Raw genomic sequence first — 50,762 nt, 5'->3', positions numbered from 1 at the left:
CCCTTTTGTTGCTGCAATCTTACTTAACTCAAAGTTGGACAGCCCTTCTCTAATTTATATGCATCTCTTCCTGTGATTACTTACATAAATATTATTAATATTAATAAGATAAAAGGAAAGAAATCAATAAGATATAGTGGCTTCAACATGGAATAGAACACACCAGACAGCTTGGTGTGTGCTTCTTATACATTATCCACATATTTGCTTGATATAGACACACAGAAATATAAGGTAAACAGATAAAGTAGACACATTAGATACAACAAAAATAGATAGATAGATAGATAGATAGATAGATAGATAGATAGATAGATAGATAGATTTTTTGTATATTATTTTTGTTTTTGTGAATAGCATGAATGAAATTATACAGCCCTATGTTAAATGATCAATAAATGAACCTCTTACCTCGGACCTTTTATAATATTGCATTTGCCCTGATGAAAGTTGTTTAATTACATTCCCTTTCAACAGGCTGAATAGGAAAGCTCACGGTCAAGTATAATCCAATGACACAGTTTCCCATGCAATAAAAATAAAACTGTAAATCTTTCTTTGCTCTGAGAGCTTGCAGTACTTCTTACATTGCCTGCTTTGGTTTCCAGGGGCTGCATACATGTAAGTATGTTTATGCAAACCCTGTATTTATCTATTTTTTTCTTTCACCCTAATGGAAAAAAATGACTCATAATGGACACATTCATTGAAACATGAGAGAAAAACGTGAGAGAAAAGGGACCAGAACATAGTGGTTCTAGAGTAATAAAAGAAGTAAAACTCGCCAGATTAAGATTTGTTCATTACAGACTCTTCTGTGAGTCTCACACACTTTGTGTCCTTGTAGGAATGAAATATAGATATTTTTATTTTGGGTCGCCAGCGCGCCCGGAGCCAGACGCACCGATGATAATAGCCTGTGTAATAAATGAATGAGTTGGTAAAATCTGACAGCAGCGTTTTAAGCTTCTAATAGACTGTTTGTAAACACAGATGCATGCTCTTTCCTGCAGAATATAACAGTACCGAGCTGGATTTAGATCACTTACCACATGCAGCCTGTGTGGCGGTGTGGAGAAGTCGTCCTCACTTGTCCTGAATAGGTTTGTCCGTGTTTGGCAGCAGACAGGTGCAGATCTCCTGCTCACTACCCGCCCAAGTGAAGGATGCTCCTGTGTTGCTCCGGGCTGGTCAGGGCTGGGCACCGACACAGCAGGCAATCACATGACCGAGAAGACAGGGGAGGCTGTAATGAGAAATGCATGGACTGGATCCCAATTGGGTCAGAGGGTCTTTGGGGTATTTCCGAGCCCGGGGGATAGGAGGGTTTGCGGCAAACTGAGCGGTGAACATCAATCATTTGATTCCCAAGATATTTGGTACATGTGGAAAAGACTAAAGGCTGTGTCTGTGAGCAGTGAGCAGAGGTTTTACATTGTACCTGTACGCAGTGAAGTGGCCTTTACTGATGTCCTAAATTGTGTTGTTTTTTTTAGTGGGATTTACACTTCTACAGCGATATTTAATTAAATGTGAATAAATATAATAGAAAAAGGATGCTTGAAAGGACAGCTCACCCCAAAATAAAAAATACATAATTTCCCCCTGGCTTATTTATCCATCCAGTTTTTGTTTTGTTTTGTTTTGTTTTGTTTTGTTTTTGTTTTGTTTGTTTTTTTGGTGTGAATTACAGAGTTTTGGAGATAATGCCTATAGAGATGTCTAGCACTACAGGCCAGAGGAAACATACACATTTTTGATTTTGGGTGGACTGTCCCTTTACATCCATTTTATTTGCCTTTATATGCTGCACCAGAGTCACTTGGAGCTGCACAAGGAAAAAAGGTAAAAATGTAGGATTAGTAATTAGTAGGCCCAATAGTAATTACCTCACTGTCCAAAGGATGAGTGATAATAGATGATGGATGGATGGATGGATATAATTATAGTCTGTGCTTTTAAAGGTTGATCTTTAAATCCTAAACTCCATCCAGGGTATTCATTATCATTCATTATTCTGCCTTTTCCCCTTTAATATTTGATCATGGTCTGATTATCTAGAGCAGAAGAGTCAAAATCATTTGTCACTCTCTTCCTCTTTTTGGGGGGTGAACTTTCCTCCACAGACAGCAGCCATCAGCTGATAAAAGTGAAATTAAAACACTATAAAGAACAACAAAACAACAAAAGAGGAAACAAAGTGCAGAGGAATTAAGTTATGACATCAATGAAACAAAAGCAAAAATAGAAATAATATTATATATTTAATAATGACATTTTAGATTCCTGTTGTGATCTAACAAATAAATTAAATAATATTCAGTAAAGGGAAGCAGTGACATTCAGTAAAAGCAGAATAACATATTCATTCATTCATTCAGTCATTGTCCATAACCGCTTATCCTTGAAGGGTCGTGGGGGGCTGGAGCCTACCCCAGCTGACACTGGATGAAAGGCGGGGGAATAATACATATGAGAAGAAAAAAGTTAATAAGGAAAAGGGCACAGATTAATAACTAAGTAGCCTAACATTATTTGATGATTGTAGCCTATATGTTTCAGGTAGTATTTGAAACATATAAAATCATCATCTTTGTTGCTTTTCCATTTTTCTGCTTGACTAGAGAATGCAGTATAGGTAAAGTTTAATTTTTCCATTGGTCCATTTAATTTTATATATGCTGAATTCAATTACAACAATTACATTAGATACGTTTTTATCTATTGACTTATTTTAGAAATATCATATTAAATATTAATATTATATTTTGATATTATAATATGTAGACAGAGAGTTCCGCATATAAAGCCAAAATATTTTGGAAAACATACAACAGAAAAATTAGTGAGAAATTATTTTTATTTTCGACCACAGACAATCTGCAGTCATATAACCCGCCAGCCAGTAGGTGGCAGCAATGTTGACCGAGAGCAGCAGCAGCGGCAGCGGCAACAGCAGCAGCCCGCAACTGCTGTAGAAGAAGATGGGCCGCTGACAAGAGAAGAAGCCCTGTGGCTATCTCGAGCTAGCAAAATAACGTTACTCTGGTTTATATTGTCGCTTATTAACCTAGTACGGTGTTGTTGTGTGGTCGTTTTTTTAATTCAAGCTATCATCGAAAATGATCCTTACCGTGAAACCGCTTCAAGGGAAAGAATGCAGTGTACAGGTAAGTTAGCTACACCACCGAGCTGGCTAAGCTAAATGCTAATTGCTATCTCCACGACGCTAGCATAATTCGCATCATGAGCAGTAGCTACCCAGCTGATTAGCCAACAGCGGTGGTTCTGTCACATGCTGAGCTATGAGTGAAGCAAGCGTACATGATCCTTAACTCTAAAAAGCTTGGGTTTGGTTATGTTGTTAAAGTGCACATAATGTAGTTTAAAATGAAGCTTTTGTACAGTCACATGTCGCTCAGTTGTGAATCGACGTTACTTCAAACACAAGAGCCACATCCTGAGAAAAGACAAAGTAACTAACTGTATCAGACGATAACTTCTCTCCTTTGGGTTACCATTTTTAAGCACAGGGAATGGAGCTCTGTCAGTCCTTATTTGGTGGTTCTTGTTGGGAAGGGAAGTCACTAGGCAAATACTTCAATAAAACAATAACGTTATCTCAGGAAAGGGGTTTGGTTAGGCTTAGCACAGCAGTGTAACTTACAAGCCAGTGTGTGGAAAAAGTATTCAGATCATTTACTTAAGTTAAAGTACCTAGACCGCCCTGTAGAAACAGTTCACCACAAGTTAGAGCCCTGCATTCAGACCCTTACTTAAACATAAGTATGTAAGTATTAACATCACACCATACTTAAAGTATGAAAATTAATGTACTCATTAAGCAGTAAAATGGTCCCTGTTAGTGTTTTACTTAACTGTTTTTCTTATATCTGGTGTTTTGGAATTAATATTACCACTTCATTTATGTCTGTGTTGCATTTTTCTTTTCAAAGTAGAAATCATTTTAACTACTTCATATACTGTTGGGTAGTTAAATCTACGACAGTGAAGCACTGCAGCAATTAATCGATTGTTAAATTAATTGCCAAGTATTTTCATAACCAGTTAATGAGTTTGAGTGTTAAAAAAATCAAAATTATCTGATTTTAGCTTCTTTCGTGAACATTTTTAGGTTTCTTTAACCCCCTCTGACAAGAAACTGAATATTTTTGGGTTTTGAGTAAAATAAGACATTTGACGACATCATCACAGGCTGTAGGAAACACTGTTTGACACTTTTCACCATTTTCTGACATTTTAAAACAACAACTGTTAATTGAGAAAATAATTAACAGATTAATTGACTATGAAAGTACAAGCACCTTGAATTTGTACTTAGGTGTAGTACTTCAGTAAATGTACTTGGTGACATTCCACCACTGCACAGCACTAACGTATGTACATGTCTTACTCTCAATCATCTGTGATGTTATTTGCTCAGTTTAGGTTGGTCCAAGCCCCAGTTTTTACCTCCACGTTTTAAAATGATAACATTAATGCACTGGTCACAAACTCAGGCTATACCAAGCCACACATGTATAGAAACACGCTCAGGCAGTTGAACATAGGAGCATTTGGACTTAATCAGTGTTACATTTGAGTGCAGGAACCCCTATAGTTTTCAATATGGTTGGCCTGTCATGATAACTACATTGTTGGTTGATATAAGGTCCCGGAATTAGTTGCTGAAAGATATTTTTGTCATTTTAAAACCATTTTATGCCACTGATATGGTAATATAATAGCATAATAATGCAAGTACAGTCTTTCAAAGAGCAATGAACTTTTAATTCTTAAGAATATTCAGACATTGGAATTGGAAAACCCTGCTGTCTATTCTGGCATAATGTTGGCTAATATGTTGGTTACACAAACTGGCATTTGATCACAACGGAGTATCAAGGTAAGCAAAATGTGACGTCATATCAATATATTGTATAAGTTGGTAGCGTCACTTTTGTGACAGGCCTATAAATGCATTAATGTGAGGTTTTGTGCATCATAAAACAAGAATGACATTGATGCCTAACACAGGAAATCTAAACCACTGAATGATGTATGCATCAAATAAGGAAGTATCTCACACACTGAACTAAATTTTGTATTCAGCAGAAGAGAAGTGGCCATGCAATGTTTCTCCTAACTCCGCTCACACTCTTGGCTTGTTGTTATGCGCTACGCCTACAGTGCTCATAAGATAAATAATACCACCACAGGCCAATGTTATTTTACATTTTTTATTGGAAAATGTACTAAAGAAGCCATTTACCAAGTTAGAGGTGCGTTTGTCACCAACTGCTGATTTTATGTAAAGTTGATGCAAAGAAAGAATTTTGGCTACACTTTTCTTTAATTTGAATACTCTTAAGGTAAGCAGACAGAGAGAATGTTTGTCAAATGTATTCTGAACAAGCAGTGTGACTACATTATCATATTTTTGGTCTTCTAGGTGACTGAAGATGAAAAGGTCTCCACAGTGAAGGAACTGGTATCTGAACGTCTCAACATACCAGCAAACCAGCAGCGATTGCTCTATAAAGGGAAAGCGCTTGCAGGTAGAGTTGTCAACAGTCAAGTGTTTCATAACCTTTGTGCAGAACTATAATTGCTACCACTCTATTTTGCACACGAATCAAACTTTTACGTTTTTGATGATTGCATGCTATATTGCATCCCGCAGATGAGCACAGACTGAGTGATTACTCCATTGGGCCAGAGGCTAAATTGAATCTGGTAATCCGTCCGGTGGGGGAGAGGACTGGAGCGTCAGGGATGGTTGCCAGCAGCAGCAGTAGCAGCAGCACACAGGGGAGAGTGTGGCAGACTGTTTCCACTATCCTTGCTAGACATTTTAGTCCAGCAGATGCAGCAAAAGTCCATGAACAGCTGATTAAGGTATTTAAATACAGTGCACATGAGCAAAGTAATCACATTTTTGCTGGTCCATTTTCACTTGTGGATATATACAGTTTCTTAACTTTTAAATCAAAAGTTTTTTTTAATGTGGAGGCTGGAGTATCAAAACATTAATAAGTTCAGAATAAAACACTGTTTTAAAGTATCTAGGCACCACTATGTATGTTTAATGAGCATGTGGGGGATGAGGGCAAAAGATAATAATGTGATGTTTTCTGGCACGTTGACAGTATCGATGTTTGATAAATCTTTTCAGCTGACATCTGGTCTTTTGCCCTGTTCTGTTATTATAAATACTGCCTTTAAATTTAGGGACCACATTCTCTAAAGTCTGAATACATCTATAAAGGTCAAGTCTCCACCAAATATTGCCAAGAAATTTAGTCTTCTTTTGCTTAAATATGGAAGACGCAACTAGTTTGTCCTCTGTAGTCCTCTGCATCCCACAATCCATTTTGTGGTGATCAGTTGCTTAACAGTGTTCACACACCTGGTCAGCTCATAAATTTTTTATCAGTTATTTCAATTCAGGTCCTCAACTATCACAGGAATATATCACTTAAATTCGATCAGTATAAAAGCCACTGCAAGGTCTCAGTAATGGAAACCAGGCACAAACTGCACTATTAGTTTTTAATTTATACTATTTAAAGTGGAAATGAACAACTTTTTTTTGCTTTGGCTCATCATTATGAAGTAAATGCTGATTGCACAGTGTAATGGCTATAGAATAATGACACCATCCACATTTAGATTGGTTCCCTATAAGCTTTGCTTTCATCGGTCTGCCACTGGGCACAATTTTTCTGGGAAAATGTCTTCATTAGAGACTAAATTAATGAACAAATTCATGTTTTTTCTCCTAATATTTTCTTCTAATGTTTCTCCCCCTCCACCCTGCCACTAAGCCATGTTGGTATAAAGCAATTATGTTACCCAAACTATATTACTACTATGAAATGCACATCATTAAAAATAGCTTATGCCTGTCCCCAAATTGAGTATAAAATTATCACGATTTCAATTTAACTATTAAGTGCACATGCTACTTTCTTCTCTCTTATTTCCAAAGTGGTGTTGATCATTTCTTCACAGAGCTAGGATCTTAGGAGAACAGAAAGCGATCCAGTGTTGTGTGGAAGTGTGTTCCCCTGTAAGATAGTGTTTCCTGTAGTGATGATCTGTAAGTCATGGTTAGGGCAACACGTGTTGATGGGGAAACCGATTTCAAAACAACACACTGTTGTCTTTGCCACAGTGGCACAACAATAATACCATTTGGAAATGTCAGGGGGCTGAAAAGGTGGCTGTTTCTACCTTTAATGTATATCAAGTACTTAATCAAATTAACTTTTTTCTTCCATGTCCCCTAACTATCCCAAATTCTACTTTTGCCTTCCCCATTCTGTATAATATAGCTTAGTTACCTTATTTCAGTAACTTGCATCATCACTTCATTGATTCACTCTGGTCCACCATGGCAGTTCTGCTCATTGTTTCCTACACCTGCTTCTAAATAAAAACTAAAATCACCATAGGTGTTTGGCCACAATCAGCTTTCATTATTACTTTAGTCATTGTTTGATCATATTTCATAGCAAACACTTAATTTTGTTTTAAACACCATCACAGTGTGTAAGCACCCATGTGAGTTAGAGTAGAGGTTGTGCCAGTGCGACCTCATATTTTTCAACTTTGAACACCTAAAGCCTCCCATTAATCCACTATTTGTTTTGGTCACTGAGATATTAGATCTTCACCTTTGTGAAGGAGCTCCTAAATTATGATATAGCTAACCTATCTCAGACTTAGCGGGATGGTTACTGTGCAGTTTACCTTACCTTAGATTCTTGAAATACTTTTGTTTTGTTGGCATTTGTAGCTGCCGACATGGTAAAATTAAAGTAATTAGACTAAACTGCCCATTAAGAATAATACCACACTTAACATGGTTAAAATAAATGCACTAGAATATTTTGAAGTTGCTGTTTCTAATTTTTTATTTATTTTTTTTTCTTCAAGGACTATGAACGATCACTTCGACAACTTAGTCTTGATGACATTGAGCGCTTGGCAGGAAGGCTACTTCACCCTGACGGCGAGGGCATGGACACTTCATACATGGACTAAGAATGATACCTAAGCTGGAAGTTACTTATTGTGATTGTCTTTTGAGAGCGGTGCCCAGTGCTTGCAGGTGCATACAGTGTTTAGAGTGTGAGGCATGGAAAATACAGTATCAGTTTTCTTGCAGGGGGGCCCCAGCTGTGTGCCTGATCAGTGCACACAGATAGGACTGACTGTTGATTATCACAGCAATAGGGCTTTCTTATCCACGACCAAAGGACTTGGATAAGAAAACTTGGCCACTGTTGACCTTGATGTTGCAGTCGTGACACAAGACCTGATCACATAATATTTGAATACAAAGGAATCCATTTATGCCGTTGGTTTCGCATGATCTGTGGCTGCTACAACTCCCATGGGGACACTATGACTTCTACTGGAGGGTATTTGTTAATAATGTCTGTGTTGGATGATGACTGGGTGTTTTGTTTTAACCATCCATGAGAAGGTAATACATGTTTTATTCCATAACTAACTGATGTTTATTGTATGATTTGTAAATATGTTTATATATACAGACATTAAAACATGGTTAAAAAAAATACTAGTGTCAATGTTTCTTATGTGAATGCAATGAAAGATTGGGAAGGGTTTTAGTCTTATTTAGCATAAAATGTACAAGTGAACCAACTCAAATGACTGTAAGTCATTTTTTGGGTTCTTGCCCTTTCATGAGTGAATTGTCAAGTCTAATTTTATTTGTGCATAACTATGCATTACACTGTATTTTACTCAATTACTTAAACAATCAATAATCAAACTAAGATCACTGTAAATAATACTTAGTAATAATGGACAACCTGTTTCATTCCTTGTTTTGACTTCCAAAAAATGTAATCGAAGTTAAAATCCTCCATTCCCCCATTTGCTTGGGGCCCCCCTACATCCCACTTAAGGACCATTGTTGGCCCTCAGACCCCTGTTTGAAAACCACTAATTTAGACTAAACATTTGGAGAAACAGAAAACCTTTGTGATTGAATGCTTGCCATTGACAAATACATGTCAAACAAACTATTTAAAATGAACTAAAAGTATTAGTTTTTGAGAAGAATCAATTGTACTCTTTTTTAAACACTGGTAGTTGAGTAATATTCCAGTAATTTAACGGTACTTGTGCTTGAGTAGAGTTTTTTAGGATTCTTTACTGATAAAATGCAGAAGTGGTTAAATGTGAGAAATAAATGGGATGTGACTTTACAAGGCGGGACCAAACGATATGTCGTCTATGTTTCGACCAATCAGATGACGGTAATGCTCATGATTCATATTTTCCGACCAATCGGATTAGTGAACAGTAATGCGGGTACCGCCCATGTAGTAAACCGACAGTTATATTTTAACGTGCTAATTTTGGAGAACATTTTCGTCAAAATGCAATGTTTTTGACACACGCCTTTTTTCTAAGAACTATGAAGGACAGATACGTTGGATAAGAAGGGATATTATTTGTTGAACATCGGTAAGGACTCAACGGAGCATCGTTTAATCCACCGGCTAACCCAGCGTTAGCACAAAGCTAACATTTCTTTCACTTCCTAATTAGCTTTAGCCAGCTGACATTAGCAGTTAATACCGAGCGATTCGGCCTGTGCGTCTACATCATTTGTTACCATGTAGCTTAGACATTAAGTCAGTGCTGCAATTGATACATGGTGGCTAGCTATTAGCTTTAAATCATACTTCCGTCCATAATCTGGGAGGATTCTGGTCAGTGTTGGTCTACTGATGCTCGGGTGCTGCACCCCTCTCATCAGGACCACTTTCCCCATTTGGCAAAGCAACACCGTCCTCCCAGGGGAGTAACTGTAGCTTATTTATTTTTTATAGATATCAGCTGGTGTTGCAGTTATTCAGCACACTGTTATGGTTTTGTTTTTCTCCCCTAGAATATAAAATCCAAGCAACTTCCTTCCTTATTGGACTTTTGGGAATAGCATTTTCCTGCGCTCATTTCACTATGATGTAACGTCATCTGAGTTATTTGGCACTACTATCTGTCTGTTCATTCATGTTTGTTCTGTTTGCACCTATTCAGTAAGTGTGCCCAGTCTATTGGAAGGATGGAGACTCTGATTCCCACCATCAACCGGCTGCAGGAGGTTTTCCTCACAGTGGGTGCAGAAATCGTACAGCTGCCTCAGATTGTCGTGGTTGGATGCCAGGTCAGTGATTCACTGTGCCTTAAAAGCTGTCCTTTGTTTACACTTTTCTCTGGTGTGGTAGTCAGGGGAAAAGTTACATTGCAGCAAAGGAGGAAGATATTGAGACTTGAGTTTAATATTTCTGTTGAATTAATTGCATGGCTGTATAGACAATGACTTTTCTTGGTGCAATATATAAAAATAATGTGCACTGATTAAAGTCCAACATGGACTGGAATGTTTGCAGTCTCTTAGAGCTGCAACAATTACTCAGTTATTAATTATAATTTATTATTCATATTTTTAAATTGAAAAGTCAAAATTCTCTGATTCTTCTTAAATGTGAATATTTTCTGGTTTCTTTTTTCCTCTCTGACAGCAAATTGAATATCTTTGGATTGTGCACAAAGCAATTTTTTGATATTTTATAGTCCAAACAACTAATGTGCTAATTGAGAAAATAATTGTCAGTTTAATTGACAATGAAAGTAATCAGTAGGTGCAGTCCTGTGATGAATATTTTAAATCAAGACTCATGTCTGAATCTTTTTTGTGAGTGAGTCCTTCTTTGTTGCATTTGATCTCAGGTCATCCTGCCTAAAAAAACACCACACAATTAAAAGTTTGAGCAGAAACTCAACCATTATCTGTAACTCTTGACTAAAATTCACTGATGCCAAAAAAGCTTTTTGATTTGAGTTTGAGTTTTTGATGTGATCAGACATTCAGGATGTATTGTTTGCACACTGCAGTGCACACTGATAGAAACGAACTGTTCTGCTAGAAACCCTGCTCAATTGCTTTCATTGTGTGCCGTAACAGAGCAGTGGAAAGAGCTCCGTGTTGGAGAGCCTGGTTGGACGGGATTTCTTGCCTCGGGGATCAGGGATAGTCACAAGACGACCCCTCGTGTTGCAACTTATTAATGTTGCCCCTCTGCAGGAGAGACTGAAGATCGAGAGTGGTACCTACACATTTATTCAGAATTTGTTAACCTTGAAAATGCACACAAGTCATGATATATATCAGCATATTAAAGTAGGACAGCAGCTCTGTCATTTCTGTTGAGGCATAGATTCTGTTTGAAGTAGTTTATGTGTGATTAGCACTGAGGCATGGCACTTTCTCTCACCGTTTCAACTGCAACCTACTCTACCTATAGAGCTTTGATCTCTCTTTGCTAACATGCAGTCTTTCTTCCTCTTCTTATTCACCACCTTTTCAGGCAATGGGGTAAAACAAAATGCCCAAAACAGCTACCCAGGTCTCTGTATATTTTGGTCTGCATGAATTTGCCCTTGTCATTTCTTCTGTGAACTCGCTCATTCATTTTATTCATTCTGATCTTCATCTGTCAGTCATGATATATCGTTTCAGTTTTCATTATTTCTCCCTAAACTGTTAATTTAGCTGGAAATATCTCTGTAAAATGATTAACAATCACTCTTCTGTTTGTTCAGGTGTCAAAGCTGAAGAATGGGGTACATTCCTGCACTGCAAGAACCAGGTACATTTAGTTGAAAGATTCAAATGATGTTCATGCTGCCTTTGCCATGTTTTATGTGTTGCATTTAGTTGATGTGTAATTCTCACCTTTTTGACAGATTTTCACAGATTTCCAGGAAATTCGTCGGGAAATTGAAACAGAGACTGAACGCGGTTCTGGTGACAACAAGGTGAAAAGAAAACACTGATGTAAACTCAGTGATCCCTTAAATTTAGCTTTTTACTCTGCATTCATGATTTTTCTTTCCTTCTTCATCCCCTCCAGGGAATAGGTACTGAGCCCATATATTTGAAGATTTTCTCCCCCAAAGTCCTTAATCTCACACTGGTTGATTTACCTGGAATTACTAAGGTAAACTCAGCCACTTGGACAAAGATGTTGATTTAGTTTCATGTCGGCAAACATAATTAGTGGGACTAGACCATGATTAATACTGATTGCTTTGCATATCTGCAATCATCAAAGATTCACAGCAGCATCCCATCTGTGCTGTGCTTACTGTAACGCTTGCTGCTCATTGTCGTTGCCTCAGGTTCCTGTTGGGGACCAGCCAGAGGACATTGAGGCTCAAGTACAAGAGATGATCTTGTCCTTCATCTCCAATCCAAACTCCCTCATCCTCGCGGTGTCCCCTGCCAACTCTGACTTGGCCACCTCTGATGCACTGAAGTTGGCTCGAGAGGTTGATCCAGATGGTAGGACATTTTGTACACACGCGCCTCTTTTCCTCAGATTCATTTCCATTTTCTTACCTCTCTATCAGTGTTTCTTACATAACATGCTTCAAGTAGAAACACTTTTAAATTTATTAAATGTGCATGAGGAAGTCATTTCAGCCTATTGGACCCACCCGTCTTTACTGCTAACAGCATCCTATCATTTAACAGTTGCTTAGAGAATTGATGTTGCTCTCATGGTGCACTCTGAAGACTAGATTGATAGATGATGAAAGTCTGCCTGTACTAATTGGCTGGGAGGTTGGCAGTATGGCTATAAAATGACTGTTGTTCTCTGGTGTGCCCGTTAGGATATCTATCAATCTATCTGTCTATCTTAATAAACTTCAGATAGGTACTTTTGTGTTGCAGTTTCTAAATAATTTACTTCCCATTTCCTTTCAAAGTGTCTTTGTAACATGGTCTCAGATACACTGTCACTTCAGATCTGTTGATATTCTACATAGTCAGTTCTACAAAATTAGCCTTGGCCAGTTTTCAATTTGAAAAATTGAAAAGAGGTCCAACGGAACAGCTTTTCTGCTTCAATTCGCAGTCACTCCATATTTACGATAAAAAAACAACATATTTTGAAGAAGTATAGATCTGTGTAAATAAGGTATGATAGTACTCTATGATTGCATGCTATTGTAATTCTTACTTTTATTTCTTTTTTCTTCCTTGGTCATTTTACTCCTAGTTTTTCATGTATAGAAATTATCTTCTGTCTTTAGATTTGCAACAACAACTTATGTCTGTTTTTAAATGTGTAAATTTCAGTGTTAGGAGGGTTTCTTCTACAAGCCCTCAGGATTTTTTAAATCCCACCTGCACAATTAGTTATTGTGTATTCCTTCTTTTTGTTTTGTTATATGCACAAATAAAGAACATAACAACATCTATCAATTAACAGACTCCAAATTGTACAGAATACAGCCACGAGAACCCATTACTCCAATTTTAATGATCTTTTTGTTTTTTGAATTGATTTTCATGGCCTGACCCCAGAAAATCTATCTTAAGTCTTTGCTTATGATTTTTAATCAACCATTGTTGTTAAGTCTTGTTCCTCATCTATTCCTTTTGCCTACCTGTTTATTCATACATTACTGTGTAGTTCTTTGTTGTATTTTCATAAGTGCTATCTGGGTTATCTTTGTCTGGCCACAGCTGTTCCCCTGATGGCATAAAGTCTGTGCCATCAGAGGCCTTCCTTTCTCCTGTGATGCCCAGCTGTACACTTTCCCCCTGTCCATCTCAATATAAATGATGAAGAGCTAAATTGAAAAGACCATTAACTGTCCTTAAGCATAAAATCAAAGCTCGCTCTGTGTTTGTCTCTGTCAGGTCGTCGAACACTGCTGGTGGTCAGCAAGTTGGACCTGATGGATGCAGGCACTGATGCTCTGGAGGTCCTTCTGGGTCGAGTCATTCCAATCAGACTTGGGATTATTGGGGTGGTTAACAGGTTTGCAGTCATACATTGTTTATGGTTTTATTTTCTTTCAGCTGTGTTGTGTTTTTAGATTCAAGGTGGCAATTCATATCCTTACAGAGTTGTCACAATAACAGAGCGGTAAACTTCGATACAATGCTAGTATAAAAAAACTATAGTCATTACCTCTTTTAGTACCACAGCAAAAACAAAAAGAAAAGATCTGGGTACACAAAATAGGATAATTCTTTTTATTAACAGCCTTCACACAGTGCTGGTACAGAAAAAGTACCACACTGTCAGGTTTTGCTGCAAGCCCAAATTTCAGGCAATAAGGAATGAACTCAACTGAATAAGCCCTTAGATCATTTTAATACCTTTGTTTTGATTGATACTCTGATTGCTGAATATTGCATCTGTTTTTTATTTTAGGTTTTTTATTACTATTATTATTTACTGGTGAGGAAGGTACACATACTGTATCCAAAAGTAACAAATATCTCCAACAAACCGAACAGGCATACAACAGATGAAACCCACTTGGCAAGCCAGCCAAATCACAAAGATATAGCTGAATAATGACAAATCAGCATCATTTGGGTAAAAATTAGGGCACATCTTTCAACACCATCTGGTCCCTACTCCTAAGGTAATACAGATAGGTTTGCAAAATACAGTGAGAAAGGAAAAGCTGCTACTTTTAGTAAAAATGTTCTTTAGATCCATTTAAAGCATATTTAATCTTTTCTGAGGCTAAATACAGATATTGTATCATTTTAAAGATGTGGTATTGACAGCTTTATATCTTAATTACCCTGATCATCTGATTACACTCCCTCTTTCTCCCTGATTCGTGATCTTCTTAGGAGCCAGCATGACATCAATACTCAGAAGAGCCTGGAGGACTCACTGAAAGATGAACAGGCTTTCCTGCAGCGCCACTACCCCTCACTCGCCTCCCGCGCCGGCTCCCGCTATCTGGCCAAAACTCTTAGCAGGCTTCTCATGCACCACATTCGAGACTGCCTGCCAGACCTCAAAACCCGGGTGACAGTGCTGAGTGCCCAGTACCAGGCACGACTCAACAGCTACGGGCAGCCGGTAGAAGACCACAGTGCCACGCTGCTGCAGATTGTCACCAAGTTCGCCAGCGATTACTGCAACACCATTGAGGGGACAGCCAGACACATCCAAACCTCGGAGCTGTGAGTGTGACCTCTCTACAGCAGCAGGAGCTTTATTGAATAGCAAATGTATTTATGATGGATAGTATCTGTTTCATGTTTTAATTTGTGTCAAATTTTAATCTCAAATCTAATTTAGTGCTTTTGTTGCACGACTCAGCATTTCATTTACGTTGGTTCACAATGAGGGTAGTGTCCTTGGGGTAATGTAATTGTAAATTGAAGTGGTATCAGCATCTTCTGCTGGCACCTGCATCTCCACAGCCCTCTCACCACACGGCAACTAATTAATGTAAATATGTAGTGAGCAAATATTGACCTTTTTTGGTTGACTGCATTCAATTTTGGCGCGATTAACTTGCTGACACACAGCGCTGAGAAACCGCGTCGCTGACTCACAGCTGAGCCCATCTCTCCTACAGCTGCGGGGGTGCTCGGATCTGTTACATATTCCATGAGACCTTTGGCCGCACTCTGCAGTCCATTGACCCCCTGGGAGGACTGACTGAGCTCGACATCCTCACTGCCATCCGCAATGCTACGGTGAGCTTCTCCTCACTTCTACTCGTGTAATTTGTTTAATCCAAATTCTAGTCAAGTTCTCTCGTTTGCAGGAAGAGCAGGTAAATAATAGAGCTGGTGTGTGTGTGTGTGTGTGTGTGTGTGTGCGTGTGTGCGCACGTCTGTGTTTGTGTGATTTGCCCTGCAGGGTCCGCGGCCAGCCCTTTTTGTGCCCGAGGTGTCCTTTGAGTTGTTGGTGAAGCGGCAAATTAAGCGGCTAGAGGAGCCCAGTCTGCGCTGTGTAGAGCTCGTTCATGAAGAGCTGCAGAGGATCATCCAGCACTGCTCCTCCTTCAGCACACAGGTAGCCAACTGATGCTGATTGACTTCCTGAAACAGAGTAGCACTAATTATGACAGCACCAGAGGTCATTAACCCAAATAGTGTTTGTCTTTGACTGATTTTTTTTAACAATGACAGAAAAGTCTGAAGGCTGTTTGCTATTTTAATAGATTATAACACTGGGGGCGCTCTATTGTAATGAGCAGTTGTGTCAATTGCAGCGAGGTAGAGATCACTTAAAGCCATTTAACAGATGGAGAACCCTTTAGCCAAATAATCACAAACTCACTGACTACGGGGATATCATATATTTCAAGTAAAATGTTTGAAAAAGAGTCTACAAAGGGAGGGAGAAGATCAAACAAACTGTTTGCATAACCAGAGATTTGGAGGGAAAGAGTGAGAGTGATGCTCAAGCCTGCTTGCCCCTGATGCCACACCTGATTGCCTGGGCACGGCACAAGAGGAGAGGGTGAGAGCCTGGTGCTGTTGGAAGAAGAGTCGTGGACTGCATTACTCTGAGCAGCATGCATGGGAATGAATTACAATATAGTAATATATTTGAATATATTTCTTACCCTTTCCCTGATGCTCTGAATAAGTTTTGAAATTTGTCACTAGCCATCTTTTAGAAGAAAAAAAAGCTCTAAGAAGTTCTGAAAAGTTGCTAAATGTAACAAGAAAGTGGTGTTTTTTCCAATCAGATTGAAATCATTTTGATTAGAAATTCCAACACAACTGTTTACATGGACGCTAAATAAAGTGTTCTGATAAAATGTATTTACATGCCCCAAAGCATTAATCAGAATTTTAAATAATTAGATTAGATGAATAATAATTTTTAATAAGAAAGTCTAATTCAACCTTTGGACAGTACCATGTTAATAATATGTTTTCGTGTTTGCCAGGAACTTCTACGATTCCCCAAGCTCCATGATTCCATAGTGGAAGTGGTGACTGGCTTACTGAGGAAACGCTTGCCGATTACCAATGAAATGGTAATCCACAGTTTAGTGAAGATGATCTTTAATACTGATTTTAATAACTAATAGCCCATTAACTGCTTGAGGTATTCTCTTCTGCTTTTTTCCTTTAGGTGCACAATTTAGTAGCAATAGAGCTTGCCTACATCAACACAAAACATCCCGACTTCACGGATGCAGGGCAGGTCTCAGTATCTGTCAACAGTCAGCAGGTAGTTGTTTGTCTCTTGCAGCGGGTACTCCCTATTATTATTTATTCTGCTAGGGTAAACAGCAGAAGTTGTGTTCTGTAAATCCCTAACCATGATGTTCCACATCCAAACAGTACAGCCCTTTTTCAGAGTTTGTAGTGGAATTCCAGGCTCAGCCAAAATTGCTTTGACCCTCTGACTTGCTCGGATTTCTTGCTGTCAGGCGGAGGCCCTTGATGGAGGGAAGCGCTGGAAGAACGAGAAGGTTGCGGAAGAGAAAACCCCGGCTGCAGGCTTTGGCAGCCCCAGCAAAGGCCAGGCCATTAACCTCCTCGACACAGTGAGTGGGGGGATTAGCAGGAGGACAAACCATTTAGTAGCGAATACATTGCAGGTTGTCAACATTTCACTTTGCCCCTCTTCGCCAGGCTGTGCCCGTATCCCGCAAGCTGAGTGCGAGGGAGCAGAGGGACTGTGAGGTCATCCAGCGCCTCATCAAGTGCTACTTCCTCATTGTCCGCAAGAGCATCCAAGACAGGTTCAACTGGAACGAGTCCAGATCACCTGGGGGGCACACTCCCTCCCTATTTGGCCTTTCTGTTATTAGTGCCGATTTTCTAACTTCGTCTCTGTGTGTGTCCGCAGCGTGCCCAAGACAGTGATGCACTTCCTGGTGAACTTTGTGAAAGAGCATCTGCAGAGTGAGCTGGTGGGTCAGCTTTACAAACAGCCACTGCTGCAGGAGCTGCTCATTGAGTCACAGGACACGGCACAGCAGCGGACCGAGGTTGCTCAAATGCTTGAGGTAAAATTGGACTGATGCTTTTGTTCTCTGAATAGGTTCTGAGCATCAAGAAATGAAAGTCCTTTCTCTTTTTTTCTTTTATCCACTACGTTAAGACCAGTGATTTAACCGCCCTCTTTATTCTTTTTTCTTCTCAGGCGCTCAAAAAAGCCAATAACATCATCTCAGAGATCCGGGAGACCCATCTGTGGTAGCCAGGGGAAACGAGCAATTCCCTTGTCACAGGCCAGCTTTGAGAATTTAGGAGTGTGTGTGAGTTTACAGCACAGAGAGCAGTTGTGTGTGAGTGTGTGCGTGTTTCTCTATGTGTGTTATCTCATGGACCAATGACCATAGCACATTGAGATATACTTTTTTTCCGTCAGCTGTCGTCCTGACCATACACAGGGGCTGTTGTTTTTCACTGTGAATGTTGTGTAGTGACGGAAATTAATTGAACACTCAGGCCGAAAGTGTTATTGCGAAGTTGCAATAAGAGGGACAGCAGCCACGAACAAAATCTTTTTGTGACAAAATGTTTGATTGTTGTATAAATATGAAATGTAAATTGTATGTGGAGTATTTAAGTTGTTCTCCAGGGTGTTTCTTGGATCAAAATGTGCTCACATTGTACAGTTTCCAAAAACTGGGGTTCCTTCTGAGCCCCCTGTAGCAGGTGCTAAAATTATGTGAGATTAAATGTTTTCAAACTTTAATCCCCTTTGTTGGAGCACTCGCCAGACATAGAAATGAAGTGGAAATCCAACTCAATCAATTCTGACTGCAGTGCAACACTGAAGACCGAGCACAGTCATTTGCAGAAATTACAGCATGAATGCAGATTGTTTTTCCAGTTCTGTAGTGCTAATCAATACTGGTTTTGTTTTCCAGAGTCACATTTACATATCAGCTCATTTATACTATTCAAGGGATAGTTCAGATGTTTTGAAATGGGGTTGTATGACGTACTTATCCATAGTCAGTGCACTACCTACAGTATATGGCAGTCGACACGCCCCCAGTTTGTAGAAGCAGCAAGAGAATTGATGTATGCTGTGGACAGGGTCCGTAGAAACATGTATATTAACCATCAGAGAAAGGCCCAGTTAAGTGTGCGCTATATTTAGAATATTTTGACCGCTATCGGCCCATCAAAAAGCCTTTTCCTTTGGGAAACTGCTGTTATATAAGCCAAATGTTGCTCTCTTCAAAACCATTTGACTGCTTTTGGAAAAACAGTAATTTTACCTCGCAGAACATTAGAGTTGTTAGTCCCAGGGTTCATTCGGGTGCTGGAAATCCTTACACTTGAATTTTAATGTAATATTTTCAAGGTTTGAAAAGTGCTTTCATTTTGGATAAAGTGCTTGAAACTGCTTGAAATTGTAATTGCATTACTCTCATAATAAATTGCTCTCTGACTGAATTGTTCGCTTAGACGAAGAAATAAAACAAGTCAGAGAGTGGGCTACACTCGCTGTGATCTGTCAGTCTTTGTTGATGCTTGCCCTCTGATGGAACAATGAGTGGGAGGCAAAAGACAACAACAATGCCGTTGGCTTGAAAACAAAAAAGCAAGGTTTTCATTGAAATTGAAATTATTTGTAAGTAATTTTAGCGCTTGATTGATTGTTTCATATTGGTGCAGCCAGGTTATAGATGATGCCAAGTCCACTTACAGACAAGGGACACATTTATAAACTTTGTTTTCCTGTAATTTGTTGCCTTTCTGTAGAATTCTATCACAAAACATAATTTTGGTTGTTTATAGTACAGTAATATCTGATTTAATGCGAGGAAGAAATGAAAAATAATCATTGTGAACATATATATGTATGGAAATATGTCATTTACCACAGCTGTAAGGTGCTGGAAAAGCTTGAAAATGCCTGAAAAGTGCTTGAATTTGACCTTGGGAAAGGATTAGGAACACTGTAGTCTACCACTGCTTTGATCAGTTAGTTTGTTTGTGTTATTGTGTGACTTAAGAATTTTAAAGCCTTAGTATCAAGGATTCTGGTGGCTTTGCAGAGAGCGATATTTGGCTTATATAACTGGTTTCCTGTCAGAATAGGCTGTGTGACAGCAAGGTGAAGAGGAGAAAATATTCTAAATATAGTGTGCTGATTGCCATCTACTGTCTGGAATACACTGACTATGGACAAGTGCCTCATGTAATTTCAAAACATCCAAACTATCCCTGTAACTGTTGCACTGGCTTTTCTTGTTTTGTGTGTATTCATAAACAAAGAGACCAAACATTCCTAACATATATTTTGCTCTGATTATATTAGCTTGATAGGAGACTCTCACATAGAATTGGGCAGCTACAATACGTAGTGTATGTATAGTAAAACAAAAGATAGAGATTATAGACAGATTATATTATATGGGTCAGGTACTCCTCATCATTTGTTAAATTTTATATCCAGATGGTAGGACTGTAACTTCTCTTCATTTCCTCAGACCAGTTTCCACTGTTAATAGTACAGACAGATCAGATAGATTTCTGTCATTATCCCTCTCCATTATTAAGAATACTGCCCCAAGTAGAAGACACTCAGTATGCAGATACCTCCTGCATGCAGCTTTTTTCCAACTGTGAATTTATATCTGAAGTTAGCCAGAGCAGTTTGCCTCTGTGCCAATAATAATTCATTGTGTAATATTGCTCGCTGTGAAAAATTCTTCATTCTTTTCCATCCATTCCTAATTTAGCTCATCGTTCAGGCAGATTCCTCCCCCAAGTGCTATAGCAATCAATGTGAGTCTCTTTTCTTACCCGAAAACAATAGCGAATCCTAAAAATTAGGCTTTCTTCGGAAGACCTGCCTTAACGGGACCATGAAATAATAACTCTTCTGTCTGCCTTTCTGGAGGCCCTGTGCAAGTTTGCATGTGTGTGTTCAGTATGCATGTGTGTATGTATGAATGACTGATTTATGTATATTTTGTATTATTTAAATGTATGTTATTAATATTATTATCATGTGTCAACTGCCTCTGAGTTCTTGCCTGCCAATGTTTGTGATGTTTACTGAATGAAGTCTGAGATCGGAGGGACTCATTAAACCTGAACAAAGGACACTGTAAAAAAAAATCTGTCTGGGTGTTATTGACAAAGCACAGTTATAACAATTGATCAGTTTTCATAAAATCTGTTTGTTTCTCTCCCACAGTGCTGCAGCGATAGATGTGATTAGACTCTCTCTGCTTCACCTTATTGATCTCAAGTGACTGAAAAAGTCTTTTTGCTCTGAGGGGTCTGTCACAGTCACACCAACAGGATGAAGACAAAGTGTCCTGAGGGCTGCCAACATAGGTGTGAGGTGACAAAGAACAAATACTTAGTTACTGTACTTAAGTTGAGTTTTCAGGTCTCTGTACTTTAATGTTTTACTTTTATTCCCTATATTTTAACACAAATATTTGTACTTCCTACTTTGAAACAGGCTCATTACTTTAGTTTTAATGCATTTGAAGGGACTTGTTGATTATTTTTATTTTGCATAACTGTGCACTGCTTTACCCTAAATGCATGAAACAATAACAACAACAATAATAACAGTAATAAATAAATAATAAAATGTATTTATATAGCACCTTTCCCACAAGAAATTCAGCCTAAAGTGCTGTACAAGAAAGGAAATTACATGCACCAATAGCTTCACATAAAAATAACACAATAAACAGAAAAACAAGGATAGAATGACATAATTTATGTAAAATAAGATACAAAATAAAACCAACTAGTAAAAATAAGATCAAGATGACAAGAGAATACATAATACATGGAATACATCTTTGCATGGATAAAAAAAACACTTGAAATACTAATAAAAGTAAGATAAAAAATAAGGATGAAAATAGAACGCATAAGATGGAAAAGTCAACTGAAAAATAAATAATAAAGAAAAATATAACATTTTAAAAGAGGTGCAGCAGTTAGGGTAATCAGATGACAGTGGGTGAAAATGGGGACAGGGACTTGGGTCCCAGGAGTCCTGGCACAGGTGACAGATGTGTTACTGTCATTTTAAACATCTTTTCAGCACAAAAGATTGCCATAGGCTGTAGGAGCATACAACCTGTTCATTATTATTATCCTTATTATTTATTATTTTATCACAAATTCCTCCTGCAGTGCCGACTGCACTCTCTGTCATCTGGTTTAAACTGATTGAATGACACCAACAATCCATTACTTGTGATAGTCAAATCCATGCATCCGATAAGTGAAAACACATAAATAATACTCCTACATATTTTGCAAAAATGAACAAGACATTTTTAAATAACTAATAACAGGAATTACAGTCCACATAACTGATTTGATCATAATATTTTTCACGAATCCCAATGTTATTCATATTATCTATTACTATAACATCTATTTTCCATACAAAAAAGGACAAGATTCAGGATTCGGGATTCAGGACAACTGCTTGTCATTCAAGACTGTCCTGAATTTTTCAGGATGTCTGGTCACCCTATCAGTAGTTCATAAGTGCAAAGCAAAACAGAGTCCCAGTCCTGTATAAGAAAAGTCATAGTTAAAGACTAAAGTGGAGGGATAAGTTTTTTAGCTTTCTTTTAAAAATATTTCACTAGCTGGCTTCTCTGATATTTTTATGTAGTATCGTCCATAGCTTCAGAGCGTGACTGACAAAGGCTGAATCTCTGATTTTCTATTGGCTGTTTCTGGGAACTTCCAGTAAACACAGTAAGAAGACAGTTCCTCAATGTATCCATCAGTGCATATCATATTCGACAGATGCAACAAGATGAAAAACGTAATAAACCAAACAGACAAAAGAGGTTCAGTTAGTTTCTCACTGAAACAGCTGGTAGAAATGTCCTTCAGATGGCTACGATTTACTTACTATAAGTGAGTAAAGAAGTTGAGTAGTACTTCTACCTCTACTAGAGTCTTTTGTTACGGATCTGTTTCAAGTATCTGTAATCCTACTTGAGTAAATAATGTGCATAGTTCTGCCACCTCTGCACACACTCGCAGTGGTGTGAGCACCAGACTCCAGATCTGTTTTCTTTGTGTTTGACTCCACACTGCACCACCTCCTATGGCAAGGGCTACAGTACATACTGGAGGGTGAAACTTCACTTCAGAGTTATCGCTCCCATTTGGATGATGGATTATTACCTTTTGTTGTCAAGGCAATCCAAGTTAAACCTGCGCAGAGGTTGAGAAGTGAGGTGATGGATGAGTTGAATGTGGCAGTAAGAGAGGAGAGCTGGTCATTAATGTTAGATGAGAGTGAGCGAAGGCAGTACAGTGCGGGAGAAAGCGTTATTGGCCCTGCAAGGCAAACAGACGAGCAAAATCAGTGTTGAATATACAAAATATTAGTTTAGTGGTGCACACAGCAGCCAAACTGCATCCGCAACAGAGAGACGAATTGAACAGCTTCATGTGAGATCACCATGCTCGATCAAGAAAATGAACTACAAGCTAATAAACTCTTACTTCAGGTGATTATTTTAAATTGCCTACACTTTGTCTCCCACTGTAGCCAGTTATTCTGATCACCCTCTTATAACACACCCCACCTCCCCACCAACTGAGACTAGACTAGACCATACCAACTCTGACAGAAAGGGAGGGGGCTCTGCTGCAATATCATGACAGTTGCATCATTTTGGCTACATAAAACCAGCCAAATTAATGTGTTTCCAGCCCAAAATATATTTTTAATCATGTCTTAAAATCCCTCTAGGCTCTGTTCCTCCCACCAGCGTTTTTTGGAGGTTTTCGGACCGTGTCCCCCTCCTCGCCTCTCTTCCTCTGGTGAGCCAGTCAGCAGAGCAAGCTGAACAAAGCCATGGGAGAGAGAGGAGCTTCTGGGAAGAAATGTCTCTCACTGACTCTGTCGCCTGGACAACCGGGTAAGAGAGGAGGGGAGGGTGCTCGAGAGAGAGAAAAAGGACCGGGGAGCATAAAAGGAGAGGAAAAACAACACATTATTAACTGCTGAGATTAGAGGATTCCTTTAGAGTGTGTGTGTGTGGGGGGGAAAGTGGATTTTTGTGTGTCATTCTCTTGTGAGGGTTCCCTTGGTGTCTCTTTGTCTTGATGAGTTATTAACTATGACAATAAAGCAGTAAATTATTTTTTCCTTCCCCCTACACCAGAGCATGGAGGGGATGAAATTGCAGAGCACAAGTTCAGCACATTACAAGTGGACCCAGTAGGCCTGAACCTGAACGCTCCACCTGTAATTCTCGTCTCATCAGCCTCAGGTAAGAGTCTCCATCAGTGTTGCAGACGTTTGCTTTGATAGGGATGCTTTTGTCTTTGCCTGATTCATTGATACAAAATATTAATTACAGAAGGTAAACTGTGCAATTATCTGGAGAATGACAGAGAAAGTCAAACAAATCAATAAAAAGCTCATCCTATCTGCTTGCAGGCAGCTTGGAGAACAAGCATTGTTCATCAGAGTAACTCTAAAGCAGATAAGTTTGGGGAAATGGGCTCCTTTGTGTGTTTAAATGTGTACGCTGGAAAAAAGAAACTCAAACCACAATAGCACAGGGCTTATTTATTCCGTTTTATTCAAGAGAGTGAGAGAAATTGCATGGTACAGCCCCAGGATGCTTCACGCACCGCGCACAGAGCCTCGCGCTTCCTTCAGTGTGAGCATGAATTCATCAACAATAAGAAAATGAACACCGCTGTTAGGTGCAAATGGATCTCGAGAGTTGGACTTGACTCCGGATCCACAGTGCGTAAAGAAAAGAATCCGCTATAAACATACTGCTGAGCGCCCAAGCATGAGGAATATATTCATAGAGCACTAGTGCTGAAATCAATGCCCCTTTAAATGAGGTGGTAAGCTGGCTGAGTTTACACCAGGCTTGAATGTGTGTGTGGGGCAGGAGGCAGCATGTGATATCCATATTGGATGAGATGGAGAGGAGATAAACTGAGGAGGATGGGGTTATTTTTAGCCTCCTGTCAGTAATGAAGGTTACAAATCTCTCACCTTTGTGGACAAGATAGAGACACGGAGAAGAAGCAGTAAGATTGAAGGGAAGAAAAGGGCAGAGAGAGTGAGGGATGGCGAACAGAAGGAGGGAGGAGAGAGATGATTATAGGTGATGGGTTCAGGCGCACAGCAGGCTGGGTCTCCTCAAAGCTCCCACCTCACCTAGCAGACACAATCTAGAGATGTAGAGGAGGGTAAAAACGCTGACACTCAGCTTATCCACGTCTTTATTGGGAGGTAAAAAATACATAAAATCTGGTCTAGTGGAGATTATGGGTTCACCCTCCTCTTTTTGCTCACAACTGGCTGAACACGACACACGAGACAGCCCGAATACAGCTCTGTGCCGCACAACACAGTCCATCAGATACAGCTGCTGTACTTCAAACAAGCAGCCAGGCACAGCGTGGCCACCTGGGCTGCACTTGCTTAAAAACAAATTCAATAAAAAAAGCTACTGAGAAACTTCAAAATTGAGTTTTACGTGAGGGGAGGCAATACAGCAGTCACACAGCAAACATAATACGAGAGCAGGTTCATCCTTCAAGCGATAAATACAAGATTTCATACCTTAGAAGCTGCAAATAGATGTTCATTTCAGGCCTCAGAGCTTTTATCAGTCTCTTTTGACGCTATAGACAAAGAAGCACAGTCTCATCATTAAAAACACCATATTTAATATAGACTGAACCATATGAAAGACAGCTTTAAAGGAGAAATCTGTTATGTATTTACTATAATAAACCATAAAATGACCACGATGTGTCATTAGAGATTAAGGAAACATGCTAAACTGAAATACTTGCTCCTCTAACTCCACACCCACAGTTTTCCCCTTTGAACTTTCTATTCTTGGCTGGACTAACTGTTTTTCTTTGCCTGCTTCGCATTAATTAGAGTTCAAATTATTGCTGCATGTTTGCCGAATGAGTAAATGTCTGTTTATGAGTGGTAAGAAATCCGTAAAAACCTTTTAAAAGGAGTAGATGTTAAATTGAGCAATATGTTAATGGAGTCTGGCAGGCAGAAGTCAGGTAGTGTGTGTTTTTAGAGCAGTGGACTTTTGTTTTCAGGATAATGGGCTTAACTTTACATGGACAGAAAAATGAAAGTTATAAACAGCTGCTTGACTTACAGTATACTTGGTTGTCAGTTTATGACATTGTGTGCATCTTGTGTTCCTTCAGTGCTCCTGCAGCCTGCCTGAGCTTCCCCAAGTCTGGGGAGGTGGGGGCAGGGTGAAACAATTCACTTCAACCACAGGCTGTATTATTGTTATGTATTAAATAGGATTTCAGCCTATTTAATATACGCTCCAACTCCCTATTTGGACTGCAGTACTCATTTTTGCATGCACAGTTGCTCCATATTGCTCCTTTAATATAGCCTGAGCCATATGGGAGCCTTTTATTCCAATGAATACAGAAAGCAGGGTGCCAAATTTAACTCTATTTTTAATCCACACCTGCAAACGGTTTAAAGCGGATGTGTATTCCTAATCTTGACTGAACAAATCTGGGAGCTTGTAAACACATTAGTTATACCAGACGCTGCAGCGCTCACAGCTGTACACTGCTCATAATTATTGTACATGAGGTGCAGTGTTCTTGGAAGCGAAGAAGCAGTCAGACTCATCAAGAAGAGAGAAAAGGATGCGTACCTGAGGCCTGTCATTATCTTTCTCTCCACTGTACCTGCATGCTGTCAGTTGCAAGGAAGACAGCAGGCAATAGAGGGTTTTCATGAAGCACAGAGCTCTGCCTTAATGTCTAATATGCACAAAGTCTGCACATCAGTCTCTAGAGAGTTCCTCAGACGGTCAGACTTGGACATTTGCACCACCAATCAGCATGTTTTGATGTTGAAACAGACACAGAAATGGAGATGCGGAGATGTGCCGATAGTCCTCTCATTTAGATTTTTTTCCATGAATATTAAGCAGGAGAAAAGCCACAATTTCTTTTCACAGATTTTTGAGGTGCTTGGTCGTTTGTTTGAAGGATGACGGCTCTGGTGTGTGTCTGCGTGTCTCCCCAGGCTTTTCTTTTCCTTCATTCCACTCCTCTCGTCAGATTTCTCTGCATGCCTCCTCTCATCTCCTGTTGATGAGACCATCATCATCAAAACAAGCTGGAGAGGCAGCAGGGATGAGATGTAACAGGATTGCAATAATCTAATTAGCAAAATTAGCAGCTGCATGCCACCTCATTCACTGTAAATGCACCAATTATATCTCACATATTTCTTTCACATAGGATCGGTCACATAATTGGTCATATTGCTATGTTTGAAGGGAAAAAATTACTGAAAACAACATAATGGAGCTCATTTTGAAATAAGAGCGTATGATGGGTGCAGATAAACAGTAATAATGTCCCCAGATAGCAGCCTGAAAAATAGAACAAATTAGTTTTCCTGTCATTATAGAAATATAAGGCACTATAATTCAAAAGTAACTTAAAATAATTAGACAATTTTGTTCATATTGCATATTTCGTTCTGATTTCACACTTTAAAACCCCAACTTTCCCAACACCATTAATGAATTTGTCCTCCACAAAGAGGAGGAAGTTTATTTTCACACTGCGTGGGCAGATGCTGGTCTGTTGCTCTCCCATTAAAAAGGTGCACTGGTGTCCTTGTCTGTGTGTGCAGCCCGTTGACATGGTGATTAATAAAAAGAAGAGTTGTGCAGATTAAAAGATGGCCCAAAATAGGCCTTTTTACACAGAGTATTAGACACAGTGGAGCTCAACAGGCTTCCTTATCTTCCCCATAAAAGGAAAAATCCAGAATAAAACCACATTAGCATATTTGAGTCCTGTGGACATTTGAGAACATTAAAAAACTCTGAGAGAGTGAGAAACTGCAGAGCTGAGGCTGATAATGATGTGGCCATGAAACAAATCCATTATTAGTGAAATGGAGATTGACTTTGTGGACACAGTGACTGCCAGGGTGGGTAGTAACAGATTACATCTGATCAGGATTATGTAATCAGATTACAAAAATAATTAATCATACTCAACCCAGATTACATTTGAAAAATGTGTAATTGGATTATAGGTACATTATCAAGGATTACTTGATTACATCTTTAAAATATGGCAGTTTTAAAATGAAAAAAACTTTTTTCATGATAACCAATAGAGCTGCAATGATTCGTTGATTTAACGATTAGTTGTCAAATATTAAATTAATTGCCAAATATTTTGATAATGGATTAATTGTTTTGAGTATGTTTTTAAAGAAAGAATATTTAAATTCTCAATGTCAGCTTCCCAATTTTTTGAAATAGTAAACTGATTATCTTTTAAACAAAACATGATGATGTCACCTTGGGCTTCGGGAAATAATAATCAACATTTTTCATTATTTTCTGACATTCTTTGGACCAAACTAATCAAATAATCAAGAAAATTACAGACAGATCAATCAATATTGAAAATAACTGCAGGCCTAAAAACCGATGCTCTGTTAATTCATGACAGCCTTATCTGACACACGGGGTTTCTTAGACAAGTACTCAACAAAAAAGAACCCCATGCAAAGAAGGATTTTATTTGCAATGAAAATGCTTTCGCAGTGTTTTGAAAAGAAAAAGAAATTTGCAGAACTTCTATTTTGATGTTTGATTTTGAAGTAATCCAGAAGCATACAGATTAGATAACTTTTTTTTTTTTACATTTCTAAATACAAAATTTGTCGTGTAATTTGTAATCAGTAACTGACTCCATTTCAAAGTAATTGGCTCGACCACGGCGTCCGCACACAAGCTGATTTATGGCACATTTTCTTCATGAAATAAAGTTTATTCAGGCGTATGACCACAAATGAAAATCCCATGAATCAGTTTGTTTGTAGCTGCAGGTTCTGTCTCTCAGGAGTCTTTCTTACCCTCTGAGTCTTTAACAAATATTGATCTAATGGTATAATTTGTAAATTATTCTTTTTTATGATGGATTTTCGCTTCAGCGTACAGAGGCTAAGTGCAGCTATCTTTTACACATAATCAAAATTCTGTCTTACCTGGCTGACCTTAAAGCGCGGTTCTAAAGAGAATAGATAAATTGCTGCAGTTAGCGGGCTCACTGCCACTTGAATGCAAACTGTCTGCAGTATCTTGTGTGTGTGTGTGTGGAGCACTTAGAAAAAGTGGCACCTATTGACACTATTAGTCAAAGGCTGCCCATCAAAGGAGATAAACCCACTCTTATTCCACAACTCTGTCTAATATCCCACTCGCTCTTCTTGTCAGTAATTAGACAAGTGAGATGATTTAATTTGCTGCAGAGCAGACACAGCTACCCTGACTGCTGATATGTAGAAAGCCACCAGCAGACTCTCGCCGGGTGATAATAGCTCGACAGAGAGAAGAATTAAATCACAGCTTTTAGCCTGTCTCACCCCCAAGCTCTTGTGATCAGCATCTTAAAGCAGGACTCCAACCGTTTAGCCCTTGAGAAAAAAAAGGTCTCCCCTCCTCGGGTTTCTCCATATGAGCTGCCAGTGGATGGACTTGTGCTGACAGCTGCTGGCGGACAGGCTTAATTCTCACGTCCTCGCTTGCTGAGTGCACCTGGAAGTTAGCTTGTCCTTCATTTTGTCTGATGCTCATGTCAGCTGCCGGTGGTTCAAACATCTATTTTGTGCTCATGTTCACCTGCCTGAGGAGAAGAAGAGGTGGCACTTTGAGTCTCAATTTTTTCTCAGCCAAGGTCTCATAACAAGATAGAAAATATACCGGGGACCGCCTCATGTCTGACCCTTAGAATAATTTCACGTAGCCGTTTTTTTGACACATCTGCTCATTTGTGGGAAATAACAAGAGAAACACAAGAGAAATGTATTAGAGAGATATTAGACATACATTACAGTTATTTGCACCATGTCAACAGCCATGCAGTACCCATAACAGATATACACACACATCGAGAGAGTGTGTTTATTCTTAGTGCATACAGTGCAAATTCTGACTGATTTCAATAATATGCAATAAAAATATTTTTAAAAATATATAAGATATAAATAATAGAAATTATAAAATACATAATTATAGGCCGAGCCTGGGACTTATGGTAGTGAGAGCCGGTTTCCACTATTAACGGGTGATGTGTGAATTTGTTATTAGTTATGGGCTCAGTTTCACAGACAAGGCTTAAGCCTAGTTCCTGACTAGAATGTCTGTTTAAACTGTTTTAATTGAAAGTGACTTGCACAGACTTATCTTAAAATAGTTAAAAATTTAGTCCGTTCTGGATTAAAACTAAGCCGATTGTCAAGAATTAGAGCTCCTCTAGGACTAAACTGAAGCTTAAATTAATCTTGCAAAGAGGCAGGTTTAACTTCTGCATGGTGCTGTTTGTCTGGGAGCATTGAATATTTGGAATATCTAAATCAGGGGTCCTCAAACTGCATCTATTACAGAGGGCAGACCAGTGTGTTTTTTTACTTTGAGTACCTGGATTGTTTGAGACAGTTTGTTTTAGTAGCATTTTTCATACTAAACTTTTTCTGAGCAAATTCTGTTTGCCTCTGCAGTTGCTTTGTCTCAAGATTCACATCAGTCACACAGTTTTCCATTATGGGTTTTTGTGAGCCCCATTAGTTACCTGCCTACTGCAGGACTCCATAGTCTCTGACTGACTAATACAAATTTAAGCCACGTTCATGACCCATACAGATTAAGGCCTACTCCTGGATTAGTCTAAATTCCTGTAGATTGTTAGATTACAACATAATCTAGAAATTATTTTATAGTATAAAATTAAGGCATTATTTGTTGAATCATGAAGCTTTTGTAGATAAATAAATAAATACATTTATATCATGATAATTTAAATGAATGACTCTGAAACCTTTTCACAGACCCCCTGGCAGAGCGCCACCGGCCCCTACTGGAGAGCCACTGCTTTAAAAGAGCAATGATCAGATGGTGTTATGTCTCCCTGACAGGTGCCAGCATGGACGTGGAGGATGAGCCGCTGCTGTTTCAGACCAGCTGGGGGGGTGAGGAAGATGAGGAGGAGGGTGAGGAGCAGGAGGAAGAGGATGGAGTGGCACGTGCAGGAGGGCAGGGATGTTTCTCTGGGGAGGCTGAGGTGTGTGGGCTGTGGAGGGCAGTGGGGTGGGTGTACACACAGCCCTGTGCCAGTGGGGTGGTTTTAGGGGTAGTTGTCTTGCTCCCATGCGCCCTGTTTGCCTACATGCTCCTCTACTGCCCTCCTCTGGACATAGACCTCTCCTACAGTGCCTTTGAGGTTCACAGCCACTTCTCTGCTGAGCGCTTCGATGCCCTCACCATCGCTGTGAAGACCCAGCTGGGGTCCTGGGACAGACGTAGGCGAGACTTAGATAACAGTGAGTCCGAGGCCCTGCGGGAGCTTCTGCTGGAGAAGCTGGGCAGACGGAGAGCGTTAAACAGGACAGATAATGAGGGCACGAGGTCCTCCACTCCTCAAAATGAGCCTTTACATGCAGAAGATGATCAGAAGAGAGGAGATAAAAGGACAGTGTCTGATTTGGGTCAGGAGGAAACGGAGAAGCACAAGAACTCAGATCACAGAGCAGAGGGCGATGAGGAGACGTCATGGGATGGAAATTCCACTTTGCCGCTCATTAGGAGGCGCAGGTTTGCTCCCAATTACTACTTGCAGAGCCAGGCACTGTGGAGGATCGAGCTGGTGTTTGTGGCTCAGGGAAAGGGCGACCACAACATCTTCACTCCAGATCGTCTGCAGACGATTCACCGTGTGGAGCATCTGCTCATGCAGCACCCGCAATTCCACCAGTTCTGCTGGAAGCCACTGGAGATGTTGAGGGATCTACCACTGGGACCGTCCTACTGTTCCCCACCCAGTTCACTCCTGTCCTACCTCTATCCCAGCGAAAAGGGAGGGAAGATTTATTATGATGGCATGGGCCCAGATCTGGCTGATATTCACGGTGAGTCCACTGGGAAGAAAGTCATGAAAACCATCTTTTAAGCACAAAAACTTCCCTGTTAGAGTCCTCCTAACCGAACTGATTTGCTTTGTACTGTATGTATTCCCAGGTTCTCTGAGTCTGGCCATCACCCACCCACAGTTCTACTGGTACGTGGATGAGAGTCTGTCCCCTGAGCATCTCTCCTCCTCTCTCTTGCGCAGTGAGATCCACTTTGGTGCTCCCCTTCCTTCTTACTACTCCCTGCAGGACCGAGCCGACGAGCAAAGATCTCGCTTCAAAAACTTTGTGGTTCAGTACGCAGACATCCTGGCCAAGCAGTCCACCAGGTTAGGAGAAAATTACTGTAAATATTGACCAATTATTACAATTGCTACAGTTGAATTTCGATGTGATTTTGTGTCTGTTTTTCATGTGCCAGCCAAGTGAAGGTGCTGTATGGGGGCACAGAGCTGTTTGATGATGAGGTGAGGCACACCTTCCACAATGACATGATGCTGGCTGTCATCAGCGGTGCCTGTATTACTGTGCTCGTCTATGTCCTTACCTCCTTTTCTGGTACAGTATCACCTATTCCTTATTTCACTTGCATTGGTGTGTACATATCTTAATGCCAAACTCAGTTGTTCAGTAGCATGTGAATATTGTTTTCTTGTCTCTCTGCAGTGTTTCTGACTTTCTTTGGACTCACCAGCATTGGACTGAGCTGCTTGATGGCTCTCTTCTTATACCATGTCGTTTTTGGCGTGAGGTACTTGGGCATCCTCAATGGAGTGGCAGCCTTTGTCATTATCGGCATTGGTAAGGGACAAGAAATGCACTTTTTTCTCTTAAGGAACAGTTCACCCCAAAATCAAAAATAGATATTTTTCCTCTCCTCTTACCTGTAGAACTGTTTATCCTTCTGTGAGTTGTTGAGTTTTGGAGATATTGGCCTTCTCTCTAGTATAATGGCACTAGATGGCTTTCATGGGCACTTGTGGTGCTCAAAGCACCAAAAACATTCATTAGAAAAATTCAACAATATCTCTTTCCAGAAATCATGATCTGGTTATCCAAGATAATCCTCAGACCTTGCTGTGAGCAGTTTCATGTAGGAACTATTTTCTTTCTACCAAACTACACCTGCCAACCTTATCGCTGCACAGAGGGAGGAATGTCTCCACTCATGGACATGAGGTTTCAGCTCAGCTGAGGAGGACTCCCTAATGTTCACATTTCACGCTGTCACAAGCACAAACCTCTCGTCCATGAGCAGATGCACGCCTCCTTCTGTGCTGTGATACGGTTGGCATGAAACATGAAACAGTTCTCAACAAAGTCTGTGGATTATCTTGTGTAACCAGGTCATGATTTCTGAAAAGAGACATTACTGTTAAGTTTTGTGTTTTGTGTTTTTTTTTTCTGCTCTGAGCACCACAAACCGAGTGCCATTTAGTTCCATTACACTGAGAAGGCAGACATCTCTACGGTTGATATCTTCAAAACTCTGCAGCTCACGCCAAAACCATCTAGACGGACAGGCCAGGGGAAAAATGTTCTTTTGATTTTGGTGAATCGGCCTTTTTAAGGAATAGTAAAGAAATAGCTCTCTTGCTGAGAGTTAGATAAGAAGGTCATTTCTACTTGTGAAGAAAGAAAATAGTTGAGCACAGACACCCCCCTAAAATGTCCTCCAGCAGCAACAATATATGCAGGGTTTGTACGAGTGCTGGAAATCCTTGAAAACACTTGATTTTAATGTGATGTTTTCTATGTTTGAAAAGTGCTTAGATTTGGGTTAACATCCTTGAAACTGTTTGAAATTATAATTGAAATACTTTTATAATAAATTGCTCTCTGACTGAATAGTTTGCTCATATAAAGAAATAAGATAAGTTGGAGAGAGCCTAATTGCTTCTGCCCATTGCACAAAATGAAGACAACTCTGCTTGAGCGTTGCTTCCCACTGCTTTTGTGTGTGTGTGTGTGTGTGTGTGTGTGTGTGTGTGTGTGTGTGTGTGTGTGTGTGTGTGTGTGTGTGTGTTTTAGCTTAGTTTATCACTCACACTCTAGTATAGGCAATTATTATTATTAAGACTGTTTTCCTTTAATTTTTTACTCTTCTATAGAATGCTGTTGGTTATTGATAGCAAAGTAACATTTTATTTAATGTGATGAAGTGAAATAATCATTTTTAGTATACACATATGCATATAGATATGTAATCTACCACAGCTGTAAGGTGTTGGAAAAGCTTGAAAATGCTTGAAATGTGCTTGAATTTGACTTTGAAAAAGGTGCAGAAACCCTGAATATGTAAATCTACAGGCTGCTGGCAGTAGCTTCATATTTCTCATCTAACTCTTAGCAAGAAAGTAAATAAATATATTTCTTAAAATGTCAAACTATACAGCCTTCCTATTCCAAGGTTGAACAAACACCTTTTTTGCAGTACATTTACCATAATATATAATAAGGCAGCTCTTTTGTTCTCTCACTGCTGCTCAGGGGTGGATGATGTATTTGTGTTCATCAGCACCTTCAGACAGGCGGCTCATCTGCGTCAGCCGCAGCAGCGCATGATCTACACAATAAAAACAGCTGGCCGAGCTACTTTCCTCACCTCCTTCACCACCGCAGCTGCATACGCTGCTAACACCTTCTCTCAGGTAACCATAGAGGACGAAATGCAGCTGTTAATAGGATCTGTTCGGGAAGTGTAAATGACTCCCCTGCTATGGATGAATAGAAGTGCCTCCCTCAGCACAGCAGACAGCTATTTTCATGTGATAAGCACAAATTGAATGTTTCAAGGTCCTTTACACTGTGCCTCGTTCAACTGACACTTAGATCCCAGCCGTGCATGACTTCGGCCTTTTCATGGCCCTCATTGTGAGCTGCTGCTGGCTCTGGGTATCCGTTCTGATGCCAGCCGCCCTGTGTGTCTGGACCGAGTGCGTGGAGTCTCAGGAACATGCCTGGCTGAATTGGTAAGGCGTCATTTCCTTACTTTTAGTGCATGCTGTGCAACACTGCGGGCGAGATATAATCCCTTCAGCTGTCTCTCTCCCTAAAGTTCCTCCTCCCTCTGTAGCTGGAAGCTGTTTTCGGGCCTGTCAGCGAGCCACAGCCCTTTGTCAGATGAGGATGATGATGTGGCACTTCTGTCAGTGGAGATGGAGCCAGGTGAGATTATTATCTCCCGAGCATTGAATGAATGATGGGGTGAGAATGGGAAAAGGGAATGAGTCCAGGCTGTAAAACACTGCTGTCCAGGCACCACTAAGCCCCCGTCTTTGTCTCGGCCAGGCTCCTGTGACACAGACGGCGATGCAGCCATTCTGTCCCTGTCAGTGGAGACACCTCTGTCCCCTCCAGGGCAGCAGCATGTGGGTGTGGTGAGCACAAACCTCCAGTGGGCCCTGAAGCACTTAGTGGCAGAGCCAGCTGTGGAGCGGCGAAAAGCTGTGCTTGGTGAGAGCTGATGTATTAATGTTTTTTTGTTAATTTTATTGATTTTTACTTAAGAGTAGAATAAGGAGGATTTGTCAGCTGCTTTTCGTAAACGCACCAGAAGGATAGTTACTATAGTAACTGTCGAGTCTGATTCTCAGGATGTAAACTATCGACATTTTGGTTTGGTAAAGCATCCCGGGCACAGCAGGCACTGCCATACACTTCTAGTCGGTCATGGGTGATGATTGAGAGGAATTATTTTTGTTTTTAATCATAATTCAAAAATCACTTTATGTATCAATACTTAGGTGCTGCCATAGACTTCTGGTGGGCCATAAGTAATGATTGAGACAGATTCTTTTTGTATGTGTCTATGCCAGATCAGTTGGTATTGATAATAATGCAGCTCTAAGGTGATTCTCTGTTGGTAAATAAATAAAACATAGAAATGTTCCCCCATTTCATTGAAAAAGTCATTTTTGCCCTTAAGGATATAAGGTATTTTTTTCTTTGATATAAACTTTCAGAACTCCAGAGTGCTTTGACAGGGCTAGATCAATTTATACTTAAAAAAACTTAGAAAGATCTATAGTTTGGTTTTCACAGATAATATCTGCTGAGCTCTTGATCTATGTTTTAGACATGAGAGTAACCTGCGGCTCTAACTGTTGAAGAAACGCTATAATCTCTGTCTGGCCTGAGGGGATATAGTCTGTCAGAGGAAGAGCAGGCGCCTATCATGAAGCATTCATCCTCTGTCTTTTCAAGAGTGACTGTAATTGATCCCTGCTCCTGATCTGTCCCTCAGCTGCTCTATCTACTCCATCAGACCCTCCTCTCTGCCATTGTTTATTATTGTCTTCCTGTCTGCCCAGGTGTCTTCCTCCTGGTTCTGCTCTTATCTGCCGGCTGCTGCTGTCTCCTGAGGCCGGCAACTCACGCCCCCCTGCTTTTCCGCCAAGACACAAACCTCCAGATGCTGCTGGCTCTGAGGAGCAACCTCAGCGGTCAAGGCATCTCATGCCCCATGTGCTCAGGTGAGACTGCAGTAGTGATAGAAAGCCACTAACCAGTTAAAGGGATAGTTCAGATTTTATTAAGTGTGGTTGTATAAGGCAATGATCCATTGTCAGTGTATTACCTACAGTAGACAGTCTTGTGATACCAGACAATAGGAGATCACGCTGCTTACTGATTGTCTGGTAGTTGCCATGTCGTACAAAAACAATGCTTTCCCCCTATTCTCTTCAGTAGCAAGCACATGACTTCTTCATGTCACCATCCCAATATGAAGGGCTACCCTATAGACTTTGGATTGGTCCTGCATTGGTGTTTTTTAACTTTCTGTTTCCACCCAGTTTTAACAACTCAGTCTCTACTGAACAAAGCATTTAGACACCAGCTCATCAATCTATACAGTAGATGGCGGTCGGCACACCCATAGTTTGGAAAAGCAGCAGGAGTCCCAGTGCTGGCAGAAAAGAAATAAACTGCTGTGGACAGTGTCAGCAGCAGAACATACTTTAACTGCATAAAAGAATCAATATCAGTTTAAGTGTGCACTATATTTACAATATTTTCACTTCTTTACCTTGCTGTCAGACACCCTTTTCTGCTGGGGAGCCTCTGTTATATAAGTCAAATATCGTTTTCTCCAAGGCAACCAGACACCATTGACAAATGTGGTTATTTTACCCCAAACAATAAAGGAGTTGCTATCCCACCGCTGTCCTGATCAGTTAGTTTTTTGTTGTTATTGTGTGACTTCAGTGAATCCAATGTAACCTTTTAAAACCTTAAAATATATAGTATAGTATATACATAGTGCTTGAAGATCAAATCATCATTAAAGCATATGGCCCCGATCAGACAGAGCTCAGTTTTGCAGTGAGAGGCGTCTTTTTCCAGCTGTTGTCTATAGGCAGTAAGTGTCTTGCATGGTGCTAATGCAGCCTGAGCATCTTACATTGTAGACGACAGACAAGAGAGCCAGTAAAAACAAATGGAGTGGTCAAAGTTCATTTGGACTGACTGCTGCATGATATTCTCAACACGATGAAACTATTCATGACTTCAGTCTAACATTTGATTGTGTGATCAGTTATAGTGGACTAATATATGTAAACTTGCCACTGTGGGGACAGTAGTTCACATGGATGCATGTGCGTGTCATAGGTGCACACCGGTGTTTAATTAAATATTACTATACCTCTGGATATTTGGCTTATATAACAGCAGTTTCCCATTGGAAAAATCTATCTGACGGCAAGGTAAAGCTATGAAATTATTCTAAATATCACATACACTATCACGTGAACACATATATTGATTTTGTATGTAGATAAAATATGTTTTGCTGCTTACACTGTACGCAGAGTTACATTGCTTAGATTCCTACAACAGTGCTCCTGCTGCTTCTCCAAACTGGGGGCATGCCGGTTGCCATCTATCATCCTGTAGGTAATACTCTGACTATGGATAAATACTTCATACAGCCCCACTTCAAGTAATTTGAGCTATCCCTTTAACCTGAGTAATCCAGCATACGTATCTGAATTGCATGTTGTGTCCTGCAGGTGTGTTCATGGAAAAGCCGCACCCTTTGTACGCCCACACTCCCTCATCAGCTTTCAAGTTTTCTACACATCAGCAGACCCCGAGCACAGCAACCTTCACTGCTCTGCGGAGTTCAGTAAAACCAAATTCAAACACCAACCAAACAGGTAAAACATTCAGCACTTTAAAATCCTCTTCCTCCTTATTAAAAAAAAAAATCTTCCCACTATTTTGAAATATTGCTCTTCATACTGTTCTCTTCAGGCTCTTTACTTACAGTGTACATATCAAAGTTGGAGCTTGGAGCCTCTACAACCATTTATCGCTTCTCACTGAACACCAGTACTCCCTCCCCGTGGAAACTGTGCAGCACAGAGCATGAAGAGGTGTCATCATTTCAGGTTAGAGAGCCAAAAACTTGATGATTTTCTATAATAATGTTATGTCTCCCAACTGTGATCTGTGCCACTAAAGCTGTGTGTAACTAATGTTGTTTTATCTGAACAGGCATATAGTCAGCCCCGCAGCAATTACACCGCCAGAATGACAGTGTGTGTCTCCCGTGTGTACCACCCTTACCCCAGCTGGATGATCACATCCACCTCTTGTGACCCCCGTCACGGCTGGTCGGTAGAGTTTTCCTTTTATGCAGCGTCATCTCCGCAGCAGCACAGCAGGTGAAGACATGAATCAGAATGATCAGAGTTAGATGGACTGTCGTGTTGTTTCAGTGGACAGTCATTTCAGCTCTGCTCTCTCCTCGCAGGAGGTTGTACTTTGCCCAGCGCCGCCTGAGACCTCATCCCAGCCGAGTGTGTGTCAGCCCCCCTGGCTGTGGCATCAGTTCTGGGCCTGATGGACCCACGCAGGGAACCTTTTATACTCCTCTCCCCAGTGGTGAGCAAACTCGAGTCACAGTGTCAGAAAGCATCGTTAACATAAAAATGGTTTATTAGCCCATCAGGAAAACCAGTTTACGCTCTGCATGTGTCACACTGCTGCTGACATGTCTTTTTTTTATGTCATTTATTCTCATTGAGCAATGATATGACACTCCTTTCAAATATAGCTTGTTAAAGTGGCTCTCTGAACCCACTGGAGGATTTTTCAACAGTACTCCACTTAAACACATATTTTCACACTGTACAAATAAACGTTGCACAGAGATTTTCCCCTGTTTCTGTTTTCAAAGATCCTTCAACTGCTGCTAAGACGAAACCATCCAAAACATTTGGCTTCAACCCGTGCAGCGGTGGTACATGTGGCCACCCAGCGGTGCGTCCTCTGGTTGACACCGGGGCGATGGTTTTTGTCGTGTTCGGCATCCTGGGAGTCAACCGAACAGAACGCAGGGACAACCATGTTATTGGAGATATGGTGAGGGTGACACCTGTGCCAGTGATGAAGGGTTCATTTGCAAAAACACATATCTCTGTTTTGAATTCTTTTTCCTAAATCATGGTTTTGTTTGTTTGTTTGTTTTTGCACTCCAGGGAATATCATCAAAAGGGTGCTTTTCTTCATTTTTAGAATAGCTTTTATGTGTTTTTGCAAATGAATCTTTTATATTTGAGTAATTAACAGACAAGAAGCAGAGGCAGATTTTTAAATGATTTTGTAAGTGATATACTCATACCGTTGGCGTGGTGTTTAATTCTCTTCAAAGGGCAGCATCATATTGGATCCAGACTTTGACATTTTCCAGGAAATGGGGCATCTTTGCAAAATCTGTAAAGCTATCAGTGCAAACAGCAAGCTTGTGAAGCCAGGAGGAGCGCAGTGTTTGCCTTCAGGTAACATCCACATCTTTTATTTAAGCATAAAATACCATCAAACAATAATATTAAACCTTTTAGAGCTGAAACAGCTTGTTAAATGGTAACTTTGGTATTTTTCAACATGGAGCCTATTTTCCAAAACTGGTCCAATATTAAATGAGACCGTTGCAGCAGACAGTTTTATAACAGGCTGCAATGTAATCCTTCCAGGCAATTATGAACTGAACTGTCAAATTACATCCATTAAAAGTGCCTGTTTTGCACCTGTGGATTACATTGTTTTGTGGCTGACAGCTGCAGAGGTCTTGCTCAGTGTTGAACCAATTTTAAAAAGTTTTGCTCTTATCAGTCACTCAGACACAAACACATGCCAAGTTACAAATTTTCCCTTTAATTAATGGATTAATGAATTGCTCAACCAAAAATAATCAATTGATTTAATCACTGAAGTCATTTTTTAAGCAAAAGTGCCAAAATACACTGGTTCCAACTTTTCAAATGTGAATAGATAATATTAAATTTAGAGAAATTTTAATTTAATATGTTTAGTTTTTGGACAAAACATATGAGGATGTTAACATGAGCTCTGAGAAATTGTGGTAGATATTTTTCTGACATTTATAAACAAAATAATTATTCAGTCGACGGAATGATCAGCAGATTAATCAGTAGTCAGTAGTCAGTAGTCATGGCCCTAAAACCTTCTGTGTATAAAGCACAAAACTATAATCTAAAGTGCTTGACAACAAATCAAATCCTGAACAAAAAGAAGACAAAATCATGACATAAGATTCTAATAAAATGATCATGAATAGAGAATGAAAGTGTGTAATAATTAATGTATTTTCTTCTGTTCTCTTCAGGTAATAAACTGTCGTCTATTCTGCCGCTGCTCCATCCTGACTGTCACTCTCTCCCTGAACCCAACCTGCTCCCGGGGCAGCTGTCCCACGGAGCGGTGGGAATGCACGGAGGAAAGGTCCGCTGGCTGTCCATGGCCTTTGAGTCTGTGAGTCCCTTCATCTTTCAGGTCTTCATCTCTCTGCATCACAGAGCCACACATTTTCCCTTCGCTTTCACTTGTTGCCGTGCCTAACGCTGTATCTACCTCTCCGCTCCCAAGACCACGTACAAAGGAAAGTCCTCCTTTCAGACCTATTCTGACTTCCTTCAGTGGGAGAACTTCATCCAGGAGCAGCTCGCCTCCCTCCCGCAGTCCTCCGCTCTGCAGCGAGGTTTCCAGACCTGCGAGCACTGGAAGCAGATCTTCATGGAGATCATAGGCAAGTCAGAGGTGGCGCTGCATGTCGAAGACGTGTTTTTTTTCTAAAACTAAAGAGGAAATAGAGAAAAGGATGAGGTACCAAGTTTGCCCAACTGTTTTTGGAGCACAGAGCAAAAGGGATCAGGACAAAAGGGGTCCTAGAGCGTTAAAAGTTAAAATACCTTGTTAAAATGGCTGACATATAGCTCGACATCTTGCCTTCATTTAGTATTCAAGGACTGATGAATATTCAAGTAGTCCTCGCCCATCCACATACCCCACACCCCCCAACGCACACCCCAACCCCTCAGTTAGCTGCTCCTGGCTTCTCCTCAGTTTTACTAGCTAATCACAATAACTACTACTTCTCCTCTGGACAGGGCAGTGCCCCAAATGATATGTATAGCACCACCACCTCTGGATTGGTTCCTTAGATTTATGATGTCACATACCCAGCCTGACTGAAACCGTTTTTTTGAGACTGCCCCTGCTCACTGCAGTTTCAAAGCAAGAAATGCTCAGACATGATGTTTACTGCTTATTTCAATCCTGATATGTCTTGTAACGCACATTTAAATTTTAAACTTCATCTGTGGCTGCACTCTTAGCATTGCTTTGTTTGTCTTGTCCTGTCTATACAAGGATACCCCACACACACATACACAATGTAAGAAGTGTAAACATAGTACTGATTCTCACTCTGCAGGGGTGAGCCTGGGAGAACTGATCTTCTCAATGACCCCGCCTTTGTCAGAGAGAACACCTTTGCAAATCCAGGGGGGGTCTGTCTACACTGTCTAAACTAAAAGACTATAAAAAACACCTGCAGAGGGAGGGGGAGTAAGTGAGAGCATCAGTATGTATGAATCTGATAATGTACTGCTCTCTGGCCTGTCTGTAGGTGTGGAGAGTGCCCTCTGGAGTCTGCTGCTGTCTCTGGCCATCTGTGTGGCAGCTGTGTCTGTGTTTACCGCACATCCACTGCTGCTGCTGCCAGTGCTCATAACCATTCTAGGTAAGAGATGAAGTTGTATATTTGGAAGTGACACTCAGAAATGCATTTTTGAATTGTATATTCAAGTCAAGTCATATTTTATTTATATAGCCCAAAATCACAAATCACAAGCTGCGATTCGGGTAAGGAAAGACTGTAACACCAGGAGAAAAAAATGGAAGAAACCTCAGGAAGAGCCACAGAGGAAGGATCCCTCTACAAGAACAGACGTAAAAGTCCTGTATGAAAAATCCAACTTAAGTGAAAGTGCATACGCATTATCAGTTTAATGTACCTAAACTATTAAAAGTAAAACTACTGGTTTGGTCCCTCTGACTAACTACTATATTTGGCAATATTAGATTGCTAATACTGAATCATCAGTGTGTAATCAGCATGTTACTACAAGAGGTGTAACTGTTTGAAGTACTTCATATACAGTTGGCAAGTTTACTCCAGTCTTTCCCAGTCTAGAGTTTCAGTCCCTCTAAAGGGTCACCAGGTAAATCTGAGGGGTTGTGAGAAGATTAATGTGAGAAAAACCAAACAGACAAATCTGTTTTCAGGTTTTTTTTTTCTAATCTTTGATTTTTGGTGACATACTGGATTACTTGAACATCTATTCTACGTAAAATAATGTTAGAAGTTTACAGGCTTCATCATTGAATAACATGACACAACAACACACTGCTGTCAAAAAGCCATAAAAGTGACAAACCAACATGTTGTATTTTAAGTGGTTGTAATGTCATCCATTGTGTCAAATCTTTATCTGAAAAGTAACTTAATTTATTGAATAAATATAAGACATTCCTTCATTAGTCCCACAATGGGGAAATTTTCAGTGTTACAGCAGCAAAGTGGAAAGCAAAAATATAAATAAGCATCAGTAAAAAATATTAAACAAAATATAAAAATATAAGAAAGAGGACATAAAAAAATGGAACAATGTAATCAGAGGAAATGTAAAAATAGGCACAGTGTATACAATATAAACAGACTCAACAGTTGAATTTATACCATTGCTCAGAGGGAATATTGATTTTGCAAAGAAAGAGGAGAAAGGGGAGGAGAAACTCTAACATACTTTGTAGGTTTGTGGGAACAGAGACAAAAACAGAGGGTTAGAGAAATGCAGCGGTTATTAAAAAGTTTACAGTTTTATTTTTGTAGGCAGGACAGTATGGACTGGAGCAGGAGTTCTTAAACTTATTACTCAAAAATGTTAATCTGATTTTTATTCAAGGTCAGAGGTCTGGGAACCATTGACGATAGCAAAGAACACTTAATGAACTCAAATAAAACTTAACATTCAAGTTAAAGATAGTCAAAATACATCGGAGCCCAGTGGGAGGAAAGGCAGTTTAGGAGCTGATAGCGAATTCTCCCGTGTAAAGTTAATGCGTGAACTTGGCAGCAACAACACAGGAAACTCTCCAGCAGTTAACGTCACCACGACAACGATGTCAACAGCAGGGAAATAAAGCACATTAAAATCACATCTGGGGACAGGATCACTGTCAGTGATCCACGGCTACACCGTACATTCGATGTCACTAACAGTTTATTGATCAACAGAAAATTTGTTTCAGAATCGTATTCATAGCCCGAGATTTGGGCTATGTCTGGACTGACTTGCAGTTTGGTCCACATGCATAAACTTTATTTATGTAGCACATTGCGCAACATAGAATGCAATTTAAAGTGCTTCACAAGAAAAAAAATGTTAAGAGAAATTAAAAACAGGAGACAAAAGGAGTTAAAATACAATAAACTCTTCAAAAGATAAAAAATTGGATGATAATAAAAACAATTGAATTGCAAGATATTAATCCCTAAAGTAATAATGTAAAAGGTAAAATTAATTAAAAGCAAGTTCATAAAACTCTGTGTTGAGGTGTTTCTTAAAACTGTTAGCAGAAGTTGCTTGTCTGATATGTGGTGGGTTTATTCCAGATCTTTAGTCCATAATGACAGAAACCATATTTTTTTGTAAGTCATTTTCAGTGGCTTTAGCAAGTCAGTGTTACCTGACCTAAGGGAACATTTTGAAACATACTCAGTTACACAATCCAAAAGGTATGAAGGTGCCAAACCACTTGCTGCTCTGAAAACAACATCTATAATTTTAAAGAGATTCATTGGAACAGAGACCAGCCCACCGAAAGGCTGATGATATCAGGTGTGGGTTCAGGCCTGGAGTCTGGATCGTGTGTGTGATTCTTAGTTTTTGGTCTTCCACAGGAGTGATCTGTCTGGTGGTGGCGGTCATGTACTGGCTGGGCTGGGAGATGGGAGCAGTGGAGGCGATCTCTCTGTCTATACTCGTGGGATCTTCAGTGGATTACTGTCTGCACCTGGTGGAGGGATACCTGCTGGCTGGCGAGACCCTGCCCTCTACACCTGGTCGTGATTTGGTATGAGAGTGTAAATTTGTTCCACAGCAGCAATTATGAGCAATTAGAAAAACCTCCACGGCATGTTTCTCTGTTTACACACATGCTAAAACAAGCTAATGACTAAGATTTAGGAATTAATAAGGCGAGAAGCGCCTGAAGGCTCATGAATAAAGAGGAGCGGCTCCTCTTATGAAACTGTGTTGTGTTTGCAGGAGCCTCCGGTCGAGAGGCAGAGGAGGACCTTAGAGGCAGTGAACCATGTGGGCGTTGCCATAGTGTCCAGCGCTGTCACCACGGTGATCTCCACAGTCCCTCTCTTCTTCTGTGTCATTGTGCCTTTCGCCAAGTTTGGCCAGATAGTGGCCATAAACACCGCCGTCTCCATTTTGTTCACCCTGACCGTGACTGTGGCCACGCTGGCGTGCATGGCCCCCGCCCGCTTCAGCAGACCCCCCGGTGCTGTGCTGAAGGCCAGTCTGGCTGTGATGGCGGCTGCAGCCTTGGGAGCGGCTGTGTGCTGGGTGGGAGGACAGCTGGGAGCGTTGGCCTGGCAGTCAGTCAGCACGTAAACATGACTGTCCACCAACTCATACTGATGTCAGGAGGAGGAGTTCCTCTGTATGCAGAACTGTAAGCAGCACTTATTTCCCTCCATGTTCAGGAGGAATATCAGATCAGTCAATGATCTCGAACTTTACAGCACAAAGATGTCAGAATCTATTCCATAATAGACCTTTTTCACCGCAGCCATTTTGACATGAAATAGGGTAAACAAAGGTGTTACCGATAGCTGTGTTTCCACTCAGAAGTCCTGGATCTATTAGTTCCAGGAACTACTTTCCAAGGAAGTAAAAGGTTCCTTCAACTCATTGTCTGTTTCCATCGTGGGCTTTAGACTTGCAAAACAGCTGTTTCTACACATTTCTACATTTTTGCATGCGATTACCATGCACACCTTATTATCACTCGTCACCATTTTCAGTATCTGTGGATTTGGATGTGCTGAGGCACAATGAACAAAAAACAAACTGGTTTGCAGCTGCAGATTTTTTAAGTTCCCATGAAATCAAAGTTGATGTTTAAATGTTATCACATATATTGCACTATATGTCACCTACACACCAGTATCTGGCCCAACAATCACATAAAAGTTATTTTGTAGATATTCTTGGGTATTTTAATGGAATTTCAGAGTTTGTCTTCTCCTGAACAATGTTTAAAAGCTGTGATGTTGTCAAGTGTTGTAACTTGTGTTGAATAAAACACTGTCTCGCTTATAGCGCAGCGGAGCATGACAGTAGAATATATCCGTTCCTGGAGCCGACTGCAATGTTTCTGGGGGTGGACCTCTCCACACAAAAGCACAACTTTATAACTTTATTCAATGATATGTGAAAAAAATAGAAACTGGATTATATTTTATGGAGAAAATATTTTCTGTTTTCCCCTCTGATGTCCTGCAGCTGCTCAGCTTCAACTCTCAGTGATTTAATTACAGCACTTCATGGCTTTAGCTTACTTGTTGGTAACTGTTAGCTGTTAGCTGCCATCAGCAGGCAACAGAACCGGGCTCAGGAGAATCCGAGTGGACACGGTCGATCACAGGAATGAACACAGCCTCTGAGACCGACAGGGAATACAGTACCAAGGTCGTTTACAGAGTTTCCTAATGGAAAGATAGCTTTGCTTGTTGGTAAAGTAACCCCGGCTGCTGGTGGCTAAACCTGCAAGAAAATTGCCTCTGTACTGTAGCCTCTCCCTGTCGTCAAACTGGCCTCTGTTGGTCTTTGGTCACTGGGAGCTCTCAGTCAAAGAACAGTCAGCTAATAGGACCGCTCTCCCTCCTAGCGTTATATACACAGACCTCTTTGGCTGCGTGGCGGGGGAATGTAATGCACAGCGCTGTTGCCTACTATAAATGCAAACAGTGTCTGTGACAAGTCCCTCTTTACCTGCCTGTTTTACAAGAAACACATAAGCAATAAGCAGTCCACCAGCCATTGCATTTGAACTTTAAAAATGGTGGCTGAGATAAAATGTGGCGAGTACTCAACCAATCAGAAATGTTCAGTGCTGCAAACCCTGGCCAAAACTTCCCCATCCTCAAGGAAAGTTCCTACAGTGGAAACATGACTAATGATACTAATTAAGGTGTGGTTCCATTTAGGTAAAACAGAGTCAGGATGCTGCTGTTGTGCATGTTGGCTCACTGGAAAGGGTCTGCTACACTAAATGGAATGTGACCTTTATTAATAGTCGATAACACCTGTGTTTACCTTTTTTTTTATATCAATAGGGCTGCCATGAAAAGGCCTATTAAAAGCTGTTTATCACAACAAAATCCATCTTTTCATTTGTATTGATCAGTGGATTGTAAGTATTACCTGCTGGGTACCTCTTTGAAAATATGGTGTAAATGACTCTGTGACTCACAGTAGTGGGTCAACCTTTCTCATGACTCAGCTGAGGTTTTCTTTTTTCTTTTCTTTTTTTTTTTTTTTTGATCCACTATCGCCCTCAGCGTAGAGGTGGAGAAGATTGAGTAATCGTTGGGAAACACTGTTTGAGTCACACCTCATCCATGTAACTTACAGAGTTGTGAGGAGCCTCTGACTGTTCCGTGACCTGCCGTTGTGAACACTGGGTGCCACGCTCTGACGTCTGTGAAGATTAGTGTTACTGGTTCACATGACTCATCTTGTGAAACATCACTTTTGCCATCACTTTCTCTTAGTTGTGCACTGCTAGTGTTTTCAGTCATGTTTGTAACAAAGATTATGATGTCCTAACATGGCTGGATTTACAGTTGTAATATTTATACTGTGCACAGTTCTGTTAAATGTAGTGTGATGTAAATGCTGCTCTCACACATTCTGAACTGAATGAAGCTGCCAGCAGAGCAGTGGGCGCAGATCCTGAGGGGGATGAAGGGGACGACTCAGTTTATGTGGAATATTAACATTAAAATACTCTCTGCTCCTGGCAGTCTTTCAAATGGACAGACTGCCTTTTAAAATCAGGTGATTTATGACAGCCATGCTTTTTTTTTAACATTTAAAGCCTCAATTATACCATCACTCAGACTCTCTTTGGATTCACTTTGTTCTCCAGGCACAATCAGCACATGTAATTTATTCGCTAATTAACTTAAATATTTACCACAGACATACACTGCATGTGTTGACTGGCCCGGCACTACAGCACCTGTTTTCATGTCTATAAAAGAAGCCAATTCCCTCCCCAACCACCACCACCACGGCCATCAGCTGTCCTGCTTAGTGGTCTGAACTACACACGTCACTTTCTTGTCTTGGGGTGAAAATGAGTGCTGTAGTGCTGGGCCAGTCAAAACGTGTAGCATCTGTGTTAGTTCCTGAGTAAATGATGTGTGCCAGTTGTGCCTATGGATTATAGTGAATCAGAAAAGACTTGTAGTGATGGTGCAACTTAAGTTTTGACTGTGAAAAAATATGGCCCTACCATAAAATGGAGTTTGGTTTAACATCTGTCCACTCAAAACACAGCCAGGAGCACAGGGTATTTTAACGTAAATAATTCACATAAACTGAGCTTATTAAGATCTAATATTGAACCTTGTAAACAGCATAAAGTACTGTAGGAAGTGGAGCTAAAACTGACCTCTTTTCTACTTCTGTCAGCTTGTAGCAAAAGGTTGCGTACTGAACACTCATATATGACAATAAATCATAAAATTAATTGAAAATCTATATTTAATACAAGTTGGCTAGTCTTGAAATAATTCACACATTAACACAAGACTTTCTGAGGGTTTTGTTTATGCCACCTCTATCTGTCTTACTCAGTCTGAACCACATACGTCACTTTCCTCTCAGCAGGTGAAAACAAGTGCTGTAGTGCTGGACCAATGCATCAATGCATGTAGTGTACATCTGTGGCAAACACTTCATCAGACGTTAGTTAGTGTCCGTGTCCACATAGTGTTTTTTTCAGGCAGAAGGGCACTGTGAGCACTGGAATAAAGCGTCTGCACATTGGTTTTGTTTCTATGATGAGTCCCCATCCAGTATGTGGTTGGTTGCCTGGAGAGAAGACGCCAGTGATGACACCAGTGCCTTTCTGAAAAGTTCAGAGATGTTCAACTCTCTTCTCTAGGCGGCTGCAGACACTTTCTGCTCATTGGGGGTGACTGAAAAAAGACACAGCTATATGGACACGAGCCCTAAATAATGTCATTAAAGAAATGGCGTGTGTTGATTGTGCCCACAGAACAAAGTGAATCAGGAAAGAGTCGTAGTGATGGTGTAGCTTAAGTTTTTATTGTGAAAAAATATGGCCTTAATGTAAAACACCTGCCTTTTGAAATGGAATTTGTTTTAACAGTCTGTCGACTTGAAAGACTGCCTGGAGCAGATTTTTAACATTATTCACATAAATTGAGCAGAACTACATTCTAATAATGAACCGTGAAAACAGCATAAAATAACATTGGATGTGGAGCTAAAACCAACCTGTTTTCTACTTCTGTCAGCTCGTAGTAAAAGGTCAAGTATTAAGATGATAAGTCCAGGGCTGAAGTTGTCCCCCCTTAAGTTGCAATGAGATCTGTGCCCTTGGTGCATTCTGATACTGACCACAAGATCTCATGCTCATTTCTGACCCTTTCGCGTGTTTATATCTTAGATCTCTGACTGATTCAAGGTCTCTATTTTTGTCCTCAGCACAAATTGAAGGAGACCTCTTGTCGGGTCCTCAGGTCGGGTCCTCTGCACGCCCTCCACCGCACTCGTAGGCACTCACTGTAACCAACTCTGCTGCTCTCACACAATTTAGAGTACCACTCATGCAGTCATCGACGCCGGCTCCGGCCTGCCCCGCAGTGAAGGTGAGGGCCATTTGTCAAACCACATAACACAATAATGGTCAGGGAGAGGGACTGACTCAATTGCAACAAGAGCAGTATATTTCTGTTTTTTTGTGTGTGCTATTTGTGAATGTCGAATAAAACAGGTGCAGAAAGCCTCGGGTCTTTTTCATTTGTTGAAGGCTGAGCCCTGCTTTCTTCTTCTGCATTGTTATGTAACAGAGCAGGATGAGGACCTGTCACACTTTGCTTACAGTCACACAGTCACTGGGAGAGCTACAGTAGAGAGCATCACATCTCCAGTTGGCTGTCGTTAATTATTCATACGAAACGGCTCGGATTGTTCACACTGATCAATGTTTCATGTCGGCTATGTATTAAACAAAAGAAAGTTGTTTTACATACAGTGGTGCTCCCGCTCATCATGATGGAAACAGAAGTAGCAAACAAATATTTTTGAGTAAAAGCACAAAACCTTGGGAGACTTGTGTTCTGGAGAGTCTTATTTTATTTGACTGAGCACCAGATTTACTGTGTTGCAGTATAAAAAGAAACCATCGTCTGTTGCCAGCTGTCTTTTTTGACTCCACTGGCAGTTTGAATGTTGATGGTCTGATTACAGTTGAGTTGTTTTTGCAGGATCATTTGTTGTGTGGGGATTTACTTTTCTTGCATATGACAAGTATGTACAGCTTCTGTCTAAAGAAATAATGCTATTTGAAATAAGTTCTGTTAGATCTAGAAATACTGACATTTAGTCTGCTCTTACTGGAGCAAAGACCCCATTCTTTTCTATGTAGTTTCTACATTAAAGGGACAGTTTACCCCATAATCAAAAATATATTCCTTTGGCCTATAGAGCTTTTCATTCATCTAGATTGTTCTGGTGAGTTGCTGAGTTTTGGAGACATCGGCCATAGATGTGTCTCCCTTCTCCAAATATAATGAAACGCAAAGTCACTGGGTTGTGGTGCTCGAAGCACTAAAAAAAAACACATCTGAAAAACTCAACACCAGTGTCTCTTTCCAGAAATCATGTTGAGTTTTTCATATGATTTTTTGGCGCTTTGAGTGCCACAAGCAGAGTGCCATTTTGAGCCATTATATTTACAGCTGACATCTCCAAAACTCATCAACTCACACCAAAACTGTACTAGATAGATAAACAGCACTACAGGTCAGAGAAAAAATGTGTATTTTTGATTTTGGGGTGAACTGTCCCTTTAATATTCTTATTTCTGTCAATTTTTCCATATCTAAATAAGAGCATGGGTTCATTAGTGTTATACTTGACCACAATGAGAAAGGACACATTTCAGTCTGATACAGATAAGTGTAGTAAAGTTTACACAGACTCAAAATATGCTGAATAATCAATGGTTTTCAAATACCTTTCTAATATCTTTTTAATACATTTTATTTTGTATGTGTGCTTTGGGTATTTTGTGTTGGCATGGTACATATATATTTAGTACATGTCTTTTTAATACATTTTCCTTTAGTTGTTTGGTCATATAACTAAGGAAGTGCAGAAAAACCTGCATCAGATTATTCAAGGGACATACATGAGGAGGTCCCTGGTATATTTTCTATCTTGTAAGGGTTTCTTAGCTGAGACAAAAAGGAGAACCTCTAATCTAAATAATATCTACCTACTTAGATAATTGAATATAAAATTGGACAAAATATGAAATTCCATCATTGAA

At 40.2% G+C, this 50,762-nt stretch overlaps 3 protein-coding genes across 4 annotated transcripts; all 3 read left to right on the top strand.

Annotated features, from left to right (window-relative positions):
* Nucleotides 1-2,958: 2,958 nt before the first annotated feature.
* On the top strand, nt 2,959-8,454 carry ubl4a (ubiquitin like 4A). The gene is made up of 4 exons (XM_084728100.1): nt 2,959-3,170; nt 5,453-5,558; nt 5,684-5,898; nt 7,942-8,454. Exons 1-4 carry the CDS (start codon nt 3,123-3,125, stop codon nt 8,047-8,049), a joined length of 477 nt encoding a protein of 158 aa, XP_084584226.1. The 5' UTR covers nt 2,959-3,122; the 3' UTR covers nt 8,050-8,454.
* A 900-nt stretch (nt 8,455-9,354) lies between these two features.
* LOC146319977 (dynamin-1-like protein) lies at nt 9,355-19,410 on the top strand. Its single transcript, XM_084728099.1, has 18 exons — nt 9,355-9,507; nt 10,084-10,210; nt 11,012-11,153; nt 11,415-11,453; nt 11,650-11,696; nt 11,794-11,865; nt 11,961-12,047; nt 12,229-12,391; nt 13,760-13,880; nt 14,714-15,052; nt 15,454-15,574; nt 15,741-15,896; nt 16,783-16,872; nt 16,971-17,069; nt 17,272-17,388; nt 17,477-17,586; nt 17,694-17,853; nt 17,991-19,410. The coding sequence occupies exons 2-18, from the start codon at nt 10,109-10,111 to the stop codon at nt 18,045-18,047; spliced, it is 2,022 nt and encodes a 673-aa protein (XP_084584225.1). The 5' UTR covers nt 9,355-9,507; nt 10,084-10,108; the 3' UTR covers nt 18,048-19,410.
* Nucleotides 19,411-23,626: 4,216 nt separating this feature from the next.
* Nucleotides 23,627-45,577, top strand: disp3 (dispatched RND transporter family member 3). 2 transcript variants are annotated; one of them, XM_084728098.1, is made up of 22 exons: nt 23,627-23,736; nt 23,983-24,090; nt 30,795-31,784; nt 31,894-32,113; nt 32,206-32,342; nt 32,451-32,585; nt 34,275-34,435; nt 34,617-34,756; nt 34,861-34,952; nt 35,076-35,240; nt 36,098-36,259; nt 37,799-37,945; nt 38,043-38,179; nt 38,286-38,455; nt 38,545-38,675; nt 38,971-39,155; nt 39,445-39,571; nt 40,420-40,565; nt 40,680-40,839; nt 41,722-41,835; nt 44,059-44,231; nt 44,426-45,577. In XM_084728098.1, the coding sequence occupies exons 1-22, from the start codon at nt 23,673-23,675 to the stop codon at nt 44,780-44,782; spliced, it is 4,221 nt and encodes a 1,406-aa protein (XP_084584224.1). In that variant the 5' UTR covers nt 23,627-23,672; the 3' UTR covers nt 44,783-45,577. The 2 variants fall into 2 exon arrangements, with proteins under 2 accessions (XP_084584224.1, XP_084584223.1); XM_084728097.1 differs by having other exon boundaries at nt 34,843-34,952.
* Nucleotides 45,578-50,762: the final 5,185 nt, after the last annotated feature.

Source organism: Lutjanus erythropterus, chromosome 10 (genome assembly GCF_056507025.1).
Source record: "Lutjanus erythropterus isolate fLutEry1 chromosome 10, fLutEry1.hap2, whole genome shotgun sequence".
NCBI lineage: Eukaryota > Metazoa > Chordata > Actinopteri > Lutjaniformes > Lutjanidae > Lutjanus > Lutjanus erythropterus.
This window is presented reverse-complemented; position numbering and strand designations above follow the sequence as displayed.

Bases quoted from the DNA above. Each gene is read 5' to 3' on its own strand.
- ubl4a (XM_084728100.1), top strand. From the start codon at position 3,123: ATGATCCTTACCGTGAAACCGCTTCAAGGGAAAGAATGCAGTGTACAG. The intron at 5,559-5,683 runs GTAGAGTTGTCA...TGCATCCCGCAG, and splicing joins TAAAGGGAAAGCGCTTGCAG to ATGAGCACAGACTGAGTGAT. The intron at 5,899-7,941 runs GTATTTAAATAC...TTTTTCTTCAAG, and splicing joins TCCATGAACAGCTGATTAAG to GACTATGAACGATCACTTCG.
- LOC146319977 (XM_084728099.1), top strand. From the start codon at position 10,109: ATGGAGACTCTGATTCCCACCATCAACCGGCTGCAGGAGGTTTTCCTC. The intron at 13,881-14,713 runs GTTTGCAGTCAT...TGATCTTCTTAG, and splicing joins ATTATTGGGGTGGTTAACAG to GAGCCAGCATGACATCAATA. The intron at 15,053-15,453 runs GTGAGTGTGACC...TCTCTCCTACAG, and splicing joins CACATCCAAACCTCGGAGCT to CTGCGGGGGTGCTCGGATCT.
- disp3 (XM_084728097.1), top strand. From the start codon at position 23,673: ATGGGAGAGAGAGGAGCTTCTGGGAAGAAATGTCTCTCACTGACTCTG. The intron at 34,953-35,075 runs GTGAGATTATTA...TGTCTCGGCCAG, and splicing joins GTCAGTGGAGATGGAGCCAG to GCTCCTGTGACACAGACGGC. The intron at 37,946-38,042 runs GTAAAACATTCA...TGTTCTCTTCAG, and splicing joins TTCAAACACCAACCAAACAG to GCTCTTTACTTACAGTGTAC.